The sequence below is a fragment of the Malaclemys terrapin genome, chromosome 11 (genome assembly GCF_027887155.1).
Source record: "Malaclemys terrapin pileata isolate rMalTer1 chromosome 11, rMalTer1.hap1, whole genome shotgun sequence".
Classification (NCBI taxonomy): domain Eukaryota; kingdom Metazoa; phylum Chordata; order Testudines; family Emydidae; genus Malaclemys; species Malaclemys terrapin.
This window is the reverse complement of record NC_071515.1, coordinates 33789817-33861905: the sequence shown is the minus strand read 5'-3', so window position 1 is coordinate 33861905 and position 72089 is coordinate 33789817. Positions and strand designations below refer to the sequence as shown.

At 40.0% G+C, this 72089-nt stretch overlaps 1 protein-coding gene across 3 annotated transcripts; it reads left to right on the top strand.

Moving 5' to 3' along the window:
• The first annotated feature begins 17143 nt into the window (after positions 1-17143).
• Positions 17144-52866, top strand: DNAJC10 (DnaJ heat shock protein family (Hsp40) member C10). 3 transcript variants are annotated; one of them, XM_054043799.1, is made up of 23 exons: positions 17144-17238; positions 18169-18543; positions 21152-21317; positions 23194-23244; positions 26980-27062; positions 27252-27383; positions 28506-28599; positions 28877-28954; positions 31214-31257; positions 31645-31782; positions 32769-32858; positions 34236-34349; positions 37075-37189; positions 39910-40037; positions 40343-40459; positions 41975-42076; positions 42663-42818; positions 44149-44282; positions 46485-46538; positions 47159-47306; positions 48906-49025; positions 50450-50569; positions 51689-52866. In XM_054043799.1, the coding sequence occupies exons 2-23, from the start codon at positions 18340-18342 to the stop codon at positions 51698-51700; spliced, it is 2400 nt and encodes a 799-aa protein (XP_053899774.1). In that variant the 5' UTR covers positions 17144-17238; positions 18169-18339; the 3' UTR covers positions 51701-52866. The 3 variants fall into 3 exon arrangements, with proteins under 3 accessions (XP_053899774.1, XP_053899775.1, XP_053899776.1); XM_054043800.1 differs by lacking the exon at positions 17144-17238 and adding an exon at positions 17289-17630; XM_054043801.1 differs by lacking the exon at positions 17144-17238 and adding an exon at positions 17681-17703.
• The last annotated feature ends 19223 nt before the right edge of the window (positions 52867-72089 follow it).

The following is a 72089-nucleotide window of genomic DNA, read 5'->3' as shown; positions in this document are numbered from 1 at the left end:
CACTTTCATTCAAAATGGTTCAGCTGTTCCGTGGACAAGACTAGGGAAGACACATTGTTTTGCCCCTGTTAAAAAATTCTTGACACTTTTTCTTTGAAGTGCTCAAGTGTTCCCATGGCTTTGGAGCAGGGACTTGAAAGTTGCTACGGACCTGTGTGTCACTGCCTCTTGCTGTCCCAAATGGCTAAGTTACAAGGCTTTGTAAAACTGCAATTCACACATGTTCAAGAGACACGACTTTGCTTTTATAGAAACTAAAATCTCAGATTCCATCTTTATTGAATATGCTTTTGCCTCTCAAATTCTAATGCTGAACAGATGGAGCATGCTTCATCTTATCACAGCTCCTAGTACTGACCAGGCTGTGCACATCATGCCATCCTCACAGAGACTGAGCATGCTCCAATCCCAGGATGTGGGGAGTTGGGGGGGGATGAGATCAGAAAGATTCTCTCTGCAATTGCTACTTTCTGCCGTTCTGGAGCCAAACCACCAGAACTGAGAGCCGGGAGCCTCTCTCTCCTGTGCTCTCAATGATGCCCACTGCTGGTACCCAAGCAGCATGGAGGAGGAAGCCATCTGATTCGAATACAGAAGGAACAAAAGCCAGTTCAGGGGGGAGGGAAAGGTATAGACTGGGAGTATGGTGAAACTGGGACTGGAGGAGAGACAAACGGTGACCGGAAATAGGAAGGGTGGAGACTGAGACTTGCTGGCAAAGGAGACTGGGAGCTGTTGGGGGAAAGGGTGAACTGGGACTGGTAAGGCAGCGAAGGAAATGGGTGAGGGCTGCAAGTCTGTTGACTTGTGGGGAGCAGGAACACTTCAATCAAATGTGGACCTGGGGGAGGGAGGGACCTGGGACAAGCTGGACAAGGAGACTGGGACTCTGACTCAGTGGGGGAGGAACAGGAGGCGAGGAGAGAGATCTAATAAGGAGCTGTGGTGTGGAAGAAGGTGGTGGTTACTCACCTTGTGCAGTAACTGGAGTTAGACATGTGTGTGTCCTATGGGTGCTCCACTTTAGGTGTACTCACACCCCTTGTACCTTTAATTGGAGATTTTTAGTAGTAGTGCCTGTTAGCCCTCACATACACCCTACACTTTCTTGTTCCTCATTGAGGCTATATAGGATCGTGCGGGTGAACCACCCTCAGTTTCTCCTCTACTGTGAAGTCTCCAGAGGAAAACTAAAGCAGAGCAGAAGGAGGGTGGTAGTGGATCACCCACAGGGAAACACATCTCAAAGAACTCCAATTATTGCACAAGGTGAAGAACCTTTCCTTCTTCCCACGCCCACTCCGCCCTGCCTCTTCCCCACTCAGTTCCACCCTGTCCCCTGAGCGCACTGCACCCTCAGTCCTCCCCCACAGCACCTCCTGACGCCACAAAACAGCTGTTTTGCAGTGGGACGCACTGATCAGTGGGGCCCACTGGGGGCAGGAGGCACTGGGGGGAGGGAGATCATTGATGGGGGGGCTGCCAGTGGGTGCTCAGCACCCACGGAGTCAGCACCTATGTACTGAGCAGTACCCCCAGCTGTAGGGGCATGCTTTGGAGCCAAGTCCAAGACTGAAGACAACACAGCATTTTCAATGGCAGCATCTGATCTAGAAGGCTGGAACACTGCATAATGGTTTGAGAAGGCAGACCAAATGGCAGTTTTGCAAGTGTTCAAAATATGGAAACTAAGCTAAGAGACTTCGAAAGTCAGTGCTCTGTCTCAGGCCGAGGCAGCTGAGAAGGAACAGAGGGCACTTAGCCTGCACAGCCCTATATAGCCTTGGAGTGGGGCACAGGGAGTGTAGGGCGCATGTACCAACTGAACACGCATTACTGCCAAGAGTCTCTGATTAAAGACCCGGTGGGTGAGAGTACACAAAGTGGAGTGCCCATAGGGACGTTGCTTGAGGAAGAACTGGGACTGGCTGGGCAAAGAGGCTGGGAAAAGGAGCCAGAGGCACTGGGTTGAGACTGAGATCGGATAAGGACCTCGGAGGGGGATCTGGGAGTAGCTGTGACAGAAAACTGGGGACAAGGAGCTGGGGCAGGAAGAGAAGTAACTGGGACCTCCTGGGCAAGAAGACTGGGACTGGGTGTAAGGAAAGCGAGACCGGGAGTCAGGGAGAGTTGGGGGTCTCAGATAGTGATCTTGGAGGGGGAGACTAGGATTGGCTGGGCAATAAGCCTGGAAATGGGATGAGATGCCTGGGGAGTGGAGACTGGGAAGGCCAAGAGAATAGGACTGGAACAAGAAACTAAAGGTGGAAAACAGACAGGATTTGGACAGGTACAGATTGGATTAGATACAGATGAAGGGATCAAGTGTGGAGGAACAGGCAGAAGACTACATTCCCCTCCAGAGCCTGGAATGGAACCCAAGATTCCTGCGGCTGAGAATTCCTCTGCTTTCAGCAAATTTCAGTAAAACCCACTGACAAAGTGTTCTGTCTCCTCTAGTGCTGGTCCACACGGAGGATGGCAGCCTACTACTGCTATCAGTTATTCCATTAGCTCAAGTGACAGAGGTCAGTGTTGTGCATCTAAAGATTCCAGCCCTGCTGATGAACCATGTGGGTATCAATGGATAACCACATGGTAGAATTTTTTTCCAGTTTCTTTTTTTTTTTAAAAAACTAGGGAATTACATACAAAATACTATGTTAAAAGGAACATTGCTCTTTGTTCTTATGTCCTTTCTGGCTTTTCCTAACTTTTGAGTGCCTCTTGACTTTGCAAGCCTGCTAAAATATCAAACACACACAGGGCATCAGTGAGTAACAATGGCCAAACTCAAGCAGAGAAGAGTGAGCATTTGTTCCCTCCACATATTTCCCTCTTTACATTCTGACTAATTTTGATTCCAGAGTTACACCAAATGTCCTTACAATGGGAGAGGTCAGCATCAGCCATGAAGTAGAGAATCTACATTAACCAGGCTATCCATCATCCAAAACAAATCTGATAGATATTTTTTGCAGATGCTTTTTTAGAGGCTATGAAGCACAAAGAATACCTGTCTGGAACAGAGATTATATTACGTGACAAGAGACTTCCATGACTGGGATTTGATTTTTTGTGTTTCATCTTTTCTGGATGATAATGTACTAATATTAGAAACTATTAGTTCTGGTCATTAACACCTGTACACAGACATCTGTAAACAATTTCATAAAAGGGAAATCAATTCTAATGTGAATTTCCTTGTAAGTTAACTAGATGGCATCAGAGCAAACCTAAATATAGCTCAACTAATGGGACCCTGGAGTAAAATCCTTGAGATTGTTTATTCCAAGAAAATCTAATCAAACTTGAAATATTTGGTACTGTTGCTCTCTCCTAATTAAGTTAAACTAATTTTTGCCAATATTAAATTAATTTGCTAATAGGAGACACTTCCGTAGGTGTAGAAGAAACATTAAAATGGATCTATGATAGAGGAAAGCAGTTACTTACTGAATACTGACTTGTAAACAAGTTTTTGATGGATTTAGCTCTACAGTTCATCAATCTGGAGACTAAACATACAGCACAGTTAGGAGACAAATTCCTTCAGCACTAAATCTCTTGTGAATTACTACATTAAACCATCAGTCCACCCAGAAAAATATTGCATTTTAATATGTCAAAACAACAAATGTGTACTAATCTCCACTTGTCTACACTGCAATCTGAAGCTATTCTTACCCCAGTGCCTTGAAAGGCGGTGTGTCTAGGGAATTGAGCACAGGGGACCACAGACTAGAAGCTTGGATTCCACTACTGCCCGACACTAACTCTCAACAACAACTTTGGATGAGTCACTGAAGCGGTCTGCCCCAGGAAAGGACCCAAACTCCAAGAAAGAACTCTCCACCACCGAGAGGTAAAAGGAGTAGAAATAATCAAGCGCTACTGCCACTGCCTGATCACTGCTGTAGACTGCTATAGCGTAATCGGAGGTCTGCACTCCACAGCTCAAATAGACATCTGACCAGCTAGTGAAGAGGCACAGTCAGATTCCTGTCACTACACCACTATTACTTGATGTGCCTGCTGGCACATGGCAGCAGATCCTCAGATAACCATATGTTGTACCTTTCACAAGCACGTGTAAGAGCATGACACAGAGGCTTCCCTCAAAGCTCTGAGGTGTTCTGTCTGCATCTGCTCTGTTCAGGTAGAGTGCCTGATTACCCTCACTTACTGCAGCATGGCACCCCACCCCCACCCAACCTGCTGTGCCCTGACAGCTCCCCACCGGAACAAGATCACAATGTGACTTTTACATTGTGCTCACAGCATTGAAATTTCCTTCACTGAGTTCACTTTCCTTCATATCACATCCTACAAGTAATGGTGAGCTAAGTTTGCTTGTACAAATGAAGAAACAACAGAGGGTCCTGTGGCACCTTTCAGACTAACAGAAGTACTGGGAGCATAAGCTTTCGTGGGTCAGAACCTCACTTCTTCAGATGCAAGTAATGGAAATCTCCAGAGGCAGGTATATATCAGTGTGGAGATAACGAGTGTGGAGATAACGATAATATATATCTCCACACTGATATATACCTGCCTCTGGAGATTTCCATTACTTGCATCTGAAGAAGTGAGGTTCTGACCCACAAAAGCTTATGCTCCCAGTACTTCTGTTAGTCTCAAAGGTGCCACAGGACCCTCTGTTGCTTTTTACAGATTCAGACTAACACGGCTACCCCTCTGATAAATGAAGAAACGTATCAGGTTATGTTTGCAAATAACTGTCCTGTGGTATCCTAACATCTCCTATAGCACAGATGTATCAAAAGAGATTTGACATTAAGTTCATTCTCTAATGCAGCTAGATTAATTTTCTTCATGAAAACATTTTTCCCTTCACTGAGAAATTATGTGATAAGAGCTCCCTCTAGAGTCTTTCCTCTGCTACATATGGCAAAAAAATGGAAAACAGTTGCATCGGTCACTTATTTTCCTTGCCATCTTACACAACTCAGTCTGAAATTATGGCAACCCAGAAGTTACAAGAAATATGTATAGTTGTGAGTGGAATTCTTAGCACTGTGGGCCAATTCTACTTACACAGACCAAATAAAATCAGTGATATTTTAGAATATAGATTCAAGTTGCCAAGTTGTGTAAACTTAGTAATATGGGTGAGAAGAAAGTGGAGTGTTGCCTCTGCCCCTCCACCAAGGTGCCAGCCAGTACAGATAGGGGAATAATCTATGCCAGGAAAACCAGGCACATCTTATCTCCCCCATAGAGCAAGTGGAGAAGAAGACTGGGACTCAACATTTGGTCCCTGGCCTGCACCTTGGGAGACGGAAGGGCACAGCTACATGCTGCCTCTTACTCAGGTTAGACTGTTTGGTCCTAACCCAGCCATCACTGATTCATTCTACGGAACAAGTCAAAGCAAAAGAAAGAAAAATTTTAACAGTGAATTGCTTTTCTCTATTTAAGCATAGGTTTTTTTGTTTGTTTTTTTAAAACTATACAAAAAAAAAAAAAAAACTCTTGAATGAATCAACTTCCAGGGAGCAGAGAGAATCTAAAGTTTTCCCAATCTTCTGTTTTTGTGTTATTTTGTACCCTTGTTCATAGAGCAAGACTCTTCTGTATTAACAGAAATAGATTATGTTCCAGGTGTGACAGTCTCTTCCAGAAAGAGGAGTCAGAGTTCTTCATAAACTTGACATTCACAATTATAAGTATGTAATTAAAACATAGCTACACATACTTCAGTTACAACTAGAAATGGACATGTGGGTTAACACCTGTCACAAATGGATGGAATACAATCACAAATATTTCTTATGATGCTTAACTAGACTTAGAATAGTGATATGCCTATTTTCTTTTAAAGTAATTGCACCTTTAAAACGTTAGTCCTACTTTATCAACACAGCATATTGCAGGATTAGGAACCACTAAGAATTTTCTTCAGCAAAGTTTAAGAATAATTTCCCTGAAGATTCCCCCACCCCCACCCCATTGGACATTAATTTCATTTTCCCATTACAACATGCTGGATCCATTACTTTTTCCAGATATTCTGTTCACTCTCTACAAGGGGTGACATGGAAATAACATGATAATGAAACAAAAGTTTGGAGCATAATGGATCTCTGTCCTTCCCACATGATGGGAAGTGAGTGATTTGTGCAGGTAACACCTTCAACCTCTGAAATAAAATAAAGACCTCATTCTTAAAAGCACAATAGATTGACTGGCATCAATCAGGCCAGTGCACTTCCAATGTATATGCTAAATTTCAAAGTCGGCTGGTGTAAGCAGAATCTCAGACAAATTAAAAATATTCTTGAAAAGCTTCTTGTTTGTGAAAAGCATTTTCTTTTAGTCAAGTTATTATTGAAACTAGTGAAAATAAATTTATTCCATACTCTATACTGTTGTCTTTATCCTCAACTGGCTCTCCGACAACAAACATGCTACTGATTTTCACTTCAAGGCTCTTTACCAGTTTATCCTCTTCCCTAGAAGATCTTTCATTCACTATTGAGCTGTTGATGCTTGCCTCAGATTGGTCCATGATACCAGCCTCCGTTGCCCACTTGTTAAATTTTCAAACTAGCACCTTCAGGAGAGTTCCCCATAAACATCCACAAATTGAACACATTTTCCTGCTTCAAAACCCTCCTTTTCAGTGATGCCTAAAAATACGTAATATCTAGGCTGACTATCATGCAGACCATCTCATGGTCTCCTTGTACTCCTTTGTTTTATACTTTGATTATAAACTGCTTGGGGCAGGGGTCATATTTTTGTTGTTTGTACAATATCTAGAACAATAGGGTCCTGGTCCGTGACTAGGGCTCATAGGCACAACGTAAGACAAATAAATTATCCTTACAAGCCTTCCTATTTTTACTCCCTATTCCCCAAGCCTGCTACCATACAGTAAAGTATATTTTCAAAATACTTTACTATTTGTAGGAAAGAATGATCAGCTATTGCAGACAACATCACATGCAAGCAATATTTCTAGTGCCCAAAAAAGCTTAGTTACCACAAATATTTACATATGCATAACTTAAGTGCTGCTTCTGGAAGCCCTGCTGTGCATAGAATCCTCAGAGTCTTCAGCTTTCCTCTGACTCAGGCCCTACATTCCAACTCTGCTCCCCAAATGCTGGGAAGAGAGAGACTTCTTAGCATTCCTGAAAGGTTAACAAATCCAGGCTCTGAGGTACCAAGGAAGGGAAGGAATTCCAAAGTGGAAAAGCCCCAGCACACAGAGAATGCCCTGCCAGCAGCTCCCTTTCTTTCACATAAAGTCAGTGTGAATACCATGAACAGAATTTACCACTTTAATACACAGTGAGGCCTGGTCTACACTACAAAGTTAGGTCCACATAAGTCACATGCACAAGGAATCGACACAAGATGTCTACACTCAAATTTGTCTCCCACCAACTTAAGCACCCTGTTATGGTGACTTAGTAACACCACTTCCCCAAAAGGCACTGAGCCTTGGTGGACTTACTATGGCCGACACAATGCGACACTGAGTGACCGATGTCAACCCTAACAATCTCCAGCAATTGCCCCACAATATCCAACAGTGACCCCTCTAGTCAAAGTTGTGAACTCCACTGCTCGGGGTCACCGAGATGAGAAGCCACCCTTCTTCCCCCTTGAAAAGCCACACATTTTTTAAGTGTCTTTTCCTGATTGCTGAACTTGGCAAGCACATCTAGCAGCAGTTCTTTGTTGCACGCAACTGATCACATTGGCTACATGCTCCTGCCTGGAGTAGACAGGAGGTATTGGGCCTGTTGGGAGAAGAGGCTGTGTAGGAACAGCTACAGTGTAGTTGCTGAAATGTGGACATCTACAAAAATATTGCAATGGGGATGCAGGCAAAGGGGGACAACAGGGATCAGCCACAGTGCCACATGAAAGCAAAGGCACTGCAGCAGGCTTTCTGCAAGACCAAGGGAGGCCACTAATCAATCTAGTGCAGATCTGCAAACCTAATGCTTTTACAATGAGCTATATGCCATATTTGGAGAAGACCCCACCAGCACCCCCAAGTCCATTGTGGCTACCTCAGTGGAGCCTGAAAGAAGCCCCCTCCTCTGAACAATAAGGAGGAAGGAGACATGGTGGGGGAAGGGAAGAGGAGTCCAGCTATACCATGAGCCAGGATCTTTGAGACTATACCAGTATTTAGTCAGTCCCACCAGCTGAGCACAGATGAGCCCAATTCAAGAAGGAACTGTGGGTAAGTGTGTGCATTTCATTCTCCCTTAAAGTGTTTCTGTGTGAAGAGGCAGCCAGCCCAACCCCAAGTTAGCAGGAGACGGGTATCTACTTTCATGGTTTTACTCCTACAAGAAAAGGTAGAGCTACAACAAACAGAGGTAGAGTTGTTATCTGCTTTTCATTTCCCTGTAAGCTTAGGCAGGAAGGGCGGGGGGGAAGATTTGGAACACTTCATTTACATATTACATAGGGATGTCCTTCATATCCTCCTGAGAGATCTTGATGAAACTTTCATAAAAGCACTCTGCAATCCTCTCCCAAAGGTTTCTAGGGGTGGGTTGCTTTATTTTGTCCTCTGTGGTAGAGGACTTTCCCACGCCACTCCGCAATGACTTTGGCAGGCACCAGTGCAGTAAATAGGCTGTGATAAATAAAGTGGGGGGATAGCTTCCTTTGATGGACACCCAGCCAGCCAGTTAGCTTAGGGTTACCATACGTCCGGTTTTTCCCAGACATGTCTGGCTTTTCGGCAATCAAACCCCCGTCCGGTGGGAACTGCCAAAAAGCCGAACATGTCCAGGAAAATGCCGTCCGGGCACTTCCCCTCCCGTGGCTGCTCTGCTCCTCCCCTGACTCTTCGGCTCTGTTTAAGAGCCAAGCTCTACGGGCTTTGGACAGCCCCCATGCCTCCGGACCCTGCGCCGCTGGAGCCCGGGAGGGGAAGTGCCCGGCCGGGGGCGCAGGGTCCGGAGGCATAGGGGCTGCCCAAAGCTCAAGCGCTACCGGCTTCACGGTTTGCCGGGCAGCCTCCAGACCCTGCACCAATATTCCACATGAGGATGGACTACAAGCTGTCAGGAACAGTATCCCTGATGAGGCCACAGCAAGCCTGGTGGCTGAGCTTTGTGACTTTGTCCTCACCCACAACCACTTCAGATTTGGGGACAACTTATACCTTCAAGTCAGTGGCACTGCTATGGGTACCTGCATGGCCCCACAGTATGCCAACATTTTTATGGCTGACTTAGAACAACGCTTCCTCAGCTCTCGTCCCCTAGTGCCCCTCCTCTACTTGCGCTACATTGATGACATCTTCATCATATGGACCCACAGAAAGGAGGCCCTTGAAGAATTCCACCTGGACTTCAACAATTTCCACCCCACCATCAACCTCAGCCCGGACCAGTCCACACAAGAGATCCACTTCCTGGACACTACAGTACAAATAAGTGATGGTCACAAACACCACCCTATACCGGAAACCTACTGACCGCTATACGTACCTACATGCCTCCAGCTTCCATCCAAGACACATCACACGATCCATTGTCTACAGCCAAGCCCTAAGATACAACCGAATTTGCTCCAACCCCTCAGACAGAGACAAACACCTACACGATCTTTATCAAGCATTCGTAAAACTACAATACCCACCTGGGGAAGTGAGGAAACAGATTGACAGAGCAAGACCGGTACCCAGAAATCACCTACTACAGGACAGACCCAACAAGGACAATAACAGAACACCACTGGCCATCACATACAGCCCCCAGCTAAAACCTCTCCAGCGCATTATCCACGATCTACAACCTATCCTGGAAAATGATCCCTCACTCTCACAGACCTTGGGAGGCAGGCCAGTCCTCGCTTACAGACAACCCCCCAACCTGAAGCAAATACTCACCAGCAACTACACACCACACCACAGAAACACCAACCCAGGAACCTATCCCTGTAGCAAACCTCGTTGCCTACTCTGTCCCCATATCTACTCTGGCAACAGCATCAGAGGACCCAACCACATCAGCCACACCATCAGGGGCTCATTCACCTGCACATCCACTAATGTCATATATGCCATCATGTGCCAGCAATGCCCCTCTGCCATGTACATTGGCCAAACCAGACAGTCCCTCCGCAAAAGAATAAATGGACACAAATCGGACATCAGGAATGGTAACATACACAAGCCAGTAAGTGAACACTTCAATCTCCCTGGTCATTCTATTACAGATTTAAAAGTCACTGTCATTGAACAAAAAACCTTCAGAAACAGACTTCAAAGAGAAACAGCAGAACTAAAATTCATTTGCAAATTCAACACCATTAATCTGGGCTTGAATAGGGATTGGGAGTGGCTGGCTCACTACAGAAGCAGCTTTTCCTCTCCTGGAATTGACACCTCCTTATCTATTATTGGGAGTGGACTACATCCACCCTGATTGAATTGGCCCTGTCAACACTGGTTCTCCACTTGTGAAGTAACTCCCTGCTCTCCATGTGTCAGTATATAATGCCTGCATCTGTAGCTTTCACTCTATGCATCCAAAGAAGTGAGGTTTTTACTCACGAAAGCTTATGTCCAAATAAATCTGTTAGTCTTTAAGGTGCCACCAGACTCCTTGTTGTTTTTGTAGACACAATCAGGTTTATTTTCTTTATTTTGGCTTGTGGATCTCCGCTGTGCTAACCCCAGATGCTTTTGTTTGCTTGTAACCTTTAAGCTGAACCCCCAAGAAAACTGTTGGGTGCTTAATTTTTATAATTGTTTCTTTTAAGATCTAGCAAAAAGCCTAAGTTCCAGATGTATTTTTTCCTTTTTGTTTTTAAATAAAATTTACCTTTAAGAACAGGATTGGATTTTTGGTGTCCTAAGAGGTTTGTGCATGTTGAAATCAGCTAATCAAACCTTTGTTTTTTTTCCCCTCAGCTCTTCCCTGGGGGGGGGGCGGGGGGTGAGGGTACTCCACAGGGAGGGATTCCCAAGTGCTCCTTCCTGGGTTCAAAGGGTTTTTTTTTTGCCTTTGGGTGGTGGCAGCATTTACCAAGCTAGCGTCAGAGAGAAGCTGTAACCTTGGGAGTTTAGTACAAGCCTGGAGTGTCCAGTATTATTTTTTAAAATCCTTTCGGCCCCCACTTCTGCACTCAGAGTGGCAGAGTGGGGAATCAGCCTTGACACAGGCTAATGGCATACAGGCCCAGGCAGCTTCAGGATGCCAGCAGCAGCTGTGTTCTGTGTCTTTGTGATCCTCAGAAGCGAGAGATCACCACTGCCTATGGAAAATAGACCATTACTTAGTGCCAATGCCCTGTAATCAGATTCACAGAAATAGGAGATGACATTTTATATTTTTATGCAACCAAGTAATTTCCTCTTCGTTTCCCCCATCCCCTTGCCAACAGCAAGCCACACTCATCACAACTGCAACTGGAGAACGGTGCTGTGAAGAGGCACTCCAAAGCTGAAGTGTCAATAAACTTGTTTTATTTAAAACTCTGATTGGAATAAAGGAAGGGAATTCTCAAGCCTCGCTTTTGCTTTCCATTCTGACTGTAAACACAATGATACAGATAAAACAGATAGCTACTGCGGCTTTGAGGGTTCACTGACCTGTAAGGGCCATGGTTGGTGTATGTTTGGCAGAACTGGACTGAAATGAACACTAATGTTTTCTACCTTTCTAACTTTAAAGTTCTGTTCTGTAAATGTTATAAGTTTGCAGTGTGTTGGTCTTTAAATGCACATTAATGTTTTGCACTTTTTGATACTCAATACATTTTTATTTTTTGGAAATAAAAATACCTTTATTACTTTATAACATACTGCAGAATGCCTAGTGCTACTCAGAGCACACATTAATTGTAATAGAACAGGATGACAGAACTCATACATTTAATGAAAAATAGTAAAATTATAAATGTACCATAATCACTGTATTATTCATAGGTTCATTAAAAGAGTGTGATATTCATAAACATACACCAAGCATGACAGTTCCTAACCACCCCCTCAAAACATCAGGGCACAGATTGAGCACGTAACTGTGGTTGACCATAAAAGTGCTCTTCCAAGGTCTCCTTCAGCCACACAGCTCTGCATTGAGTTCTCCTAATGGCCTCTGTGTCTAGCTATTCAAATTCAGCAGCCAGCCATTCTACCTTCACCCTGGCAGCAACTTGTCCCCCTCTGCCTCACAGATATTATGCAGGACACAACAGGAAGCTATAATCACTGGGTATTTTTCTCACTGTGATCTAAGCATCCCTTTAATCTACCAAAAGCACATCCCACTGTCATTCTGCACCCGAGTAACTGATTCTTTCCCTAGTATTGTCAAGGTGGCTGGTGCACAGCTTTGTCAGCCAGGGGTAAGCTGCGTCCCCAAGATCACAACTGGCATTTCAACATTGCCAGTGATAATCTGTCAGTTGGGAAAAGTGTCCCTACTTGCACGTTCCTGAACAGACTTGTGTTCTTAAAGAAGTAAGCATCATGCACTTCAAAGATATCAATGTGGGCTGGTCAGGGAAGCATTCCCAGTCATCCACTATGGTTATTCAAATGATGGAAGAGCAGCTGTTACTGTTTGTGGCAAGGTGGCTTGGGGTTAAAATAAGGATATGCATGCCATCTAATGCTCCACCACAGTCCAGGAACCTCATAGCTGCAAATCTATCCATGATGGCATGTACATTGTTAGAGTCAGTCCTGTGTAGCAGGATACAACTAATAACCCCCTCTGTAGATTTCCCAACTACAAAATGATTTCCCCCGACTGGTAGCAATCCAGCATTGCAAGCTTTCACAATGCTATTGCCACTCCTTTCTGAGCTGTCAAAGCCGCTCTCATTCTGGTGTCCATGCGCTGGAGGGGAAGGGGCAAGCTCCTCAAACAGATCCAGGAACGTGGTCTTTTGTATTGGAAAGTTCTATAACCAGTGCTTGTATTTCCATACCTGCATTTTGATGTGATCCCACCAGTAAGTGCTTGCTTCTTAGGCCCAGAAGCAGCTCTCCACCATCTGCAGCTGCTCCATGAAAGCCACCACCAACTCTGAATTATTTTTTTCCATGTCCTTTAGCAATTTGTCCTCAAAAATGTTGTCGCATCCCTTGTTGTAGTACTTCCTGTGACTATGCCAATACCAGAGGAGAGGATTATTTGTCCTGTATTCACAGTGTTCATGACACTAGTGCAGAATTGTGTGGGCTACATGCCTCTGTCAGTGAGAAGTGCTGCATAGGTTTATGGGTTGTTGTTTTTTTTAAAAAGGTGAGGAAATTATGGGATGGGAATGGTATTATGGGGTGTAGAATGCAGCATGATTGGAACTTGGCCCCTTGCTCTCAGCTCTCCCAGTCTGACTCATGTGTGACCCACAACACATTGTGAGAATTCCCAAAAAGGCATTGTGTCAGAGGGTTGCCCATGGCACACTGGTATACCTACCCAATGTACACTGCACTTTGTGTTAACACAAGCACTCCTGGTGAGTACATGCAGCGCTGACAGAAGGGACCAACACACCTGAGCATACACTAACTGTAGTGTCTTTACACTGACATAACTCAAAGTTTGTAGTATAGACATGGCCTTAAAAAGCTAAGTAAGCCTTGATCTGACATGAAAACATTATATGAGGTCATCCTACAAAAAAAACACATATTCAAGCACATGTGAGAGAATTAAGCAGTCTGAAGCACCATTCCTGTGCTACATTGACTCCCCTGTGAAACATTTAGATACAGTAGCCAAATAGGAGGCCAAAGACCACAGTCAAGTTCACATTGTAATGATATTTTACTGTTAGTTTTCAATACTAAGTGCACTGAAAAGTAGACATACAGCCCCCATTAACTGTAATAGGAGTTGTGACATGCTAAAAATGTGCCCCTAATGTACTAACTTTGGGGGGGGGGGGGGATTTTAATCACTAATAGGTTATTCTTCTTATGTTAGGTCTCCCTGATCCAAAAGATGTAATCACTGTATTTACTTCTAATGCTTTACTATTCATAAAAATGAATATTGAAATTAAAGTTGCGTAATCTTAAAGCAATTGGGAAGCTCTTATGGCATTATGGAACAAATGCCAGCCAGATGAAAACTGCACACATATGTACAATGCATGATGTTTGAAAGTATGCTTCAAATCAGTGACATTTAACATCAACAGGCCTCATGGGACAATTTGCCAATATTAGTCATATTAAAAATGAAACATATTAAGATTATTTGAATGGACATTCAGAATGCTGTATTTCTACATGTTATGACACATTGAGTGCAAGTGCACACTAAATTTCTAGAATAGTCAATAGTTTTACTAAATTGCAAGATGCTTATAAAAAGCTAGTTTATTTATTAAAAGTCTTCACAGGCAGTAAAACAGTTATCAAGCTGAAATTGTAAAATAAAGGTTAAGACTATTTGATGACTCAGAGCACAAGTTAGGAGACTATGGATCATTTTAACAGGAGAAAAATGGAAAAAACTTTTGAAAGAAAATAGTTTTGACCTTTCTTAAAAAATAAATTGTTAGCATCAGTTTTTTAAATTAATGAGCTACTTCAGCTGGCTATATTTTTTTTCTGCTCATTAAAAATATGTGAACATGATTCATATTTAAAATAGCATGCCAAACTTTTGCAGTCAGACTCTTTCAATTATTTCCTTTTGGCAGATAAACAAGAAAATAAAAAAAGTGATTCAAGTAAGTCTCTTAAAATTCTCTCCTTACTAAGACTGTAAATACTTGAACAGCAGCATTCAACTATTACAGCATAAGGTACAACAATAAACCAGGCTAATACACATGTGTCACAGGGTAAACTACTCACTGCTTGTCTGGCACCTTCTCCTAGTCAGTCTGGGAATTACATCTCAAGGTCAATACCCCTTCCTGTGGTTACATGCCATCATGCAATCTCTCATTTTCAGTCTACAGCTCTTCTCTCATCCCATGGACCACAGCATCCTCTTCATGACTCATCTCTCCAGCTAGGTCACTCAGCATTTCCCCTTTCCAGGGTACAGTCCTTTAAATTCTCGGTCACTCCCATAGTAACCCAAGCAGTCACCCAGTTCACTACCCTGCCGATGCCTCTTCCCCAGTAGCAGGTAGAGGAACTCAGGGTCACCCTCTACTCTATGTTCCAACCCAGGGACTCTACAACATGCAACTAAGGTCTGTTCTATCCCTAACCTTGCTGCTTACTCCCTAGACTGCTTCCTACCCCAGAACTCCCCCCTCTCTGGGGTTTGCCTACTCCTGGGGGCAATCAAGGACTACTTACCCTTAAACACACTACCCATCTCCCAGGACACAACTACACACTACAACCCCACAGTCCCTTCACTGCTATCAGCTCCCTGGCTTTATAGAAGCCCCACCTGTTCCCACACAGGTGAACTTCCCCTAATCAGGACTTTCCTTTCAGCCTAATAGATTAATTGGCCTATCTGGCCTGGCCTCCACTAACTCCTTCAGGGTGAGCATGGGGTGGGCATCCCATCACAATGTGTCATGTCAGTAAAAATAACGTGTTTTTTCCTCCACAATGCTAATTTAAAAGCAGTTAATCTAATGTAACAGAAACTCATCAAATCTTAAGCAGGTTAAAATATAGCTATACTGAGTTTCAGAGTAGCAGCCGTGTTAGCCTGTATCCGTAGAAAGAACAGGAGTACTTATGGCACCTTAGAGACTAACAAATTTATTAGAGCATAAGCTTTCGTGGACTACAGCCCACTTCTTCGGATGCATACAGAGTGGATTCCATCAATGAGAGTAAGAGGTTAATAATCTAGTCCCTCAATAATACAATACTGATTTTTTAATAACTAAATCCCATCTCATCCTGTCACTCTTGTCTTCATTCTCACTCATCTGGCATCTCTCTCTCTCTCACTCTTCAAGCACGATTCTGTATTACATAGTCTAGAAATGTCCCCTTGACTCCACCTAACAGTGACTGCCCCTTCTTCTTCCTGCCCTTTGCCTCCATGTTTCGTGAGTGCAATTTGCCTTCACTGAGTTACACCAGAACTGAATTTGGCCCTGCTGGTCACATCTCATGCAGCAGCACTGCTCCTAAACAGCATGACATTCTGAACGTGGCTAGAATGTAGGACAGTCCTAGTTTTGCAGTAGGAACGGTTTTCATTTGTTTTGAGAAGTCTCCAAAAAGCAAGGAATCCCTGGGAAATTATTACTGCTGTATACAGTGTGGCAGCACTGATCAAGTAGGGAAACTAAAAATCAGAAACATCAAAGGGAAATTTAAAATAAACGGAAAGAAAATGAGCCCATGTGGTTTTGATTAAATGCTCTTAAGTCTGGAGCTGTTGTGTGGCTTATTTGCCCCATGTTTTTAATATTATTGACTCCTGGGACCAAGGGGTTTGGTGCGTGGGAGGGGGATCAGGGCTGGGGCATGGAAGGGGTTCATTAAGATGAGCAATTATCAGCAGGAGAAAAAAAAGGTTTTGTAGTGATAATCAAGATGGCCCATTTCAAACAGTTGGCAAAAAAGGTGTGAGGATACTTAACATCAAATTGGATCTATTTCCCCACGTTAAGTATCCTCACACCTTTTTGTCAACTGTCTGAGATGGGCCATCTTGATTATCACTACAAAACCTTTTTTCCCTCCTGCTGATAATTGCTCATCTTAATTAATTAGCCTCTTAGAGTTGGTTGGGCAACTCCCACCTTTCCATGTGCTCTGTATGGGTACATAACTTCTTACTGTCTGTTCCCTTCTATGCATCCGATGAAGTGGGCTGTAGCCCATGAAAGCTTATGCTCAAATAAATGTGTTAGTCTCTAAGATGCCACAAGTGCTCCCGTTCTTTTCACGCCGCTTCTCTGAAGCCTGTTACACCAGACCCCCAGCCCCGCGCGGCTCCCTGGGGCCGGGGCGCGCCCGCCCAGCCCAGCCCAGCGCGGACCGGCCCGGCCCAGGGGCTAGCGCAGGAACAGCGCTGACAGGCCCGCTCGGGCCCGGGCCCTGCCCCCGCTCCGAGCCCGGCCCCGCCGCAGGAGCCGCGGCCACGTCAGCCCTCCCGGCCTGGTGACTCAGGAGCCGCCCGGCGCCACCTGCCTCCGGCTCAGAGCCGGATCCGGCTCGGCTCCCCGCCTCGCTCCTCCCCCGTCCCAGGCTGCTCCGCGCCGGCCCCTCCTCCGCCGCCGGCCCGCAGCCGGCTCCTGCGCACCCCGCCGGGGAGCCGAGCGCCGCACAGACCGGTAAGAGCGGCCTGCCTGGCCCGGAAACCCGCCTCGTCCCCGCGCTGTTCCTCCTGTGTCACCAGCGTCCTCCCTGGGCCGAGCATCCCGCCGCTCCAGCCCTGCCCTCAGCCACCCCCACCCCGCCTGGGCTGCCTCCCCTTCCTCAAGCAGCTTCCCTCTCCCCATCCCCGTACTCCTCCCCTCTGTCCCAGATCGCCTCCTCCACAGCATCCTCTGCCCATTTCTACCCTGCCCTCCCCAGCCTGTCACACACTCATCTGCTGTATAAACTCCCCCCGGTTCAGGTGCTAAAGGAGCTATCGTTGTTCTTAGCCTGTTTCACACAACCTGCATAGCCCGCCTATGCTATGCACAGATAGACATCATCACCCACGGCTGCGTGCATCAAGGTACATGACAGGCTGCATGACTCTGAAGCCACTCTAGGCCAGCTGAAGCCATCTGAATGAGGGAGGTTTTTAGGTTCGTTTTGATTTTTAAGAGGCTTTAAATGTCTAATTGAAACACATTTCACTCCTGGGATGAAGGATTGTTTTAACATTGCACAATTACTTTTAAACTACTTGCTCCCACATGCAGAAATAGCTCCTCCTCTTGTCCCTCAGTGAGTGAGACTAGGGAAAAAAATATTAGGCAGGAAAAGCAAGCAGAAGATAAATATATTCCTAACTGGTAACTATGTCTGGGCTTTAATGTCTGTCAGTGGGGGCTATTCACATGAGTAAAGCTTTGCAAAATTAGCCCATACCAGAGTAGGAGTTAATGACCATTAACACTTAACTTAAGTAGAAATATCAAGAAGGTGATCAATTTTTCCTGTTACTAATGTTAGGTGCATTCTGCTAAAGCTGTTAATACGTTTCTTAATAACTTATCAATGTAATATAGTGAAACCTCTACTAAATGGCTTTTCCTCCCTCTTTACAGGTTGTAACTTTTGCAAGACAGTTATCATGTGACTGTGGATTATGACAACCAAAATCTTAAAGAAAACTCCTTGAATTAAACATCTATATCTTTTGAACATCTTGGAACTTATTGGACACTCTTTGAAGTCTGTCTGAATTGTAACTTGTATAACTTTTTAAAAGCTTCATAATGGAGTTCTTATTATCCAAAGGAGGCTGCATTAGAGATTTGAAAAGAACTTTATTATTTTTAGTTTTAACATGTCTGGTAGCTCTTGTTTGCACTGATCAGGACTATTATAATCTACTTGGAATATCCAAAGAAGCAAGTAATAGAGAAATAAGACAGGCTTTCAAAAAACTGGCATTAAAGTTACATCCTGATAAAAATCAGGTAAGTAAAATCTTTGTGTTCCTGTGAGCTAATTTGCCCAGTGTTAACTTTAAAATGGACTTTTATTTGCTTTTTAACAAATTTGAAACTTTGCATCTTTGTGTCTTAGATTTTTGAAGTGATGTAATAACATGATACTTAGTTTAGACTAGCTGACTGTCCTGCAAAGAAAAACAAAAGTAAAAGAGTGGATATATTAGTAAATTATGGCTAAGTTGAACTGAAGTCATACTGAGCCATTGCAGCTGAAAGGCGTGATCGTTTATACAGTTTCTCCAGTGCTTTCTCTTATTTAGACTTACACTGCCTCTTTTGGTTTTAGCTATTAATTACTGTTCTTAATAAATATTGCTGAGCTATGTCATGTCAGTCCTGTTTGGAAACTGAGCAGGGGAAAGCAAAAATTCTGGCAGGGACTGTGGATGAGAAGGGGAAATGGAGGGACCCCTGGAGAGACAGGAATCAGATCAAATTTTGAAGACATTACACTGGTTGAGAGAAGTCTGTTAGTGTAAATTCAAATACACTAAGGAAACATTTTTAATTTTTATTCTCCTATATGTTACTCAAGACTTACTGGAATAATTAGACTAAAAGTCTTGGAGTAGGACAATACAAATGCCCTGCTACTGATCCTGATCCTGCTACTTTTTACATGCATGTGGAGCCCCACTGATGTCAGTGAGGGTCCATGTGGACACAGAGATCTGCCTGCACAGAGCAAGCTGCAGGAGTGGGGCCTAAAATGCAAACGTTGATACTATACTGTTGAACTTGACATTAAGGAGAAGGACTTTCACCAAACATTTATGACTAGGAAGCAAGTGTGTATTTGACTATATACTCGGTACTAACATCTCAATGGGGAAGAGAAGAGTGACTGAACATGGATTAACTGTTGAGGAATATATGTTATCGTATATAGCCTCTAATTAAGAAGACTTAATTTTATTATGCCTTTCCCCCCACAATAAAGATAAAAACCGATCAGCTGTAACCTACTATATGTGCCTGATTCTTGCTATCTCAAAGAGCAATTCAGCGATAACTGATATATCACTTGAAATAGAATTGCTTATTCTCAACAGTGTGTGAAATGCTCTCTCAGCTACTTTATAGGTTTTAACTGGACTCGCTACTTATACTTTCAAAAGTATTAAGATTCCAAAGTAGTAGCTATAATTTCCATAAAATATGGAAATATTACTATGTAAGAAAGATTTCTCAACAGACTACCTTCTGCAGAATTAAACATACATTTTGTGTAGACTCTTAGGGCTTGTCTATTCTTACGCTCTGGTTCAGCAGCAGGCAATCGAACTTCTGGGTTCGATTTATCGCGTCTTGTCTGGACTCGATAAATAGAACCCAGAAGTGCTCCCCGTCGACTCCGGTAATCCTGCTTGGCACGAGGAATACGCGGAGTTGACGGGGGAGCCTGCCTGCCGCGTCTGGACCGCGGTAAGTTCGAACGAAGGTACATCGACTTCAGCTACATTATTCACGTAGCTGAAGTTGCATACCTTAGTTCGAATTGGGGGGTTAGTGTAGACCAGGCCTTAGATTACACTGATTCATGCATGTAACTCCCGGTAATGTTAATAGCAGCTGTGCATGTGCATCAGGCAGAAAATAGTCTCTTTATAACTTACTTTTTAGTATTGCTGTACATTAATGTAGTAATTTAAGTCAAGTTTTTAAGTAATAATGGGAAAGGTGAGAGAATTAATATAATACTGGTGAGCTAGTTCTCTCAGTCAGCACAGGACCAAGAGAAGGGATGTAAAGTTAGTTGTAAACCACCTTTCCACTCTCCTGATTCTGGAGCTGACTAGAAGCCAAAATGGTCCTTGATATAATTAAAGGAAGCCTAAGGATTGTTCTGAATTGTGCCAGCTACAGCATTTGGTCTGTCCCTAGAGGATCACTCGTCTCTAGCCAAGGACCACTGGAGAACATTATTTTCCATCTCCACCCCAGGCTGCCCACCTTGTCTCCATCACTTCCCCTACACCTGAGTGGGGATGGGAAAGAGGAGTGGGAGATAGATTGTTTCTGTGTCACTGGAGTTCCTAGCTGCAGTTGTTTTGTGCCACCAGACTGATGCAAATAAAGTAGAGCCAAAGGCCAGCGCGTGCCAAAGTTTTATTTCTATAGGAAAATGGTAAATCCTCAGAGGGCATGTAAGTGTTTTCTTAAGGGAAAATTGCACTGTAATAACATATTGCAATCACTACATCTAATTCTAAAGAAATAAATCACTAATATATTTAAGTATAAAATAAACAGAATAAAAACCAAACAGAAAACTTGCTAGCTTGACAGTCTGGTGTAGAATTCAGCTCACATTTGAGTGATTAGAAAAGCAGAGACTTTCAAAGTTATTGTAAGATCTTCAAGTGTGAGTTGAACTCTCTGTGCTACTCTACCTTGTTATCAATACTGGTTGTCTTGCTTGGCGGCTTCTATCTGATAGCAACTTCCATTGAGAAACAATTTACAACATTCATAGTTATGGAGACATTGAAACAGATGTATTGCTGAAAGTTCATTTAATATTTTTAGTTATAGATTAGACATATTTAATAATTGTGGTTTTCTTTGATAGAATGATCCAGATGCTCATGAAAACTTCTTGAAAATAAATAGAGCATATGAAGTATTAAAAGATGACGAGCTACGGAAGAAGTATGATAAATATGGAGAGAAAGGTCTTGAAGATCACCAACAAGGAGGTCGATACGAGAGCTGGAACTTTTATCGCTATGATTTTGGTAAGATGTGTGTTTGTAGTTTGCTTGTCTTTTACAGTCCAGAGTAAATGCAAAATTGTCATCTGTGCCAACTCTATGCACATACTGTCCTCTTAGACCCTCTCTTCCTCTTTCTAGCCTCCACAGCTGTCTTTTTTTTTTTTTTTTTTTCTTCCTTTCTCCCTACTGACTATGTTAGCCTTAAGGTATCTTGTTAAAATAATTCACCAAACAGCAGTAATAATACAGTTATTGGTATGAAATCCACTCATTATACTAAGTATTTGCTTTTTTACTGTTCATTATCATTTACTGTGTATTATAGTGTGTGTGTATATATGTGCGTATTATATGTGATAAGTGATCTTTGTTCCTTTGCAATCAAATACTAATATTGTGTCGTATTAACTTCTTAATACAAGGGGAGGGTTTTCTCTTTAATTCCGTCAGATGATTTTTTTATATTGGAAACCCATAATAAGTATTTTCCCTAACTTACATTTTTTTTATTTATTACACTTAATACATAAAGAGCCCAATCCTGCAAAAAATTAATTCCCATAGAGTCTTATTGGAGATCAATGTAACTATACCAGGAAGTAAGCATACACACCAGAGCAGTAGGGTTACACCAAAAATGATTTTTAAATCAGTTCTTCAAACAAAAATTGTCCAGATATTTGCTGGGAATTAGACCGCCATGTCTTTTCAGAGCTATTGTGACACAGGTAGCTAACCTGGAAAATAGGCAACTGAGAGACTGCAATGATGATTTCTACCATGTCATAAATATGGAAGCTGAAGTGAGCCCCTATTTTGGTTAATTGGATAAAAACTTCACAAGTGAAGGATAAAATTCCTACACTTGTATTTTGCTAAAGCAGTCTAACCCTGAAAAAACTCAGAATACAAAGGGAACATTTTATAAAACAAAAACCCCAAGAACTACTTTAGTGTTTGTGTACACCTAAATTAAATAAACCAGAGATGTGCACATTGCATGAAATTGAGAGTGATTTCAAATTTCTTTAGAGGTTACAATAATTTAAAAATTTCACGTGTTTGAGTCTGCACTTCTTGACAAAAGTGGTTGATTTAAAATGTCAGATTTTTAACTTTTATTGAACATTCATTTTAAGTTTATGTACAGTTATGCTTATTTTCTTTTTCTTCTGGATTTTTATTTTATTGTGAATTTATTGCTTCTGTATGGCAGTGACTTGATAACACCGGAGGAGACTTGAAGTTCTGTCTTATTTATTTGTATTATAGTAATACCTACAAGCCTCAACTGACATTTGGGCTTATTGTGTTAGGCATTGTACAAACCATACTGAGACAATTCCAGCCCCCAAAGAACAGACAATCTGAATAGATAATACAGACAAAGGGTCAGAGAGGTTTGGGGCACCAAGAGGGAAAGTGAGAAAGGTCAAACAAGCAGGCCAGTGACAAACCTGGGACTAGAACTTAGGTTTCAAAGGTCTCAGTGCTGTGCTCTATCAACTGAATCACACTGCCTCTCAAACCCTCATCAGGCACTCAGTATTGTGTCTCATCTGTGACAAAGATGCACCACGTCTTTGTGTGTACACCCAGTTCAGTCTCCTATCCCTACTTAATGATTGGTTTTTCTGCTGAAGATGCTAAAAGGTTCCCAGCTGTGATGATGGCTATTGTGATGTCTCCTGGGAATTGAACTGAGACCAAATGAATCTTATACATACCACTGAATTACATATCACATGGCAAAATCTTTCACCTTGCTAATATGCACCATCTTTTGTTTTCTACAAATTTCATTTTGTGCAAGCAGCACAGGAGTATTTCTGTATTCTTTTATGTAAAGATTGCAAAAGAAAAACATAGTTGCTGACTTTGTATTTTTTCTTACTAGGTATTTATGATGATGATCCTGAAATCATAACATTGGATAGAGGAGAATTTGGTATGTCTGTCAAGTCAAATGGGTTCGCGAATATTTTAACATTGTGTAAATATTATTTTCAGACTGAACTTTTTCATAGTATACATAGATTATAAATTGTCAGAGAAATTGCCCAGAGAAAATGCACATTATTTCCAAAGATAAAAATGTTTTTGAACATCATGGGTCAATTAATAAATGCTATGCAGATCAATGCCACTCAGCTTTTTAGATTGAATTTGAAAGTGTGTAATATCTGAAGGAAGGGGAAATTATTTACCTTGTAACTTTGTTTCTCCAGATTTATTATCCTGCAGAATTCTCACTCTTTGCTCTTGTGTCTTGAGCACACATCTCCCACGAGGCAGCTGATCTCCAAAACTAGCAATTCAGTCAGTTCTACTTACCCGCAATTCTGCTTGTTTGAAGATACCATTTGACAGGATTCCTATTTTGACATTCCTAAATCTTGGCTCCCTAATGTCAAAAATAAAAAGTCTTAATCCAGACACCAGGAAACAGTTCATACTGCTCAATGATGGGAGGGAGCTTTTGTTTTTCCCCTCTCATATTTATTGTCAGTGTTTACAGATAGTTGATGTGTTTTCAAAATAAGATGCTGTGTGTACTCACAGACAATTAACAGTGTTCTACTCTTACTTTCTGGAAATTAGTAAATCTTAACTATCTTTTTTATACTTCAACATTATATTAATTCAGCAGTTTTCAGTCAAACATACTGACATCTTGTAGCACAAACAATAATTCTCAGACAAAATAGAAAAGACAAAATACATATGAATTAGAGCCAGGATGTGATAGTGATCTTTTTATACAGATACCTGAAGAGGACAGCTTGTTTTTCTTAGATACACTTTGGCTCAGATTCCTTAGATGTGCATGCAGTGTACTGCTGCTACTCTTTGTCAAACGTGTAATAGATATAGTAGAATCTACATCTAGGATGAAACACACACATATACTCCAAAACAGTATGACTTAGTGCCTGGAACTATAGGAGGATTAATTACTTAAATTAAAGGGGAATTAAATCCATCCTCTAACCAAGATACAGAACAGCCCTATGCCCCCTCAGCATTCATTTTCACAGCAGCAGCCATCACTCTTGTACACCCCATACTTTGTGATCACTGGATTCAAGCAGTTACCAGTGATTCAGACCCCAGCCAATCCCCCAAATCCCTGCTATGACAGGCTTTGCAGAACCAGTACTGAGAGCCTTCTTGTGCCACCACCTTACTGCCCCTTCTCCATGCCACTGAACCACTGTTTCTGCTGTTCTGAGGACCTTTTGCACCCTCTTCTATGATGGGTGATGAATTAACCTTTGGTTAATGATAATCTAATGACAATTTATTTTATAACAAATGATAATTTATTTTATAATAAAACAATGTAATTTTCTATGTATAACAGCTTCCATGTTAAAATTCTGGATATATGAATTTAAACAAAGTTCTGTTTAAAAAAAATTAAAGGGAGATAGCCAACTTAATTTCACTTCTATGACAGTCTTTCTCCTCTTGTTAGAAGTAACACCTAAAGATAAACATAACTAATATAGAATGTTGGGGAAAAGTCATTGTTTTCCCACTTGTATATGTTTGACAGCATTTTGTGTATAGTTTTCCTTATATAGTCAGCTAGGCTTTGAGCCTGCAAGCTGAACCACTAAGGTACACCATTATACCCACATAGAGCCTCACGAAGACAAAGAGGTTCCACATGAGAACACTGGCCACCTGCAGAAACAGGACTGTAGTCAATTTCCCCTGTTCATTTAGGTGTTTCACACAGCAACAGCAGAGAGATTTTTAACATAGGAAAATGTGACTGAAAAACCCCACAAAAGTTAGGGACTCTGAGCCATGTGATTTGACGTCAGTGGTACCCCTTTAGTAATGAGTTTTCTAATATACATTCATGCTTTGACAGGGTAACAAGCCTTGTGGATGGGGGAAGCGGTAGATGTGGTATATCTTGACTTTAGTAAGGCTTTTGATACTGTCTGGCATAACCTCCTCTTAAACAAACTAGGGAAATACAGCCTATATGGAGCTACCATAAGGTAGGTACATAACTGGTTGAAAAAGCGGTCCCAGAGAGTACTTATCACTGGTTCACAGTCAAACTGGAAGGACTTATTGAGTGGGGTCCCGCAGGGATCAGTCCTGGGTACGGTTCTGTTCAAGATCTTCATCGATGATTTAGATTGATAGCATAGAGAGTACACTTATAAAGTCTGCAGACCATACCAAGCTGGGAAGGGTTGCAAGTGCTTTGGAGGATAGAATTAAAATTCAAAATGATCTGGACAAAGTGGAGAAATGGTCTGAAGTATAGGTGATGAAATTCAATAAGGACAAATGTAAAGTACTCCACTTAGGAAGGAACAATCAATTGCGCACACGCAAAATGGGAAATGACTGCCTAGGAAGGAGTACTGCGGAAAGGGGTTCAGGGGTTATAGTGGATTGCAAGCTAAATATGAGTCAACAGTGTAACACTGTTGCAAAAAAAGCAAACATCGTTCTGGGATACATTAAGTGGTGCATTGTAAGCAAGACATGAGAAGTAATGCTTCCCCTCTATTCCATGCTGATAAGGCCTCAGCTGGACTATTATGTCCAGTTCTGGGTGCCACATTTCAGGAAAGTTGTGGACAAATTGGAGAGAGTCCAGAGGAAAGCAACAAAAAATATTAAAGGTCTAGAAAACATGACCTATGAAGGAAGATTTTAAAAAAATTGGGTTTATTTAGTCTGAAGAAGAGAAGACAGGGGGGATATGACAACAGTTTTCAAGTGCATAAAAGGTTGTTACGAGGAGGAGGGAGGTAAACTGTTCTCATTAACCTCTGAGAAAAGGAATGGGCTTAAATTGCAGAAAGGGAGGTTTAGGGTGGACATTAGGAAAAACTTCTTAACTGTCAGGGTGGTTAAGCACTGGAATAAATTACCTAGGAAGGTTGTGGAACCTCTGTCATTGGCAATTTTTAAGAACAAGTTAGACAAACACCTGTCAGGAATGATCTAGTTATTACATGGTCCTGCCTTGGGGCTGGACGAGATGAGACTCAAGGTCCCTTGCAGTCCTACACTTCTGTGATTCTGTGCTCCCCTTAGTTATTAGGTAGTTGGCCTCTTACCTAAGCACATTAGATTGATTTGAGCCTGCAATTTAAATTGCATTTTCGGATGTAAACTGGCCGGGGTTTGCCGTCCCGGGCCAATGGGGGCGGCGAGAAGCGGCGTGGGTGAGCGATGTGCTGGCCACGGCTTCTCGCCGCCCCCATTGGCCCGGGACGGCGAACCGTGGCCAGTGGGGGCAGCAATCAGCCGAACCTGCCGCGTCAGCAGGTAAATAAAACTGGCTCGGCCCGCCAGGATGCTTACTCTGGTGAGCCGCGTGCCGAACGTTGCCGACCCCTGCTCTAGTGTGTTTACTAGCTCAATTAGTTGTAAACAAAATTTCATAGTTAAGCAGGTGGTTTCACTTCAGTTATGCCTTTCATGTGTCCTGCATATGTCAGTGTGAGTGTAAATGGAGTTGCAGTCATTACACTATTCTAGGTATTAATGATATCCACTGAATCAGGGAATTGAACTCGGGCCTTAAAATGGGTGTGTGTTTATTCTCTCTCTCAGACTCTCACTCTATGTAGATGCACAACTTAAAAGGAAGCTTTTATCAATTCTTAATTTAAATATATTTTTGTCTCCTCTTGTTAACCAGATGCTGCTGTTAACTCTGGAGAACTCTGGTTCATCAATTTCTATTCCCCTCGATGTTCACACTGCCATGATTTAGCACCTACGGTATGTATTTACAGTCAGCATCTTAATTCTGAAAATGTATTTCAAGTAGACACTTTTTTTTAATTTGAGTAAAACTTTGTCAAGTTTGATTTGCATGCTGAAGCCAAAGTCTAAAACAGCAGAAGAATTTTGAAAATTGTTTCAAAAGAAAATATCCCAAGTTTTCTTTTTTCCCCTCCTCCTTTTTAGTGGAGAGAATTTGCTAAAGAAATGGATGGACTAATACGCATTGGAGCTGTAAATTGTGGTGATAATAGAATGCTTTGTCGGATCAAAGGAATTAATAGTTATCCAAGTCTCTATGTTTTCAAAACTGGAATGGTGAGTAATTAAACCGTTTTGTTTTTTTCCAAGTTTTATAAATAATGGACATTTATATGCTCTTTCTATCTTGTGCATGTATTTGTGTTTTATTATGTGTTTATATTTCATATAAAAATAATTAAAATAAAGTTAAAGAATTCTAAGGAAGAATACTAAACTAAAATACATTTTATCATTGATGCTATAGCAGTAAAGAATTTTTCTTTAATAGTCTAATTTATTCTTCATCATTTATAAAAAAAATTATTTGGACTTTCATTCACCATGAACAGCCCAATTACACTAGACAATTTCAGTTTTGATCATGTTGTATTACAACTAAATGAGGAAATAAATAAATACCTCTCAAACAGTTCTCTTCAGATCATTTTGCAACAGAGAGTAAGTATCACTTCTTCCATTTTGGGGAAATTGAGACACTGAGGTTAAATGATTTGTTCAGGGCTGTACAATGAGTAAGTGATAGATCCAGGAATTGAATACAAGGCTTTGAACACCCAGACCAGTGCCCTCTCCACTGAGCCACACTGTCTCTATCACAGTTCTGTATGGGAGTTTCCAGCAATGTAGGATGATATTTAAATATATGCAAAACTCTGCTTTAAGCTTAAGGAACTTTGACAGTATTCCTTTAAAAGACACCCGCCGGTTATTTTTTACAAAATTTCTTCTACTGTAGCAATATGCTGTACTGCAAGCTACTTAGTCTGGTTATTGAGCATTCAGCACATAATGCTACAGTGGAGAGAATGTGTAAACTTTTGAGGAGGTTAAAGTAGAGGAGATGTATATTAACAGAAGACTGGCACAATACTCACTTCTTTTAAACAAACAAACATGACTATGGGAACTGATATTTCTGAGATCTTATAATCCTTTTATTTCTGGACTAAATGAAAGCCACATATAAACTAGACAAGGGCCTGAGTCACAAAATTCAAATTTAAGGTTGAACTCCAAACACACTAAAGTTTGGAATGGAGGGTAAAAGCATTTGGATCTAGGATTTTGGTTAAGGTCCATCTGTAGCGTAAATAATAATTTCAATTATTAATTACTGTGTAATGATTTCTGTAAGTTAAATTTTGCATTAACACTTTTTTTTTTTTTTTTTTTTAGAATCCAGTGAAATATTACGGAGAGAGATCAAAAGAAAGTTTAATGAGTTTTGCCATGCAGTATGTCACAAGCACAGTGACAGAGTTATGGGCAGGTAATGTAATTTGTTTGGGCTATTGATCTTTTTATTTTGCTTTTTAAGACAAGGAGGTATTGCCAGGATTATATCTACATTTAATTGAGTGTGTGTACCCAGTATTTCTTACTCAAGGTTGAAATTTGTGCGTGTGCACACACACAATACTTGAAATTAAAAAACTGTTTAATTATAATTGTGCTAATAAGCATGCTTGTTTCATAGTTTACATGAATATTTTTTCATATTTAAAACAAAACATCAAACAAATTGTATTTTGTGCCTTTTTTTGTAGGAAATTTTGTTAATGCTATTCAAACTTCATTTGCCTCTGGTGTTGGCTGGCTGATCACTTTCTGTGCTGAGGGTGGAGGTAAATATATTAAATAAGGCAAACTGATTGAAGAGAAAACAATTCTCTTTTGTTTTTCACTGACAGCGACACAATTGCTGCTGCTTCTAATGAAGATATTAATGGGGTAAAATTCACCCATAGCGTGGAAGGCCAGCACAAGGCCATATGGACCACTTAAGCCCCATTATAGGGCTACTTGGGAAAGGGAACATTAATGGAGGAACTGTAGAGTGGTGCTTGCGCACCCTATATGTGTCACAGGATGGGCCTCTGTCCTGGGCCCACAATGGGGCCTGGCCATGGGATCCATACTTCTGAAGTAGCTCCCACATCCCATGCAACTGACACAGACAGGTTTTGGCTGCTGTTACAGCTCATAGGCTGCAACATCAGATACTAAAAAAGTACACAGCATCCCTGCTCATTGGCCCTGGATTGGTGGGAGTGGTGAACTTCCCTCTCCAATCATAATGCAAAAAAGATTGAATAATTATTAAATATTTTAGGCATTATGTAGCCCTTGTACAACCTAAGTTTGCATATCACAAACTACAAATTATGATGATCAAATAATTTAAAAAAAAAAAAAAGGGAGGGGGGGGTAATCTTTTTAAATAAATCAGTGGTGGTTTGGATTGGCACCCTTCCCAGAGCCCTTCCCATCTAGTGTCCCCTCTCCCGCCATTGGGGACATTTGTACTAGCAGTCACAGATGAACCACGTGCCTTTGCAGGCAGTCATCACACCATCCTCTCCATAAATTTATCAAGCTCAGTCTTGAAGCCAGTTAGCTTTTCTGCCCCCACTCTTCCCCTTAGAATGCTGTTCCAGAACTTCACTCCTCTGATGTTTAGAGACCTTTGTCTAAAATTTCAAGCATAAACTTGTTAATGGTCATTTGTTCTTGTGTCCACATTGGCGCTTAACTTAAATAACTCCCTTCTCCCTCCCTTGTATTTATCCCTCTGATGTATTTATGTAGAGCAATCACATCTCTCCTCAGCCTTCATTTGGTTAGTCTAAACAAACCAAGATCTTTGAGGCTCCTCTCATAAGGAAGGTAGGTTTTCCATTCCTCTGATCTTTCTACTAGCCCTTCTCTGCACCTCTTCCAGTTTGAATTAATCTTTCTTAACCATGGGAGACTAGAATTGCACACAGTATTCCAGACGAAGTCTCACTAGTGCTTTGTATAAAGGCAATAACACTTCCCTGTCTCTACTGAAAATACCTCGCCTAATGCATCCTAGGATCACATTAGCGGCCCATAGTCATCCTGTTATCAACCAATACACCCAGGTCTGCCTCCTCCTATGATACTTCCAACTGATAAGTCCCCAGTTTATAGCAAAAATTCTTGTTGTTAGTCCCTAAGTGTGTGACCTTGCAATTTGCACTATTAAATTTCATCCCATTTCTATTACTCCAGTTTTCAAGGTCATCCAGATCTTCTTTGTGACATTCCAGTCCTCCTCCATTTTGGCAATACCTCCCAACTTTGTCTCATCCGCAAATTTTATTAGCACACTCCCACTTTTTGGGCCAAGGTCAGTAATGAAAATGTTAAATAAGAATAGTCTCACGATCGATCCCTGAGAAACTCCACTAGTAACCTCCCTCCAGCCTGACAGTTCATCTTTCAGTATGATCCATTGTAGTCTCCTCTTTAACCTGTTCCTTATCCATCTTTTAATACTCATATCAATCCCCATCTTCTCCAATTTAACTAATAATTTCCCTTGTGGAACTGTATCAAGCACTGAAATCCAGGTAGACTAAATCTACTGCATTTCCTTTGTCAAAAAATCAGTTATCTTCTCCAGTTATTACTTTTCAGAAATGTTTGTGGGGTTTCTAATAATTCTAATGAAATCTCTCTCTATGACAATTTGATGCATAGGTAGATATTTTTAAAACATTGCTCAGGCGAGAATCAGTTTACAAGGGCAGGAATCATAAGCCATGTAAAACACTGCTCATATTTCAAAATGAGAGAGGATTCTCTACCGATGAAGCCAATATAGAATATTTTCATTCACAATTGTCATCACATAGGAAGTAGCTTCTCAAGATTTTTCACTTGAAAAGCTACAAAAAAAGTGTGGGGTTTTTTGTTTTGTTTTTTAAAAAGCTAGCAAACATGCATTGTGAAACTGTAGCCTGCTTCCTCCTGGGATTCTTGGTGAAGAGAAGAAAAATTCTAAACTAGAGTAAGTTTAATGATTTGATCATTTAAGGCCTTCTGTTTACAGGTAAATCATTATTTTCATTTTCCAGATTGTTTGACTTCCCAGACGCGCCTTAAACTAGCTGGCATGTTGGTAAGCAGTATTTCATTTGAAGATGTTACCCATTATATTTAAATCAGAATTCCAAAAGGTGAAATCCTGATGCCATAGAAGTCAACGGCAAACTCTCACTGACTTCAGTGGGACCAAGATTTCACCCAATAACTTTCAAACAGTCTGTTTTCAAATCACCTTTATGTTTGAGAGCCATCTCATCATTGGACAGGATATAATGGAACCAAATGTTTAAAAGATTTCCTAAAATGGAGTACATGACTATCAAAGTATTGTTGTGCTTCCCTGTAAGTCTTCCTTTCCCCCATCTCCTAAAAACTAACTAGTTGCCTCTTTTGTCGTTGCAGAAATTCCTCGGAACTTGAGTTTCAAAATAACACTCCAATTGTTGCTTTTTTATTTCAGGAAGGCCTTGTTAATGTAGGCTGGATGGACTGTGCCACCCAGGGTGAGCTTTGTGATAATTTGGATATCTCATCTAGTACTACAGCATACTTTCCACCTGGAGCCACCTTAACTAATAAAGAGAAAGGAGGTGTTTTGGTATGAGTTATTTTTAAACAGTTTGTGTCTACGTACAATATGGTGGTGGTGATGAGAAAGTGGATTATAAACATTCACCAATCAAACAAAATTGAATTTATTACACTGAGAAATGTTTGTTCCCAGTTTTACATTTAACTTATGTGCTAATGGTAAATTTGATATATATTGAGCTAGATACCCTTCTTAAAAATCTCAAAGAAACGTGATCTATATGCAATGAAAATGGACTTGCATTGCCTGTCACTATGGATATGTGCTGTGTTGTGCTATCCTCCTATTACCATATCACCTTAAACCTCTTGTTTCAGTTGTCTTGAGGTTAATATTCTTAATTTATGCAAGAAAATCACCAATCTGAAACGTGACACTCTCTCATATGCTACCGCCACCTAAGCCCTTCTGCAAAAGTGAACCTGAAGAGAAAGTAACAATCACTGGAGCTACATTAAATCCACCAGCATTGAGTTACTACTTCTTATGCACTTCCTGATGTTTGCAAAATTACAGAAATACAGTGATCTGAACTATACCAATAGTACAGTAAAATAGAGATATGTTGCCAAACAAAGTATTTTGTGAGTTGAGGCCATGTCTTTGTTTTAGCACTCATGTTGAGAAAGCATGTGGTATTTTGTGTTTTTAGTGTGGGTGATGGGGAAAAAAGCAGTGTGTGTGACAGTGGGATTTAGTCTCCTATGTGCCTAAATCACATTTAAAAATAAGACTCAGGCATCGCAACGCTGAGCACACTGTGCCTAAATACATTTTAAAATCTGGGCCTGAAAGAGCAGACTGCTTAGAGTACAGTGTTCTTGTAATAGCAATTAAAGGGAAGTTTGAATCAAGTAACATATATTGATTAACAGCTTTTTTCAGTTGATGAATGGGGACTAATCAGGTTAATTCTGTTGAGGATTGCTAATCAACAATATGTTTAATGTTTATACATTTTATATAATTAGAGTGACTTTTTTCTCTTCTAGTTTCTTAACTCCTTGGATGCCAAAGAGATATATTTGGAAGTAATGCAGCATCTTCCAGATTTTGAAATGCTCTCTGCAGCCTCATTAGAGGTAAAGTTTAATAAATAAATAAATAAATAAATTTCAGATTTTAAGTTTAAAAGGCCATATTCAGCAAAATAGTCTCTTGTCTTTCTGAAAAGTTTTCACCTCCTATTGGTGTAAACAATTCATAAAATTACTATACCCAAAAAATATTTTTTTCTCTAGCTTACTGTTTGACAGCCCTTTTATCTGTATTGAGTTTCATTGTTTCCTCTATTTGCAATCGGGCCTTTCACACAGCAACTGGGGAAAAGAAGCATTTTTTTAAAACAGGAAAATATGACTAAAACCATAAAAACTCTGAATAGTGTAATAATTACAGTTTTTCTTTCTAATTGACTAAATTCCTAGTGGACTGTTTCAACAACTAAATCTAGTTTCATTGATATCCTAATCATTAAAGACTCAATTGAACGGGTTTATATGCCTTAGTGTATCCAAACTAAGGCCTGGTCTACACTAACAAGGTAAGTCTATCTGAATTACGCAAGATACCTAACATAAGTCGACGTAGCTTAGATCAACTTACAGCGGTGTCTACACCACGCTGTGTCGATGGGAGATGTTCTCTCGTCAATGTACCTTCCACCTCTCGGGGAGGTGGAGTACTGAAGTCGACAGGAGAGCATTCTCCAATTGACTTATGTTGTCTTCACCAGGACCGCTAAATTGATGCCTGCTGCATTGATCGAAGCAGCACTGATTTAGCCAATAATGAAGACAAGCCCTAAGCCTCAGTCTCCTTTCACTAAGCTAATAATATTGTTTGCTGCAAGTGGTTCTTTAACGTGTCGGCTCTTTGCAGCACATGATGTTTAATTATTAACCAATCAGGATGCTTTTAAACTGTGTTATTAACCAATTAAGTTATCAACTTGCACTAAGTTATTAACTTATTTGCTGTGAGAAAAATAAATAAATAAATAAATATAAAATAAAATAAATATTTCCTGTCATACTGTTAAATATGAATTGTACTATAGTAAATGAAACAATGAATTCACACTCCTGTGGCTCTTTTGGGTAATACTGATCACTACTTTGGCTCTTGAACAACTGAGGTCTGAGTATCACTGCCTTAAAGAGAGAGTGCAAAGTTTAGCAATTTTGATCTAGTAGGAGGGAGGCAAATTGTAAGCAAGATTAAAAAGATATAGAAAATAGTTTTTAGATTTTCTCTTTTAGGGTGGTGCTCTATTGAAAAGCTGTTAAATTTATATCATTTTGAAGGGCAATGCAATGTGTGTTGGAAACGGGTTTAGGTTCTGGTGAATTACTTAGGATTTGATTTACAGTGTCATAACTGAAAACATGGATTTAACTTACATAACTGGCAGAAACTGGAAACTAAGCATTTCTCTCTCATTGACTTCCCACTTTAAGGACCACGTGGCTCATCACCGGTGGCTGCTTTTCTTTCAATTTGGTGAGAGTGACAAGTCAAATGTGCATGAGTTTAAAAAACTGAATTTTCTGCTTAAAGATGAACATATTCAGGTAAGAATACTCATTTATGTAGCATTATGCCCCCTAGCTTCCCATTAACAAACCGTTTCATGTTATCTTCTTTATCACCACCTATCAGTTGTAAGTACAGATTTTGCTCTTACACCTGTCTACATCTGGGGTAACTCCACTGATTTCAGAACAAAATCTGGCCTCTTAAGTAGAACTTGAATATGTTAAAACATGAAAGAACGGAAAATAATTACAACACAAATTCTCCTTAACCTTCCTTATTGTATCAGACTGTTGCATGGGATAGGTCAGGGGTCAGCAACCTTTGGCACCCAGCTCGCAAGGGTAAGCACTGGTTTGTTTACCTGCCATGTCTGCAGGTTCAGCTGATTGCAGCTCCCACTGGCCGCGGTTCGCCGCTCCAGGCCAATGGGGGCGGCGGGAAGCCGCGTGGGCCAAGGGATGTGCTGGCCGCTGCTTCCTGCCGCCCCCATTGGCCTAGAGCCAGGATGAGCCGCGTGCCAAAGGTTGCTGACCCCTGGGATAGATGATTCCTGCTGTAGGCACCCAAGCCCTGAGTTGGATGTCTAAATCAAAGTGATTTTCACAGTACTGAGCACTTGCAGCTCCCATTGAATTCAATATCAAATATGCTGCACATTAACTAAACCAGAGGTTCCCAAACTTATTTGGCCTACCGCCACCTTTTCAGAAAAAAAGTTACTCAGCGCCCCCCTTTTCAGAAAAAAATTACTCAGCGCCCCCCTGGAAATCTACCTTCTTTAAGCGAACAAACAGAAAGATGCAGTGACAAATTTGCATTCTTTTATGTATCTATATTTCTACCTACGTCCTACAATATAGTAAAGAAAGATGTGTTATTAGAATATCGCCCACGACATCAGGTATACAGTGGTTTTTGCGTAAGATGGCAAAAGACAACCAAACTAAAATACTAATGAAACTAATAAACTGGGTTTTGTTCTTTGCTCAGCATTAGATATATGTATTTGATATTAAATTGTCAAATATCAAACTAACTTTATCAAGAAATAATTAATTTAAAAAATAATATGCAATTAAAAATCAGTTAGTTTTAATTTAGTTTGCCCTTATTTAAATAATTGTTCCTTATTAACACACGCCTTATTTACCAATTAACACAGATGATTCGATAGATATAAATAAATGTTAATAGTTAACAGTTTTTTTACGATTTCATTCCCGTTTTTGTTAATATTGTAATAAAATATGACAAATATATTGACTGTACACTTCAAATAGTACTGTACCGACACAAGCCTGCTACAATTTTATTATTAGTAAGCACTAGAGACACAGAAACGTACGGTAGATATGTAAGAAAATGTATAAAAATACTCACGTGTAAATTGCTATTTTATTGAAACAACAATAATACAATTTGCTTTGTATGTGATCCGTAATCCGTAAAGATCGAAGGTATTGAATATGAATAACAAATTTTAAATACTTATTGCACTATTGTTAACTGCTTTTTACACAACTCAGAAACAATCTAAATTAGATTTCATACATGTCGCCTATTTATAGTATCATATTGTAAACAAGTCATTACACGCACATATTCCTGCTGATGCATGCTGGACTTCCCGACAATGCGCGACACGCTCGCCTGCCAACACTTGCTTGTTAAGAGCTGTTGGCGGACTTGACACCTGATCGGTTATAATTTGTGAATTTATTTGGAAAATAAAGTAATCAGTACAACTTTAACTCTATGTTACACAACAGATGAAACATGTACGAATGTTTTTTCAAAATTTTCTTATATTCTCTTGTTTCTTTATGCTTCCACCGCCCCCTTATTTTTATTCAACGTCCCCCAATTGCACCCGAGGCTACTACTGCCCCCCTGGATCGTTCCAGCGCCCCCCAGGGGGCGGTATCACCCACTTTGGGAACCTCTGAATTAAACCAAAGTGGACTTAGGTACTTACCTATGGGTTAGGCACTTGTGTTTGAAAACTGGTTATAGTCCATATTTGTCTCATTTCAACAGTTACATTTGATATGTCTGTGATAAACGTAGTGCAGTTTTTTCTTTACAGAAGATGAAGACATACTTCAAACAAAAAAGTCTTGCAAAACTTGAACAGTATTTTAAATATTTACCCTATAAAGATTTTATAATTTTATTTGTGTGTGCTTGAGGCTGGAACTAAATTAACTTTCATTCTTAAAAGTAATTCAAAGTAGCTTTTGTGTAACCAGGGGAAGTTTGTATAATTAAAGACCATAGATCATACAGTTCTCTAATGTAAGTTCATAGTAATTTCCATGGACTTCAGTAGTTACTCTGAGAAGAGCAGAATTTGGTCCCCTAGTATTTATCTCAGATGCTATGTTCTCTCAACATTTTATTTGGAAGAAATTGGATTATTTTAGTTTCTATTCCCTATACCTGTCTTTGAGATAAGAATTAGCAGTGATTAGCTGTGTTGCAATATTAAATTGTTTTGTTTTTATAAGCTTTTCTCTACCTAATTGTGCTTGCGGTACATAATACGTCTGTGTGAACTGTATTACACCTTAAACATTGTATCAGTCATAAAACTGGTCAAAGATCACTAGCACTTATAAAAGAATATTGCATTTATAACTGACAGGAAGTACCATTTTTGAAAAGCATCTTAACTTATGTCAACTTTCCAAATATACTAATATAAATAAATTAGATTCCCTTATTCAAAAAGAAAAAACATTATTGTTTGTTTAATAATAGGTTGGAAAGATTGACTGTCTTTCTGCACCAAGTGTCTGCAGTAATCTTTATGTCCATCAGCCATGTCTAGCAGTCTTTAAAGGAAAGGGAACTGAAGATTATGAAATTCATCATGGTAAGGCAAACTGACAGAAGTTTTAAGCTAATGTGTAATTTGTTTAGATGAAGTCTTTTGCAGACTGAATTTGTTTTTCAGAACAATTGTTTTCACAACTCTAATGATATTACATCATAATTTTGCTTTAACATTGCCTATTGTCTTGTTATATTATTCTGTATACTTTTTTCTTCTGTAAGCAATCCTCAAACACCAAAAGATTCTCCTCCTACTTATTCACTTTTTAGTACTCCCTCTATTTCAAAGACATCATTACAGCCTTGGAATAAGAATGGGAATTTCTGAAGCCAATCACTGTTGCTCTTTGCTTTGGCAAAGGTAGCTGAAAAATGACATAAGGCACACCCTTCCCCATATGCTGAACATGCTGCTTGCACAATGCTTTTGGCTTCAGAATCTTGGGACTTGATCTCTTATTTTACATGTGTCCATTTGCTAATTTCACATCCACCCACTGTTGTCACATTCTGGGGTGAAATCCACACCAGTGAAGAGTTGTATCACCTCTTTCCCTGTAACCCCAAGTGCCTCACAATGCCTTGTCACTGGCTCTCTGCCTGGAACTCCCACAGTTAGCAACAAGCATGCAAGTCTGTATTGGGCTGACTTGGACCAATTCCTGCAATACCACAGATTTCCACTGGCTTCACCTAGCCTTGGTTAACAACTGGGATGATGAGTCCACACTGTCCCCGGCCCTGAATTTTCCCAAAAACACATATTCTGAAATGTCCAGCCCTGTCCTGGAACAATCAGAGGGATATTAAGGTTTGTTACCCTTTTAAGGAATCATATTCAACACTTTACTACTTTACCTGGAATTACAAAACAGTTCACACCATTGGGTTGGCTTAGATTTAAAAAAAAGGGGGGGGGGGGATTTCAAGTGAATTAAAGTATAAGACATAAAATTAGAAATGGTTACCAGCAAATAAAAGTGAAAACACGCATTTAAAACTTAATCTAGCAATTTTTAGTTCAAGGCTTTTTGTAAGACCTACAGTCTTCCAGCAAGATAGTGACTGACCCTCCCCGCGATCAGGATCTGTCCCAGAGGCCCAAAAGGTTCTGGTGCTTTTGTCTTAGGTAAAAGAGAGAGAACTTGGGGTACCTGCCCCTTTCTTTTATAGGCCATTGAATCTTTGAAATGGATTCTTCTGAAGGATACCCCCTCGCCCCTCCAAAAAGTAAAGTTTATCCAAAGCAGCGGGAGGAAGGCGACTTGGTGTCTCATGATAAAGGAGGCTCCAGGCTCTTTCTTCCCCCATTTGTGTTTGCAAAAATGAAAATTGCTCTGTTTCCTGCCATCTTCTCCCCCTAGTATCTTGAGAACGCTGTTTACTACTAATATGTAAATTGAGATAAACACACATTCCTTTGTTTAGGATAGACCTGTTTAACAATGTTTGTCTAGGCAGGTCTGTGTGGTTTTGAATATGTGCTAATAACATACAGCAGGAATTCATAACTTTACATATAATATTGCTGCATACATTTCACCATGATATTATTGACCAGTGAGTTATTAGTTTTACTACATTAGTGTGGAGTGTGAATACAGGGGTGCTTTCAGTCACAGCCACTTTTGCCATATATGCTTAGGTCCTCCAATGCCCACCAGTAAATAATTCCAAACCTACAATGTTGAAGTGTCCCCTTGAAAGAATTCTGAAATGCTGTAAAAATGTAGGTATCAACTCAGGGCTGGAATTGCAGTTCATGTAAATCAGTATAGCTCCATCAAATTCAATTGAGTTATGCGTGGTTACACCAGCTGAAGATCTGGCTCAGGCTCTGAAGCATGAAGAGCATAGCACACAAAAGATCTCAACCAGAAACTTAGTCTGATAAAACCTCCTACTGAGCTAAAGCCATTGCTTTAGAAGGGACCAATAGAGCTCTTGTCAAATAGGTACGACGTTTTTGTAGCCAAATTCTATATAAGATGCAAACAACACAAAGAGAATTTATCTTATTTTTAATGCTGGTATGACTGCAATCAGTGCCGATTCATCTAACCTTTTTCTTGCAAGTTTTTAAAGATAGCTGTATCTTCTCTTAGGAATGACTCCTTTTAATTTGTACAGAATAGGTGGCATCTATAACTTTGCCACAAATTGTACTTCTCCTAGTTATTAGTTTGGTTATGAGAGAATAATGTTGAGGGTCTCATCTATCTAAACTGAGTGAGAGCAATATTAAATTGCATCATCACTATGCTATGACCTGAGACATTGCTACTTTGAGTTTCTTCAACTCAATCATTTTCAAAACAAAAAGCATTTTCCACAAAGAACACTAATTTTATATTTTATCCTGGCTAGACATTTTATGCATTAAGCATTTTCATATCCAAATGTCCAACATGAATTGCCATTCTTGTTCCCTACACTGAGCAGACTAGTGAAATGATCCTTACATAAGTTGAGGTAAGATGATAGCTGTACAGTTTATTTAATAAGGCCTTGTTCAAAGACCTCTGAATTTAACTGAATAAGTCCCATTGACTTCAGTGGGTTTTGAATCAGGACCAGTGTGGCCAGTGACAAAGTTTGCATTTACCAGCTCTTTAGCCTGATCTCTGGTATAACAATCGTAATAAGACAAATCATACACTGTTAATGAAACGTGCTCCTGTTTCTGGTAAATAGAGTAATCATAAGAATATAGATATTAAGAATAACAGTGAGTTGTTTTGGGGGGGGCGGTATTTTTAGGAAAGATGATCCTGTATGACATAGTTGCATTCGCCAAGGAGAGTGTAAACTCTCATGTTATCACACTTGGGCCTCAGAATTTTCCTGGCACAGAGAAGGAACCATGGCTTGTTGACTTCTTTGCACCTGTAAGTATTTGATTGCTATATTTCTTTTCCTTTTTTTCTAAAATATGTAAATATTGTATTAAAATACCAGCATTGTTTTTGAAGATGATATTCTATAGCATGAAGTACCCTAATAATTCATTAATCCAAGGTTGCGACATTCCTACATTTATTGGAGTCTTGTTTGTCAAGACCACACACAAATTGCTCAGCATACTGTGAGACATCAATATATGTATTCACATTTCTGCAGAGAACTGTTTACAGGAGAGTTATATGTTCTTTGCTTTGTTTTAACAGTGATATTATGATTTGCATTTTTTTAGTGGTGTCCTCCATGTCGAGCTTTGTTGCCAGAGTTGAGAAAAGCATCAAAGCACCTTATTGGTCAGCTTAAATTTGGCACACTAGACTGCACAATCCATGAAGGGCTTTGCAACATGGTAAGCTGCAAGTATTAAAAGGTCTTATTCAATAAATGCTGTTTTCTTGTACTTAAAATTTCAAAACACATCCAAACATGGTGCTCCATTATCAAGGCTTTTTTCAAGAGAATAAACTATACAGGTCTCTTAAAAGAATCTGTAAACTTAAAATGTGTTCTGTGAGAAGATTAAAGTCTTTCCTGACCACTAAGGAGGTCGGACAAGATTTGAATTCCAGTGTTGGGTTATTCCCTTTTGAGAGAGAAATGAATGAGCACAGACTCAGTTACTTGTTCATAATCTAGTTACAAAATATACACTGGTCCTATTATTGCTTTGAACATGGAGAGATAAACAGCAAGAAGTTTCTGCTGATGGAGCACCATTTTCAGAATGCCACAAAGAGTTCAAGTTCCCAACCAGCCTACAGCTACTTTGTAATTTGCCAGTATAAATCAGGAATTTTGGAGGTCACAAGAAATACAGGACCAGTCCATGTATTTAAGAAGGAGCTTTCCTTAGCATTTTTGTCTTTTTATTGCTTAGGCCTTTCCTGTATCGGTGCACTGATTGAATTCAAGAACTGATTTTTTAAAAAAAAAAAAATATATATATATATATATATATATATATAGTCAAACTGGTGGAATCTTCTAACGCAGTGTTTCCCAAACTTGAGACGCCGCTTGTTAAGGGAAAGCCCCTGGCGGGCCAGGCTGGTTTGTTTACCTGCTGCGTCTATAGGTCCGGCCGTTCGCAGCTCCCAGTGGCCGCGGTTTGCTGCTGCAGGCCAATGGGAGCTGCTGGAAGCGGCGCAGGCGTCCCAAGTTTGGGAAACACTGTCCTAACATATGCACAATTAACCAGGATATTTCTGGTGTTATAGTGAAAAATTTAAAGTTGTAAGATACATGGGGAAATTGGCATAGAATTGAAAGCCTTAAAGATAGAGGAGTTTCCAATGTACACGGATACTGAAGGACTGAAATCATTGAAGCAAAATTAATGTACAGTTATTAGTACAGTACAAGCTATTTTACCTGAATGTTGGAGAGGGGTACATCTGAAAACTTCAAATAAAGGTTTTTGATTGGTTTGTTTAGAGAATTAGGAGGGTCAGGTCAGAAGACTTAGAAAAGGCTGTAGTTTTGTTCCCTTAACCATGAGCACAGTGAAAGGAGTGTGGGATGGCTTTTAAACTCCAACAGTACAGCCTCTTAAACAAGCCAGCATCCTTTTCACTATGAATTAGGGTTTGGAGACCCCAGTCCATATTCTTTTCTAGGCCTTCCAAACTCCCATTTATCAAAATCCAACAAATCATAGAAATGTAGGGCTGGAAGGGATCTCAGTAGGTCATCTAGTCCATCCCCCCCACGCTAAGGCAAGATTAAGTATATTATCTAAACGTTTGAGGAGTTGTACTGTGCAAAGCAAATTGGCTAGCAAGAGTATGGATCATTAACGGTCCTTAATGGATTGGCAGCAAACAGGAACATTCTTTGCAATTTGTTTTGTTGTGTTTTTCAATAGCATAACATTAGAGCTTACCCAACAACAGTGGTGTTCAACCAGTCCAGTGTTCATGAATATGAAGGGCATCATTCTGCTGAACAGATCTTGGAGTTTATACAGGTATGTGACTCTCACATTATACACATGCTATTTTGGTGTAAAACATTCCAAGATATCTTTTCTAACCAGTTATCCTAGTATCACTACCTGATATTCTTAAAATAAGAAATTGTAGAGAAAGAGGAAGGATGGTCTCCTGAGTGCTAGTCTGGAAATTCAGAGACCTGAGTTCAGTTCCCTGCTCTGCTACACACTTTCTCTGTGACCTTGAGCAAGTCCTTTATGTCTCTATGCCTCAGTTCCCCGCCTGTAAAATGGGGTTAATAACACTTCCCAACTTTATAGGGAGGAGAAATACATTCATTATTGAGAGTGCTCAGAGACTGTGGTACCCAATATATGTACCTAAGATTGCAAGTAGTTTTATCACCTTTGTGAAATAAGGTGCAGATCTCTACACACTCAGTCCATTCTTCAAAGGCTGTTAACTTATAGGATTTATGAGTTATTGATACTTAAAGACAAACAAGCTTCATTTGTGAGATGAGCATGGTAGTATTATGTAATCAGTTTGTATTTGATAGTACCGCATACAGGATAATGTCATTGTAGGTGAAATGTAAGTCTCATTATTTGTGTATTTTAGGATCTCATGAACCCTTCGGTGGTCTCCTTAACACCAGACACTTTCAGTGCACTAGTTAAACAAAGAAAGCGGAATGAAGTATGGATGGTTGATTTCTATGCTCCGTGGTGTGGGCCTTGCCAGGCTTTAATGCCGGAATGGAAAAGGATGGCCAGGGTAAAGTGGAAATCACATTCTAAGTTTTAAAATGTCCTATTTAATTGAAGTATTAGACTGTTCAATAAATTGACTTGGAGGAGTTACCATAAGTGAAAAAGACTAGTGATTAATATAATGGACAAAATGATAAGTTCCTCCATGGCAGTTTTATGTTGTTCCAACTATGGTGATTTTTTTTTTTTTTAAAGTTCCTGAACATTGCTAATGTCATCCTAAATGCCCATAATCCCACAAATTTTGACAAGCTTTAGAATAATTTTCCTTGAAGTTTGATTAATTCCTTATGTATTGTGAATTACAAGGTGACTAGGTATGTGTGTTTAAAATAAAAAAAGGTAAAAAGACTCATTTATGTACACTGGATCAGAAATGGTTTTAAGTAACCATAGCCGTTTTCCCCCTCTAACTTCCTTAATGGGAATTATTATAATTATTTGTATTTAAGGTAGCACCTAGAATCCAATCAGGATCTGGTTCTGATTTCAAATTGATGTCTAAAATATGAATTAAAGGTTATTTATATTTAAAAAAAAACTAAAAATATTCTTTTTTGAGGGCTTTTTCAATTTGTGTTATTAAATAGTATTTCCAGGATGGTTTAAGTCTGATTTTCAGTGATCTGAACTATACACACTTCAGTATTCAGGTCTGTGCTTACTTTGCATGGCCATTGCTATATGTAGTCATTTGCATAATAGTATTGCAAATCCTTGATTTTTGTGCAGTCACATAGCCATTTGGTGCCAGTCAGCAGTGTGTTTAGACAAACCATGACTCTGGACATGAACAGTATAACTTTGATTTTCATGAACAACAGTCAGTTATATGAATGCTTTTCTTCAACCAGGGTGTGGGGGATCCCATAACAAAAGTGATGTCAATTAAGAACAGGTTGACATCCCTTCACATGCCAATGCCTTCAGTGCATTGGAAGTCACTTTACAGTGCTTAGAGGGACCAAAAAAAGCAATTCCGAGCACCATACTGCAGCTTATGTACTGTACCTACTGTAATTTTGAGATGTCCAATTTTATGAACGTTTATTATTATGAATGTCTCATCTCCAGTTTGTTTATAAAATAGGGGTTCTACTACATGCATAGTATTTCACGTGCAAAGTATGTATGTAATTGCACACACAAAATTACAATTTAAAAAAAGGAAAGAAAAAAAAATCAGCCTTTTGCTTTTTACCTGCTGAGTACTCTAGAGGTGAGGACTGCAATAAATGCTGATGTCTAAATTCTGAAGTATTCACCTCTGACAGATTCATATGCCATGAACTAACCTAAATGACTAGAAAGTGCAATATTTTTTTCTTTTTCAGTTGTTAAATGGATTAATCACTGTTGGCAGTATGGATTGTCAAAAATATTTTTCTTTCTGTCACCAAGAAAATGTACAAGGATATCCTGAAATAAGACTCTTTCCTCAAAAATCAAATACAGGTCATCATTACTAGTAAGTAAATAACTGTTTACATTTGGAAAATATTTCATGGTTTCTATTTCAAGAGTTATGCTGTCTTCAAAATGTATTAAGGAGGGTCTGGTAGGGAAAATAGTATCTTTCAGATGGTAAGTCAAAGCCATTGGAAACTCATAAGTTTTATAAGTACTGTATGAATGATTTTATTCTCACACATTGAGATTTTCAGTTTTATAATACTAAAATAGTGCAAGAAATTAATTTAGTTTATCTAAATAATTGTTTGGGGTTCCTATGTTTTATTATTCAGTTTGCCAGAGGTTTTCATGAGCAGCGTATTCATTAGTAACATAAAAATGAATTACATAACTTCAAACAATTAGTCCTTTGCCATGTCAGTGGCTAAATATGTAGTTGAGACAGAACAGTGCCATAGATCCTTAAATTTTCCAGTCCTTTGTCTTCTGCAAAAAATATCAATAACTCTGACTCACTGTGCATATTTTGGGGAGGGGTCGGCGACCTTTCAGAAGTGGTGTGCCAAGTCTTTCTTTATTCACTCTAATTTAAGGTTTCGCGTGCCAGTAATACATTTTAACCTTTTTAGAAGGTCTCTTTCTAGAAGTCTATAATATATAACTAAACTGTTGTATGTAAAGTAAAGAAGATTTTTTAAATGTTTAAAGAAGCTTCATTTAAAAATTAAGTTAAAATGCAGAGTCCCCCAGACCGGTGGCCAGGACCTGGGCAGTGTGAGTGCCACTGAAAATCAGCTCACGTGCCGCCTTCGGCATGCATGCCATAGGTTGCCTACCCCTGCTTTAGTGCAACCTGACCTTTAAAAACAGATCAGTATGGATGTAGATATTATATATAAATAACCTTCTTTGGCATGTGTCTGATATCAACATTATAGAACTTTTGATCTCACATGTCCAGTGAGCCCATTCACCATACCATTTCTTTGGGACAATGACAGAAAAATGCTTAATAGTGAAAATACTACTGCTATGGAAAGTGAAATCTGACCATTTAAAAAAAAAATTTGTAATCTCTGATTCTTTATGATACATGATAGCTTTGTAACATCAAACATTTTACATTTCTGACCCCGCCACCTCAGAGGAAATGGAATATTGAAGAAAGAGATTAAACTGAATTGGGAAAGAGTAATGATTATTTATACAATTGAAGGGTTCCATCAAACGCTCATTGATAGTAAATTATGTATACTATATTGAGGGCTGCCTAATAGGCTGCTGAAGCTTTGACTGTTGGACTGCATTTGATGCAAGTTGATTTTCTTCTTCTTCTTTTATATAAATCTCTCCCAAAGCACTAAAATTCCCCAGAAGAGGTATTTTATTTTCCTTTTTTGGGAAAAAAAATTCTATCTTTAATAATGTCAGATTTTGCAGGAAGCAGGATTTTGTAATGAAGAAATATGTTAAAATATACTCTGGGGATAAATAGTGCCCCTGGAAAGAAATGCCACTAAGAACTGTTGGATTAGATTTGACTATGAATTTATATTTTTGTGAAATAAACTCACACAGCCTAGGATTATTAGTTTCACTAATTTGTGTGAAAATTCCATTGAGCGAACAATCCCCTACAATATTTACAGTTCAAATAATACATCTTTGGACTACTAACTAGCTTGTTTTCGTAGTCTAAGCTGAGAGAAATGCAGAAGTTAATAGAATGAAAAAGTAAAATTAATTGAAAATATTTCCATTGTAATAATAAAATGTTCTCTTTAATATAGGTTCAAATTGTTTGTTTTTTTTAATTTAATTGTGTTTTCCACTTGATCATGTGGTATTTTTTTGTCCCACCTATATAAGATGTAGCAAATTTAATCTGGAAATGTTACCAAAGACACAATGCTCACAAGCCTTTTTAGCTGACAAAAAGTCAATTTGACTGAAGTACTAAATTTACCTTACTCTCCTTTAATTTAACATAACATAGGATCAATCTTTCCTTCTCTTCATGTTCCAGTACTTTACAATGTGTATCATTGACTTGTATTATTCAGATTTGAAATTAAAATAGCTTTTTCAATATCTAAATTATAGTAGAAATATATTCTAAAATGTATGTATTCAAATGAATTTTACACCAACCTTTGTGAATAGGTTGTCCTGGGTTCAGATTTAACACCGCTACAAAGTCTTTCAAACCTATTCAAGCTATTGTATAATTAGTACTTTCTCGTGTGTTCTCTCGTAGTAGTTACAATGGTTGGCACAGGGATTCGTATTCGTTAAGAAGCTGGGCACTTGGGTGAGTTGTTACATTAAAATTTGTTCACAAGCTAACCCAAGGGTTGTGTCTAGGAGAAGCTAGCACCCAGATGCCATGGAAACAAAGCATTAGAAATGCCTATATAGATGAATATGTTGCTTCACAAAACAGATGCAGGAATTTCTGTACTCTGTTGGGTCAAGCCTTAAAAGCATTGTTTAAAGAAGACATTCTTAGCTTCCTACAACAGTGAAGGTAGCGTCACGTTTCTGAACCCACAGTTAATATAAAGCATTAGTAGTCTCGGAACACAGCTCTTTGACTTCCCAGATTCAGACTAAATACCAAGTTCAAGTTTTCTGAAGAAAGGAAGAAGATATTTCTATTGATGAGAAAAGACCATTTATATTAAATGGACACATGTCTGCCCTCCCCACACTCAAATTAGACAACATCCTCAGTTTTTGGTTCAAGGAGGGATGAGATAATGCTTAGATGCCTATACCTCATGTAAACTAAAGGGCCTTTCAACATAATAGTCTTACGGTGTTTATCTACATTTCATTATAGCTGTTCCCTAATTTCTGGTAGTGTAACTGAAATTTTAAATATATTTAAGGTTTTTAATTTTATAATAAATGTTTTTCCCCTCTCCTCAGATATTTACCTCAAGTATCTGTAGATCTGACACCTCAGAGCTTCACAGAAAAAGTTTTGCATGGGAAAGATCATTGGGTCATTGATTTTTATGCTCCTTGGTGTGGCCCTTGCCAAAATTTTGCTCCAGAATTTGAGGTGCTAGCTAGGGTAAGTTTTTAACCTATTGACACCAGCAGTTAGTTTCCTTCTGATAAGTAATAATAATACCTACTTCTTATGCAGCTTTTTATCAGTAGACATAGTAGCAGTTATATATGCCGCTGCCATGAAGTAAAATGTTTATTTCAAAACTATAAAACTTAGGGCATGTCTACACAGTGAGTTACCAGGCAGCAAGCCGTGGTGTGAATCTACAGTGCACCAACTTCCCACAGAATAATTCATTATGTGGACAAGCCTTTTATTTCCTCATCTGTTTATTTCCTCAGCACCATTAGATACTTGCATATGTGATTGGAGAGAAGTTCTTCTCTAAACTTAGAAAAATCAAGTCCCTCTTCCCTGTAACGGAAAGGAACCGTAATTTCTGTAATTTTTAAGTATTTATTTACTTGAAATACTTAGAAATTATGGTCCCCTTCCTTTACAGGGAAGAAGGACATGTGATTTTTAAATAGGCTTGCCAATTGTACTTGTCACCACAGTATCTAAGTGTTTCATGTACATTAATAAGTTTATCATCATTACCTCTGTGAGGTAGGCAAGTATCTTATTTTACAGATCAGAATCTGTGGCACAGGCAGATTCAGGGACTTGTCCAAGGTCAAAACAAAGAAGAAAATCCAGGTCTCTGTTCAGTGATTTTGCATTCCTTTGGTATATAAGAAAGATGTCCCAGTAGTTCATGTCTTCATAGGGAGACAAATTGGTGACAGCTGTGTCTAACTGAGCTCCAAAAGACAGACACAGATTTGAAAGTTGTAGGGATGAGATTCTGTACTACACCTTTCAAAAGGAGCAGCACAGAACTTGCAGAGTAAGGCTAAGGAGAGGCTAAAGTGGCAGGACTGCTGTAGGAGATGCAGCAACTCCAGCATAATTTCAACAGTTCTGGGGGATCTGACTAATTTACAGTAATCTCCTGGGGCTGCCCTGTAGGCCGCAGCACTATGGACACATCTCTCCCATATCCCAGGCACACATTCCCCTGCATTGGGGCTTATTAAGGGGTACGCAGAAAGCAGCCTTTATGGATGTTTTTATGTGTCTGCAACTCTCATCCTAGATCTTTCCATTTGAAAAGTGTTAGTCAAGCCTCTGTTTATGGTTTTTCTTCTTTCAGTCTGAAAATAAAATGCAAAATCTTTATTCACTCTGTTTACTACAGTTTTCAAAACTGTTAAATCACACCTCACCCCTTGTACAGCCATGCGGAAGCCTACCCCACCACATTCTCATTCATATTTTTAGCATTCTAGGTAGATTAAAGTTTGCACTGGTACATTTACACAAACTGAAAATTACGCCCCTACTTGCAATGTAGATATACCTTAAGTCTCACTGAAAATCAAGGGGATTTAGGCTTCCAGGTGCCTACATTAATTTTAAAACTGGGACTTTAAGCATCTTTTTAAAATTTTACCCTTTATCTGCACTTGGTAGAATGAATGGACATATTTTATACCATCCTTCTTTGTTGTGTGTTTTTCCTCCCATTCCAATTTATAAAAAGTTGTCTGAGTCATGTGGAGATTTTGAAGTTTGCTTATTCTAATGGGGTTTCTAGTAAACAATTTTCTTTTTTAGACTGTAAAAGGAAAAGTAAAAGCTGGAAAAGTTGACTGTCAAGCTTATGCTCATACTTGTCAGACAGCTGGCATCAGAGCCTACCCTACTGTTAAATTTTATCCCTACCAAGGAGCAAAGGTAAATATTAGTTTAAATATGGTTCACACAATGGGGACACATGAGGGGAAGTACTACTGCTTAACTGGTCTAGCTCCAATACTATTTAAGATTGTATTGTGCTTAATTTTGTATTGGAAATTAAATGTTGAAGTGTATTATAGTTCTTATTCTGGATTCTATCAACATTGATTCCCTAACCTAATCTATCTAAAGGAAATGAAATACTACAAATTGATGCTTTTTTAATGATACTTGGAATTTCTGTAGCAGGAAAACACTAGTGTAATGAGAGATAATAGTCATTGTGTCTGATAGGAAAGGAAGCTGCTATCTAGACAAATTGATAATGCAAAGTAAGGAAAAATTGTAGAGCTAAATGGGCACCAGATTTTTCATTTAGTGAGAAATGTCACAAGTTTTCGCTCCTAAATGGAACAAAAGGAACAAATTTCAAAATTTCCTGCAAAACAAAATTTAAAACATTTTTGATCCAGTTGAAAATGCTTTGCTTCAATAAAACAGAACATTTCATTCAGAGTTTGATTTTTATTTTGTGTTCTATAAAAAGTGAAACAAAATTGTGTCAAAACAGAAAATTGAAATGTTCTGTTTTGAGATATCGAAATATTTTTTCAAATTTTCTTTCCAAACAAACTTCTGTCAAAAGTGACATTTCCACTAAAGATCATGCTTTTAACAAATTGGCATTTTTCAACAGAAAAAAAGGCTTTCCATCACAAAGTTTCCAACCATCTCTAGAAAATCGCCTTTTTCATTAGAAATCATTGGATGTTATTAAACTTCCAAGCTATTGTATGGCAAGATCTATAATAATTTGTTTTCCTTAAGAAAAAGTGTTCACTTTTCAATACTTTCTAATGACAAAGCTGATTCTTTCAATTTTACTTTGCATTTGCAAACAGCCTCTATTGGACAATACTAAGAACATGATTCTGCAAATCCTAACCCCGGAAACTAGTCTGTATTCACATAGTAATCCCATTCACGTCTATGGGATTTCTCTCTGAATGAGATTTTGTTACCTACATTCAGTAAATCTCTTACTGCAGGGTTGATCTGACGAAGTGATAGATACATTCTAAAATACGTATTCATATTTTTATTGAGTAAATATTTTATATGCATATCAAAAGTATTATAGCTAAGCATTAGAGTTTTCCTTAATGTGCATGTTTTACACACACTGGAACTCTGTAGTAATTATTACTGAGGGAGTTGACATTTTATGAAGCACAAACTTAACAAATTCCTCTTTCTCGCTCTGAAGATATTCACCCCATTTGGGAGTTTGAGCACTGCATAGGGCCTTGCAATTGTTTCCAGAATGGGTGTGAATTTCACCCAGCAGTCACCAGATCCATTTCTCTTCAGTAGAGAAGGCATGAAGTGATAATAATGTACTCTTCTCCCTGTTTTTAAAGAAAAATGTTCTTGGAGAGCATATAGACAGCAGAGATGCAAAAGGCATAGCTGATCTTCTGACTGAAAGATTAGCCGTCATTAAAAATAAAGGAAAGAGAAAAAAATCTTCTAGAAACAAGGTAGGAAACTTGTGGCCTTTGTGAAGTCATGTATTAATGTAAAGAATGGCTATTTAAATAATCTTGATACATTTTATGGACATAGAGATGAAAGACTATTTTTATATGCAGTCTTGGTCTAGTTACAGTATTTACTTAGTCAGCTTTTCTGCTTGTGTGGATGGGCACAGAACCAGTTACTTCATCCTCCCTGAGGCTATTTTTGCACCATTCCTGCCAAAGTTTAATTCAATAGAAAAAGGACCGTCCTAAGGGACCATTCATTAGCTGGGGTTAGTTGGAAAACTGTGTGCTTTAGCCAAGCCCCTTATACTGGGTATGCCTACTCTGCAACGTAATCCCTGGTTTAGTAGAACTAGAGTTAACAGACCCTGGGTTTGTTAACCTAGGGCTTGAACATCTACACTTATTTGTAAACCTAGATTAGAAATTGTTGAATCCTGGGTCCCAGCCTGGGGCTCCAGTATCTACACTGCATTTTGTGGGCCTGAGTCCAACCACTCATATCTCAGACTTCTTAGCACCTTCCCAAAATATGGCCTCTCTAGCCCTTTGCTAGTGGTGCAGTGAGGGAAAACTTGATTGTCCACCAGACTTGACTGTCCAGAGGACAAGGAAAGTCAGCTCATGGTATTCTGAGATATTTTTGGCAGGCTTCCAGAGTACAAGTCCAGTGGGGCTGTGTCTACACTGCAAAGCAATAGGGCTTGAACACTGGATTCCAGCTTCACTCAGGATCAGACCTTCCACCCCCATGGGGTCCTCGGACAATATGTCAATGTGATTTGTTTGTAGGTGGAAAGTGGGGGGGGGCGGAATTAGGCTTGAGGCTGAGTTTGAATCCTGGGCTTACGCTGGAGGGTAGACTTACCTTGAGCCTGGCAGGCAAGGGGACATAGGTACAGAGACATATTAGCCCAAGACTAGTATTTCTGTGTTTCAGCAGGAAGGAGATAGTAAATTATTAAATGTCAAAATCTGAGTTTGCTAAGTGTTTGTCCAGCTAAGTTACGGTGTTAAAGAGCTAGGGCAAGAAAATGTAAAATTACTGGTGTGAAGAAAAAAATGGAGTATCAGTGCTTTTGGATTGTAATTTGTTAATTTTATTATTATTACCAGGATGAACTCTGATATTGAAGACGATAAATTTCAGAGTATACCGAAGCTGTGACAAATAGAAGGCACCATGATGAAAATATAAGTTAGACTAATTTCATGATAGGAAAAACAGAAATGAACCTTAGCTTGAATGCAGGGACACCTAGGCTTGTCCACATGAATTCTAGGGAGTTGCTCTATTTGTTGTGGAGGGATTCCAAGAATTTGGGAATAGGCTGTGCCTGCCCCACTTGCTGATTAGGAGACACAAACTTCAAGGGCTTAGACAATAGTGGGGGCTATCTGGTTTTCATCTACCCGCTGGTATTCCATCTCTTGTGTGGAGAATGTAGGAAAGGCGCATTCAACCTGTGGACAAGTGTGCAATCAAGCCAGCCAAATTTGTATTTTCACACAGCAGAGTGCACTATCCCTTCCTGAACACTGAGGAATCGTCTGACATCAATGTGAAGGAAAAATAATCTTATCTCATGACGGAAGTTTAGTTTTGGGTTTTTAATTTTGTAGTAATTCACCAAGCAACCAGTAGATTCTATAAACCTATCCAACAACAGATCACCTTCCTTGTAGAATATTGCTGTATCTTACCAACTGAGGTGACGAAAGTTTTGAAGAGCTGTTTTTTTGTTGCTTTTTTTAATTCATCTCACCACATTAGGATGTCAAAACTCAATGTTTAACTCAAATACAAAATGTGTTATACCACTGAAGTATCCTGTACAGAATTCTCAGCTTGTTTCATAGTAAAGTTTTCCAGTTTATCTTTAACTCTGATGAATACGTGGGGCACATCTTTTAACTTGTTTTGGTATAACCACTGTCAAACCCTACGCTCCCAGCCACCCTTGAAAATCTTCATCATGAAATATGGACCTGGTCCACAGTGCATATTTTCCCTTTTTGTACAAGTGCCTTCTGAATTTTGACTATTTCATAATGGACATTTAACATTGTTCATGTAGACACTGAGGTCATTCTTTGAGGTTATGTTTTTTAAAAAATTGGTGAAGGGGACAAAGGATTCTATATGCACCATTTGCACTTAGCAACGTTTAAATCGTTTTACATTTTCGTTTTACTGGAGTCCACAAAAACTGTCTACTGTGAGTCAGACTTCTTTGAAAGATCACTGTATCTTTGAAATGATTTACTCTTTAATAAAATATAAATTAGCCATTGCCAGATGAGCTTTTCTCCCTGTTTCCACCCACCCAGCTTTGGCACAATTGAACCTACTGCAGTTACCATAATGATGAGTACATCAGAAATTCCTAGAGGTCCTGTCCTCACTAAGTAATTTATATTATAAATTAGAGTGTGAGACACATGAAAACAAAAAGTGACTCTAGCCAACCTGAGGCACCCAAACTCAAATACTTTTACCCTATGTTTACAGTTACTTATATTGCTTGCAGGATATTTAATATATATTACCAGTCCCCAAAAAATATATATTACACCCCCCCACACACACAAAAAAAAAAAGGGCAATACATCTGCTTCTTTTATCAAGGAGACTCTTCCACACTCAGGAAAGTGTTAAAATTGATGTGACTTTAAAACAATCAAACTCTTTTGTCTTGGTCAGTGCCTGTTTAACCGCAACCTCATTTCTCACATTCCATCACTTTCTACTTTTTCTCCAGGGGATGATGTCATAGTTATACGTTCTTGGATAATACTTTTGAAAATTCATTCCAGCAGAAATACAAACACTAACAGAGGTGTTTGGACAGTCTTCCTTGACTTGCAATTAATAGTTATAGAAATTCTAGGACAATAACTATGAAGAATTCACAGCATTCTTCTTGATTAAAGTAATAGGAACATAAGAACCTACTAGCTTAGTTGGACTGTAGCCCTTCTAACACTTAAGTTTTTCTTAATGAACATACAGATTCAATAATATCCCCTCCCATGTTAGTCCTTCCAAACTTGTACTGATAGTATGGAAACAGGACACTGTTGTGCCCATCAGAAGTGTCCAGTTCACAGAATACCAGTATTTGGCAGCCCAAGAAGTCTATAGATATGAGACCTCACTTTGTAGAAGAGAAGAAATACAAAGTGGGCTACGAGGAGGGAATTTTGTTCAAGTAAAGTTAAAAAAATGGTTTAAGATTTAATTTGATGTGAAGGAGCTTGTGTAGAAGTCTGTAGTCTGGAAAGATTCTTGCCATTTTCCACACCTCTGAAATAGCATAATTTCAAGACATGAAATGAAAAAAGTTATATTGTATAAAGTGTATTTTAAATTTTTAGAGATTTGGTATTGAAGTTTTTTCTTCTACCCTCCAATACATCTCCTTATGGTTAGAAAAATTACTATAGGATGCTGTATGTTTTCAAAGACTTTTGCAAGATTTTATTTGCCAACTGCTTTGTCTGCCAATTCTTACTGTCACAAAGCCTAGACTTAATTTCTAGCTGTGCAAAACATTATTCTTACATTATTTTACTTCTTTTTTAAAGGTACATTTACTTTGTTGCTAATATCACAGGTATGATTCTATGCTAGTAATCTGTAATTTAATCAATAGTTTAAATGCACTGTCCAGGACACCTGCAATAGCAAGATCACTAAATAAGAAGATCCTGATTCTGCAAGCTGTAGGATAAATTGCATGATATTGGCTCTCAAAGTAGCACCAGGGAAGTGTCAGTACTAGTCGCTCTGCTGTCAGAGTGAAAATAAATGGAGATGCTGAAGAACTCCTCTAAAATAATGGAAACATGGAAAAATTTTCCATGGAAAATTAAACTGACAATTTGAAATACCACATGGTCTCGAATACAGAAAAAGCAGGCATTTCAAAATAAACGGTGTGTAACTGCTGTTTTGATATTTTAAAGTAGTGTTTACATTAAAAACATTCTTCAAAATAACATACTTAATAGCCTGTTTGTATATGCAGTAAACTAACTGGAAGATAAATCATGATTCGTATATAAACTGGATGCTCTGATTTAAGAAGTGATGTTCAATGGTTCCTTATTTCCTCTCCTCTGAAGAAACAGATACAATAAAGCTTGAATCTTATCCATCCCTACCAGCAACATTATTCCACCAACACCATAGCATTCTCCCTTCTCTGTGGAAATGTTAGGACACCCAGCCCTGATGATTCTTCAACTGTTTCCTCTCTAAACAACATTCAACACCCCTTCTCCCACTCTCAATTCACCACTCATGCTCCATAGGATGGAGAAATACCTGGAGTGCAAAGGATTTCTTTGGCTGGAGTCCATGGAATGTCTCAGTCACGCCAGAGCACAACGTGAGCACTCTCCAGGGCTTCAGCTGCTGAAGACAGGGTATTAAAGCAACAATGTCAAGCCAGCCAAATTTCTCATATTACACACAGCAAACTAATATAGCTGGACTTCTTCCCTCCCCTGCCCCACATGGAAGTGGGTGTGCATGAAACAAAGGTTATCCAGCATGTAGTGCAAGGGTGAGACATATGTAAGATTTGCATGAGTTGTCCTGACAGATTTGGAGGTTTTGGAAATGGGCCTTTGGCTCTTTGAATTATGTTTGCTTTAATCAGAATAGGGGTTTACCACAGTTAGGACCACAGAGCTAGTTAGCTGCAGAAAAGTAAACTGTCATCTCTGACTAATGGAACAAACTTGTCAGCCATGTTTTGCTCCTTGAATCTTTACTGCTGATCTGTTGTATAAAGCAAGAAGGATCACAGGTTGATTTCAGGCATGAGTTGACTTAGTAGCACATCTGGTTGAAAGACTTGGTTTTGACTGCTAAACAGAATAAGTTTAATACTTATCCAAACTAACCTTAAGTTTGTTTTCTAACATAAGCACATTTCAAGTTTGATTAATTTTGGAAGCACTATATTTTTCAGTAGTTGTAAAATCAACCATAATTTATAATAAAATCTAAAACATCTTTATGTTTCAGAGTTTGGAGATTGGGAGTGGGGGTTAATTTTCTGCTCAAACCATTTGGAAAAAAAACAAAAAAACAAAAAAAAACCAACCATACTTTGCCTCCTACGTCAGAAACTTGTCAAGTCCTAATAGTCCCAGCCTTATGCCCACTAGCAATACATCAAGTCATCTATGTTGGAATCCATTCTTACCAAATTTGTTTCCTTCCTTTCTTTCTAAAGCATGAAGCACTTGAACTGAACAAGTGATGCTAAGATTGAAGTCCAGATGTACAAAGATATTAGGTGTTTTCCAAGGGGAATTAGGCACCTACCCTGGTTAAGTGCTTTTGTGAATCCCACCACACATTTATCTGTCTTTAGGCACCTAAATACCTTTGTAAATCTGGCCCATTATACCATTCACTTTTAAATTTCTTCCGCACTCCCTACTTGCTCACAAAAAGGAGTTTATACATCAATTTTATTTCTAGATTCTTTACTTAAACACCTTACGTATCTGAGTCAAGTCCATTACATCTTGTGCATATTCTCCAACTCCCAGATGCCAAGTCTTTTAAGTATACACATAGAACATCAGTAAGTCTTCATAATTAAAATGATACATAAATATTCATTGCTGAAACAAATAGGTCTTAAAATGTTACTGGAAAAGCATATGAAACGAAGTAAAAGCTTGTTCAGTTAAGATCATGAAATTGAGCATTTGGCAGCCTGAACATGCTGGTAGGATAGCATGCAAAGTTACTTCTTTTCCTTGAATAATTTGACACAAGAAGTATTTTTAACTTGAACATGGAAAAGTGATGAGGAAAACATTTTCAGAACATTTTCCCACAGGGGGAGGGGGAGCTGTACTGAAGCACAGATTATAGGTACACAGTATTGGAATACTTTTCTATGGACAATAGATGCATTTGAAGTACTACTATTAAAGCTAATCACCAGTAGTGATATTGTTGGCTGGAAGATTTCAAAAGGATGTGGAGGAAGAAAATGAAATATCCAGTTGAGAATGTGTTGATTATAGTATTCTGGGTTGCATACACTATAATAAAGGTGCCCCAACCATCATCATTACATCTGGTTTAACTCATCATTAGTAAGAGAAAGTATTAATATAGGTGCAGTGTAGGTGAGATAAAGTTGATGAGAACCTTATTTTGTATTTTCTGATACTTCTGTTTACATTTACAAACTGAATCAAATTGTGATCCCACTCAAGTGAGTGGGCAAGGACTTGGTTCAGATCATATTATATATATATAAAAGATGTGGCCATATGTGTGCATAATGGTTCTTGCCATGTGTATGCCCGACTTTCAAATTTTTTTTCATACACAACCATTAGTAGAGTGCAGGAGCCCAAACTCGTTAAAACTAAAGAAGAACGTGCCCCTAGCTGGGTGATTGTTGCTGAATGAGTTTAGATCAGCTGTAGTGAAAATACAGGAATAAGCATAATCCCTACTAATAGAACTTACAGATAATACAGTTCTTAACTTCTGTGCTAGTGCAAATGCTCTTGAACACCAAATACTTTGGGCAGATGTTAGATTCAGTTTTGCCTCTGAAGTTTTTTTCCAGTAAAAACAAGACAGTGCCAACAATGTCATTGAACTTGCAGCACAAGTTCGCTCTAATGGAAAAAATTATTACTTGGAAGGGTGATAGATATTTTTGTTCTTTGATAAAATGGAGTAAGGGGCTATGAATGTGAATATCAGGTTCTATCTATATTCTAATCCAGTCCCCAACACCATGATATCTGAGTGCACGGGAAAAGGTTCCCCACCACCACCATTGTGCTGAATAGGAAAGTGTGGGATTACTTTAAGGTAGAGACATCCAGATTTTGCCCCACTGAGGGTTAGTGATCTGCATTGATCCATAGAAAAAAGTATCATATGCTGGGACCTGCTTTATCAGCAGACTGTGGGCCAGATTCTCCCCATACCACAGCAACTGTGAACTGCTCTACTGGTGCAAGGCTAATGCCAGATTAGCACGCCATAGGAGGATCACCCAAATAAAAGACTATCTTTGGGTGGCATATATCCCTTTAGCTGGCATAGGGGGCCAGAGTTGGGTAAGAGGATATAGCCCCATTGTCCTTATGCCTTGGAGACTGCCAACTGCTGTGGGCAGTTGGCACATATTAGAGCTGTCCTCAAATTATCCTCACACACCAATGAACTGGGCCAATGCAGGGCAGCCCCAGGATTGGGGAAGTGCAGAAGTAGCTTTACACCATCTCAACACCTCTAGACTTTCACAGAGTGCTCCTCAGCCAGAGGCAAGGATCGGCATCTATATCTCCGCCTGAAATACCACATGCGTGACTGTCAGTGATATTGTAGATCTCTGTGGAGATCATTTGACCACACCCAGTTTACAAAGAAAACTGGAGCTGTAGCTAATGGAAGAGGGTGAATAAATTTAAGTTAATTAAACTGTGTCTCATCAACACTACGCTCACAATCTTATTGACTCTTTCTTTTGGCAGGGTGGTCTCATGCCTTGCTGCTAAAGTTTGTTTTGTTTTTTAAATGGATTTTCCTTTTGTCTCTCTGACAAGGGAAAACCCAGAGATAAAGTCCTGACAGAACGAAAGGAAGTATGCAGACTCTGGAGGAAAACAGAACATTCACTGACACCTTCACAAGCCAAATTCTCATTTGCTGTTGATTTAAAACTGGAATAAACTCCGGATGCTTCAATGGACAGCAGTAAACAGGACAGATGGAGTGCCGTGTTTCCCCAACCTTTTTGAATGTGGAGAGTGTCTTTATAAAAAAAAAAAAAACAAAAAAAAACACACCTGACAAAGAGACTGGGACAAAACTAGATGCATCAGAAGCCACTAAGTCCCTGTGTAGGATAGGAAAGTGACCCATTTGTAGACAGTGCACATTGCTAACCTGATCTTTTTCCTACCAAGGTGGAAAACACTTTGGCTGTTGGTGTAGTCAGTGACAAATTGTTTTCAAGACCCATTTTAGAACTCAGTCGAGACATCTGGTGTTTTGATCAGAAGTGGAACGTCTTTAAAAACACTCCAAGTGAATTGCCTTCACAGTGTAAACACAGCTTGATATTATCCCAAAGTACCACAGTTGCCCTCAGGTGTCACAGTGCTGTGGAATCAGCTCCTTTTGCCAAAACTCTGATGCTGACACCACTTCAACCATTTTCACTTTAAAATGCCTTGGCTTGCTGCACATTCTGTTGCTAGCCATGGATGCATTGAAACCACAGAATAAAAGCCTGTTGTGTGGGGGTTATAAAATATGAATTGACTTGTTCATTTTTAAGGCATTGGTCCCAGTGCTGCCATTCTCAAGGAGGTAAAACTGTTATTGCTTCAAGAGAAGCATGGGACACAGTTGACTCCCTCTACTGGAGGGAGGAGGGGCACTACCTGTTTTCATGACTCACTAAAACGACATTATACAAGAAAGCTTTAGCCAAGAGCTGCTGAAGGAAACCTGAAGCAGATAAACTTTCTAAGAACTAAGCCAGATCAATCACAGGGAGGGAGGGAGAGGGGTGAGTGGGGGTGTGGGTGTGGGGGTGTAATCCTCAAAAAAATAAACTCCTTTGGCCAACAGCCTTCAGCAATCAAGTGAAAACAAAAAATGGGGCGTGAGTTCCAGGGCCCTGATAATGTCCTGCTGGACTCCCCCTCTTTACAGTGAAGGAAATCAAGCGCCAGCATCACTGCAGCTGGATATCAACAGGAGAGAGGGAATCTTGCAAGTAGGTAGATGCCAAGCTAGTTAGGGCTTTATGAATCACACACCAAGAGACAAACTGGCAGCCAGTGCAGATCCCTTACTAATACTATATTTTCCTTCTCTGTTTTTCAGTCCTGGTGTGGGAGGTAACAAATACAGATAAAGTGGTTGTCAGCAGGTGGCAGTAAAGATTCAGGATATGGTCTTCATGTGAGTCACTTGAAGACATGCTTACAGTCTCAGGACAAAAAGACAAAGTGTATAACCTTTTGTTCTTAAGTAATAATAAAATAGTTTTCTCCTGCCTTCACACTGAAATTTGTCTTTAGAGCCCAGGAGCAGCCTCATGTCTACACAGTACTTCTAATCCTCAGTCCATATGCTGAATGACATTGGTTTCTGATTAGTTTATTCTTAGCTACTGTTCTGAGATGAGCTGAAATTTACACTGTTGTAGTTTGAAGAGAATGAAAATTCATGAGTACTGACTCAAATCTCAAGCTACCTAAATAATCAACTTGAGTTTATAAAAGAGAAGAACACACCACGTGATCACCCAGTTTTCTATAAACCCCTAACAAGTGCTCCCAGGATCAATTTGAGAACATCCAATAAAAGCTAAGTGAAATAACATTTCTCCATTGCCCATTTGAGTTCATCCTTCCACCCTTGCCACTCCCATGCCCCCAGCAAAAAAATAATAAATCAATCCAATTCGCTAAACCCCTTTAAGTATGGACATGAATCAACAAAAGCATTAACCACAATAAATTGAGAGAAACAGAGTTCCTTTTGGGCCTGGATCTGCAAATTGTTACATGAACAGTCCTAGCGGAGTCACTGGGACTGCTTCTGGGAGTAAGAATTTGCAGGAGTCCCCCCACTGGAAAGGCAAAAAGTAGGAATTTTTACAATTATTACCCTCACTTCCTGCCTCTTTGTCTTCATTATGGGCCTCATCCTGCAAGGTGCTGTGCACCTTTGACTCCCAATGTCATCAAGGGATGTTGAGAGGGCTCAGAACATCATAGAATTGGGCCTACATGTAAAGTGATGGCTTCTAAACGTGATTCAGAAGAGCCATAAGGTGGGTGAGGTAATACCTTTTATTGGACCAACTTCTGTTGGTGAGAGACACAAACCACCTTGTCTTTCTAATATCCTGGAACCAGCATGGCTACTACTACACTGCCTACAACACCAGAAGAGAGATGGCTGTCAGAAGCCAAAAAGCTAGTCGTAATGACTACTTAATTTCACTGCACTAAACTGCCATTTTCACAACAGTCACTTAGCATATTACTTTGTTGTTAAAGTCACAGAACCTCCAACAGAAAGTTATTTTTTCCCCCACTTCCTCACAAGGAATATTCCTGATTTTTCTGCTTTAGTTATACCCTTGATTTGCTCTCCCAATGTTTTTGTTAATTGTAAAGTTGCTCAGACTTCTCCTTTCCCCAGCTTTTTAATTGTTATGATTATTAATAAATATTTTAGGGCTATATTCTGTTGTGTGCATCTCAAATAACTTTCTGTAGTCATTCAAGGGAGAATTTGGCCCTTTGTTTTATGGAAATTTTCTCTTGATAGTACAAATTCTATAAATTGAATTATTTAAAACAAGTAAGCACTTAGAATATAACAAAATAATTCTAAGGTGCAGTTTAATGCTAGCCTACAGTTCCAGCAGTAAGATTCTATTTGATTGAAACATTAGGATTTGTACAAAAGTCACACGAATGCTATTTCATGAATAAACAAAGCGGTGCTCTGAAATTAATAGCACCTAATAATTTAGAATCTTCCTTTCTGGGTTTCCTACAACATAACGAACTCCTAGCATGGCACCAAGTCAAACAGTAATTATATAATATAAGCAGACATCCTATTACATTAGAACTGGTTCAGTTTGGACAAAGTAAAAACTGCCCCTAAAGCTTAAATCAACCCCTCCACCCCCTTTTTTATGTCTGATAAGTTTAGTCAGTCATGTGACCCGGCTCTTCTGGTTTCACATGCGAATAGAGCCTATTTATGCATAATGTCCAGTTCAACTCTCGGATCAAAGAAACAGTGAAAAAGCCGGTGAGTTTTAGGGGGGTTATCTGAATTGAACCTCTGACCACCACTCTCCAGTGAAATTTACAGAATATATTAATACTTAGCAAAAACTATTGATATTCAGTGGTTGCATTATTTAATATTTGTCACCCAGTGGTCCCAACCCAGATCAGGGCCCCACTGTGCCAGACTTTGTACATACAATGTAAGGAATGGTCCTCTTCCCAAAGAGTACCATCTCAGGCCCCAATCCAGAAAGATCTTGTGTGCAGGTGGACTCCTGTGCCCACACGGAGACCTATTGACTTTGGGGCTCTGTGTAAATGCAGCAATCTGTTCCCACACAAGAAACCGCAGGTTCAGCAGTTTTAATAGATGAGACAGATGAAATGCTGGAGAAAGGGATGCTAAGATTTTTAAAGTTTTCTTTGTGTTGAAAAAATTCTACTAACCTGAATCTATACTGAGGAATAGTGTTGGATTTGGTAATCCCTATCAACATGCAAGAAGAGACATCAGAGTAGCTGTCATTTCAAATTAAAGGAAAATACAATTTCTCAATACATCATTTATAGAATAGCATCACAAAATGTTTCATGGCTGATTACAGTCTGTACATGCAAACTATGAGTGTATTGGATATAAATAAACTACAGTGTGGTTTGGTAATGTACCCTAAATCTCTGTAGGGCACAGGTAAGAAGTGATACAATGGCCATCTTTCAGAGTGAACAAGTTACTTCTGGTATGGGGGGGGGGAAACAGGAGTGGATAGATGTATTAGACCATCATAAGACCGAAAGAAGAGATTCAATTTGGAAAGAATAAGGGCATTAAATACAAAGAGATAGGGAGAGTGTTCCAGATTTTGGGAGAAGCATAGATCCATGGGAAACATGGGAGACGCATAGATCCATCACCCACTAGTTGACTACAAAGAAAAAAAGAAAGGCAGGAGGGAAAGCGAAGACAGACAAGGTGGATTTTGGTCTAGACTTTGAAATGGATAAGAAGCCAGCAGAGAATTGATGTTCTGGTTTTGGATACCAGTGAAGAGTTGAGAGTTCTGGTTCTCCATACTTAGGAAGACCATAAAGAAGGAAGTTACAGGTAGTTGGCACAAGAGCAGACATGAAAGCACAAATATCTTCTGATATGTTAACAGAGGTGCCTAAAACGATGGATTTAGGTTAAATATTTTCTGCATGTTTACATACCATATCTCTCCCAAATACTTCAAAGGCATCTATGACCTTAGCATAAGGGTAGATAACAGCGCTAAATGCTTGGTTCCATGTTTTTATAAGTAAATGCTTTCAAGTGAATTTCTGAATAAAGTGTCTGCTTAGTAGGTTTCCTTGCCAGTGCATCTGCATCCTGTTGTGAGAGGGAAGTGTTCCAGCATCCTGATACGGAATGGATGTAAGAAATGTTAGGGGGAAAGCTTAATAAAATAAGAGAAACTTGCTTCCACAGTTCTGTTATTTTCTGCCGGGTGTCTGTGTGGTAGTGGTTTAATTACATTATCTCAGAAATACTACAGAGTCCCATTTTATCTTCTATCTCTATGTAAATAGCTGAAATTCCATGGAATGGTCACATCAAAAAAGCAATAGGCCACTTCTTTTCTGGATAAAAGTGAAAGCTGTAGATCTTCAAAGACTGTGTAACAACAAACTCCTTCTATAGCATGTTAGGTCTCATCATCATTAAGTGTGACTCATAAGAAAGCTTGATTGATCACTGTTGCCCTCGAGCAGTCCGAATATTATCTCAGTGTGTCTTTTAGGATAAAGCATGGGGGAGGAGTGTGTATGATTTTTACATTTTTACATATTTAAGGTAATCGGTATCACTTAAGTCATATGATAGGAATGCTGGTCATGCTGCTTTAAAAGATCTGTCAGATTTTACCATTATTAATCCTGTTCTTCTGTCCTTTGACATTCAAATGTAACTTCAGTCACTTCAGGAAGAAACTTGGCATATAAATGTGACAACAAGTGATTCTCAAATTTAGTTTGACTTATTCTTTTATGCCAGCATTTGGTGCTCGTTGCCTATAAAGGACACACTGAAATGTTTACACTGCAGAGTTAAAATCAGTTTGATAGATTATAGTAATAGGAGACCACAGAGAATGTCATTTTTATGGTTTCAGACATTTGTGGGAGTTCCCAAAACTTGAAAAATAGTTTTGCAGAGGATTAGTCCAGAATATATAATCGTACTTTTGTATAAAAAGAACAAAAGAAACCTGAAATCCTAAACCATCTTTGCTATTCAGATTTTTAAAAGGGGGAAGCTGGACATGTGCATTAACTCCTGTTTCAGAAGAGGTTGGGTATTCATACTTCTTTTAAATACACAGTACAGTTTGCTGACGACACAGCATATTTTTTTAATAATACAATTGGCACAATAGAATGCTACAGCTCTAGAGGAGCCTGCCTATTGTGTCAATTGTCTGCAGATTAAGAGTCCCTAACAGAGTGCATAGACGGTAGTTGTTATGGTCTGTCAAGTCAGCGAGCCACAGATTAAGGACCACTGGGATCACAGCAGCTCCAAAGCAGTTACCACAACCTGAATAGAAGAACCAGGATGATTCCAGGGGCACTGTTGCAGCTCAAGCAGCCAATGTTGCTTTCACAGACTCTTGCATATGATCCCAGTGATTTCTGGGGGGGCTAAAAATAAATAAAAAGGGGAAGTTAAATGCATGACGTTTGTGAAAACGTTAAATATCCCTTTCACCTCAACTCTCCATCCCCTAGTCAAGAAAATGTGGGCAAAATTCACATGCCTTGATGCAGAGGACAGGCAAAATGAGAAGTTTCCTCTCCTCTCTTTCCCCCACCCCCACCTCAAACCTATCCAGAGACAGAGAGTGAAATTATGGTCCCATTGAAGTCAATGGGAGATTTAACTTCAGTAGGGCCAGCATTTTACTTAGAACATCAAATTCTGTTGCAAATGCATGCAGCTCCATTGCGGTCAGTGGATTTTCACTCATTTACACCAGCAAAGAATTGGGGGTAGTGTGCGGGGAACCACTGTGCTTGGCCATAGACTCATTACAATACCCATTAGGTACAGGGAGGTTACAGTCAGAAAGCCTGTGCAGCTTGTGGACCCACTGGCTACACCTTCACCACAACACTGATTCACTCACAATCCCTTATCCTTAGCACCACTGTGGAGAGAAACATGCCATAGTTTCACTCAACAGCATGCAGAAGGTTGCAGAGTGGCCTCTGAGTGGCCGCTCTTCTCCTTCACTTTTTCAGGCTGCAGAGGTGCTGCCCGGCTTTGGCCTGCCCAAAGCTATGAAGAGGGCTTGAGGATTTAACCCTTTGTTCTCAATTGATACTGTCCCATTTAGCCTCACAACAGGGTGAGTTAACAACAATATAAAAGCACTAAGGAATGCCCATTCACATGGATCCCTTGATTGTCTGAACATTTCTAGCTGTAGCTGTGCAGTGAAATGCCGCCCATACCTCCCAAATGTCCATTTGCAGGGATTATAGGGTGATTTATTCATATTTTGGAAACGAGATTTATGACCCTGTAGTCCAGTGTTTCTCAAAAGCGGCCACCGTGGCCACATATGGCCACCAGGGGCTTTGCTTGCAGCCACAGGCTTCTGGGCAGTGACTGGGGAGGATGGGAGGGAAGGGGAGGGGAGGGAACATCGGCCCCTCCCCCAGAGTCACCAGCAGGGGTTGCACCCTGCTCCCCTCTGGAGCCAGAAACATTGGAGGAGCAGGCAGCTGATGTGAGTTCTCCACCTTCCTGGGACCTGTGGAGCTCGGGCTTCTGGCTTCAGCCATGGGGCGGCAGGTGGCAGGCTCCAGCCATGGGGCGGCAGGCTCTGGTCCCCAGCCACAGGGCTTTGGCCCGCACCCGCTGGCCCCCACTGCCTCTCCTAGCCCATCACCCCTGACCCCACTACCTCCTCTAGCCCCCCATCCTTTGCCCTGGCCCCCACTGTCTCACTACCCACCGCCCTATCCAGGGCTTAATTTGTCCCCCAGATTGCTGGGCTTTGTACATTTGCTGTGAAAAGTGATATTTATATGTTTGTTAATATCACTTTTCACTGCCTCCCCCCTAGCTAGCAAGTCTGCTGCTGGGAAAAATGATATTAACAAACATACAAACATCACTTTTCATAGCAGCAGACTTACTAGCTAGCAAGTCTTTAAAAAAGAAACCAAAAAAAGCAAAAGACACAACAACAACAAAAGACAAGAACATGCAAAGCACCTTATTTTTGTTTCTACTCTGTTTAGGTCCAGTAAAGAATAGAGACAACTGTACTTTTTTTTTTAAACTCAATAATACAAACAAACTTACATAAGTAAATTACAATGATTTGGACATGTATATGTACATATTTATTTGTTTTTCAAAAAGTTAATTAAATATTTTAGGAAAAATTGTCAGAGCAGCCACCAGCAAGAGTTGATGGCCACTCTCTGAGGCCACCAAAAAATGTGTTGTGAGAACCCCTGCTCTAGTCAGACATCTCTATATCTCTTCCCCCCGCTCCAATAAAGGGAAACTTGAATCAGTCCATAAACTTACAGAATTGAGAATCTTTTGGACTATGTATTTCCTGACTTGCCTGGCTTTGTCAGATTCTTAACCACTGTATCAATTTGTGCTTAGTGATGCCAAAACCCCCAGCATGTTTAAATGTAATAACCAATACACTAGCCCAACCCTGTCACATGTCCAACCAGAAGGTCAGAGTTCAAGTTTTTAAAAGGCACTTTATTCAAAAACAGTATTGAGCATATCAGCATAATGCTATGTCCCAATCATCTTCTCTGCTCAGAATAGTTAGAAATACAGCTGGGCTGATTGGGTTCGTGTCAGAACGAATGCATTGCAGACCTCTCTCTGTTAAACAGGAAAACCTGGACTAGTGCTATATACCTTTCCTTGTAGGTGCATATAAAAAGAGACTATTTGTTCTTAGTAACACTTACCAACACTATAGAACTGGTTACTTAAGTGTAACGGGATGAAGAAAGTTCATGTAGGTCTTGACTTACATCCTAGCCACCGAATTATTGGATAATGGTCTGGTGTATGCTCTCTCTCTCTCATTTTTTCCAATGACAATTTTTGAAAGGTCTTGGTTTTGTTTTGACGTGGAACAAAAATTTTAAAACTTCGAAATTGTTGAAAAAGGGGAATTATTTTCCAGCCAACCCAGTTTATAATGTAATGAATGCAACTGAAATTCATATTGGCCATTTTAACCTATACAACACATAGCTGAGTTGTTTTCATACCAAGCGTTTTGCTATCAATTTGGCTTCTTACAAGCAATTGGACTCTGGGATTAATCTAAATCCCACTGAAGTCATAAAAAGTCTTTGCATTTATTTCAGTGGACTTTGCATCAAGTTCTTTGAGAAGTTTGACAGTACACAAAAGAAGCAATGTAAATAACTTCATTTAAACCCTTTTTAAAATATGATCTAATTTAAAAAAAAAAAAAAGTTAATTTCTTGAGAATTTGGTGGTTCCCCTCAAACCCAACCATCAAGGGTGAGAAACACAAAATATAAACTCCCTGGGGCACATCCTCAGCTAGTGTAAATATGTGTAGCTCTTCTGATTTCAGTGGAGCTATACCAACTCAAAACAGTGAAGGATCTGGTCCTGTGTCCTTAAAATGATTCTGAAAGTAGTATTTCATTCCTCTTATGGGAAATAAATCAGATTATATCTAAATAGCAAAGGCCTGGCTTTCCTGTGTCACCTTACATCACCACACGGCTCCCGGAAGCCAAGGCATGGCCCCACTCCAGTTCCTACACACTCCTATGGGAGCTGCAGGGGAGGTGCCTGCGGATGGGGCAGCGTGCAGAGCCCTCTGGCCATGCCTCTGCATAGGACCCAGAGAAGGGACATGCCAACTGCTTCTGGGAGCCACTTGAGGTAAGTGCCGCTTGGAGTCTGCACCCCTGAGCCTCTCCCTGCGCCACGCTCCAACCCCCTGTCCCAGCCCCTATCCCCCTCCCACTCTCCAAACCCCTCATCCCCAGCCCAACCCCAGAGCCCGCACCCCCAACCAGAGCCCTCACCCCCTTCCACAACCCAACCCCAATTTTGTGAGCATTCATGGCCCGCCATACAATTTCTATTCCCCGATGTGACTCTCAGGCCAAAAAGTTTGCCCCCTCTGCCCTATCTAATGATCTTTGGAATATCATCTGAACTTTCAGAATCCCTATGAAAAGACTACTACACTCATCAAGAAAGACTTCATTTGCAGATTAAGAGAAACTTCTTGCTTCTACATTCTCTGAGAAATAAGCTATTTTAAAAATATTGTGTATTTCTAGCTTCTACTAAAGAATTCAGAAGAAAGAAATCCATGAGTTTGTTGGGATGTTATGGGGGGGGAAGAGGGAAGGGAGGAATCCATGGTAAATTTTTTATGTTCTTCCACTGGCTATTTCAATTTATTTTTGAGTTTTCCTGTTAGAACTAAGTTAATGATTTTTAAAGCCAAACTGTCATAGCATTTGTTATATATATTCTTGCCAAAACATGCAATAAATTATCAAAGGCTTTCTAGAGATCAATTGGGCCATCAGGTATAACACTAAAATTTTTGACTAATTTATACGAGAAAATTGCTTGACTAAAAAAGCCCAGTGCAGCTTAATTATTATAGCATAAGACAAGCAATGTAACTTTGAGCTTCTTCAGCCATGCCCTGCATTGTAAAGCTCTTTCCAGTAGTCCTTATATTCCTTCAAATATTTTTTATATAAATATAAATATAAAATATAATATATATAGCGCTTTGAGGATGGTCCTTTGCCGCAGCAGCGCTTTAATGTTGCTGCACTCACCCCCCCCACACGTTGGTGGGGCCACCGACGGGGTTGGGGGGGCACAGCAACATTAAAGCGCTACTGCAGCAAAGGACCCTGCAGCACTTTAATGTCCCTCCCCTTTTGCCCCCCCCCCCGGCCGCTGATGGGCAGGGGGGCAAAAGGAGAAGCTGCCCTGGGCCAGCGATTTAAAAGGGCCTGGGGTTCCGGACGCCGCTGCCCCTACTGCAGCAGTGGCGTCCGGAGCTCTGGGCCCTTTAAATCAACATAGGAGCCCCGGGCGGCGCAGTCCAAGGGCTGGCTGGGGGTTGCTGACCCCCCCCCAGCCCCGCCCCTTCCGCCCGAGGCCTTCTGGAGGCCAGAGCCACCCCCCATACCAGTAAGTGTCCTCAGTTACTTTCACCCCCGTCTCTAACTGATACACCAGACCAGCATCCCCTGGGCCACTTCCTACCTTCCACATTCTCTCATCATTTTAGCACATGGTCACAGCCCTCTGCTTACCTCTCAGTAACAGGTTGCTCACACAGTCTCAACAATTCAGATGTCTGTTGGGGCTTCCCAGCTCACTTTTCAGTGTCCAGCTGTTTCCTCTTGTCGGAGAGATGCGGGGGAGAAAAAGGATCAGGCCTCTGACCTCCTGGTTGGTCTTACTAACAATCTAGAGACCGTAGATCCCTCTATCCCAGAAGCTGCAAAGTGGCTTCCTTCCTGAAGGCAGCCTCTCCTTCACTCTCCCCCTGCTTGACTATCAGTGTCCTCTTTTAAGCAGGTCCTCCATTTGGACCATGCTCTGCAGCTGCTGAGAGGTGGGGCCTTCTTGGCCCTCTACTGCCCATCACGCTCTTAGCCTTGGTGTGAGGTCTCTAAATCCCATCATACCCTCTATAGCCACAACAAGAAGAGCAGAAGAAGTGGCATTGCAAGCTTCCTCTCACAGGCCTGGATTACAGTTCTCTTCGGCTCAAGTCCCACTCTAAATTCCAAGGGTCCGAGTGACCTTTTTTGGTTTTACATCATTATCTTGCACTGCTTTCGCCAAGACTCCCTTCCCCACTACTTCATCTTACTTTTCTTAACAGATGAATATATTTTGTCATGATGCTGTCATTATATGCGTCATGCTGCCTCATTTTCTATTTGAGAATTAAATGAAAAACAATTATGACATTAAACAATAAGGTACAACAAAAGCAGATGGTGTTTATTCTAGCTCTTTTAGACCCTGCTCCAAAACCCACTCAAGTTAATGGGTGTCTTAGCACTGACTCCTCTGAGCATTGACTTGTATCTACAGAAGCTATTTAAATTTAGAAACTAGTGCCTGCAAGTTCCCTTAATGAGAGTCTTAGGGCTTGTCTGCATGAACAACTGGACCATAGCAAACTGGGGTGTGAATCTACCCTGCAGTTCATTGATCTAGTCTTCTTTGAAACAAGACTAGCTCAAGTGCTCTAGTATGAGCTGTTAAACTCGTATCAGCGGGGTGCACATGAACGGTTAGACTGCAGCAGATTTAAACCCCAGCTTGTTGCAGTCTAATTATTCATATAGATAAGCTCTGAGAGTAATTAACCAACTTTAGTAGTGCCTACCCTGTTGTCCAACCAACTGATGATATTTGCTAATATAGAGATAATAAGCTTTGCTGCAGTAACCCTAAATGGGTGCCAGAAAGTGTTACTAGGATTAATCCAAGACGAATTTTGATTTGTTCCACGCCCTACGCTGCCTGATTCCCACCTGTAATTTTGGAGACAGAAGTCTGTCCATTTACACAGTATTTGCCATATACATTTACAGTAAAAACATCCAAAAATGTGCCCACGCTGAACAGACATACAGGTGTGAATTTTTAGAAGTCATGCATGCGAATATTCAGAGTGTGTATCAAAACCAAACTTAGGCTATGGCTACACTTGGAGCTAGGGGCAACACTACTTTCAGTGCACTAGCTCGATGAGAGCTAGAGCAAGTCTACACAAGCTGGGAATCACACCCCAGCTCCAAGTGTAGACGTAACCTTAATTGAGAATATGCACGGCTGTAATTTATTCCTAAATGAAATCTCTCCAACAGGCCCCTGGCTACATTAAATTCATCTGGAGGTTGAATTAATTAAAAAAAAAAAAAACAACAACAACCCTGTTTGTATTTATAGTAGAAAAAGTGCATTAGAAATCACTTAAGTGGTTTAAAAAAATAAACTTGAAATGTAACTTAAAAACCTGCAATCTAATCAAATCTTCCCAAGTAAATCAAAAACGCATTTATCTGCCAACTGAGAATAAATGGGGAATTTCAGCCCCAAGTAAGTGGGTTAGAAGGGATAAGAAATTAGAAAATGGGGCCCATATTGGAGGTACTGTGTGTGTAACGCCACAATCAGCCTCAACCCAACATGTTCATTGTAAGAAGTGAAAGCCAGCAAAGGGGATAATTCCCACTTTCTGCATTATTTGCTTTCCTTCACTACAAGACAATAAGGAAATAATGGTTCTCAAACTTTTCCATAATGGATACGTCTGCATGGCCCAGTGCAGCAAACCTGTGAACCTGGGGGCAACTATGTAGACATTGTGGCTTGGGCTGGAGCTCAGGCTCTGAAGCCTCTCCAGCCTGAGCTGCAATTTAAAAGCACTGTCTACACTGCTATTGCTAGTATGGGAACATAAGCCCGGAGAGCCGGAGTCTGTCAACCGAGGCTCGGCCGCTCATTGCCACTGGCTGTGGAGATATACCCACTCAGACCCGCTCCCCTGCCATCTAACTGGGACCTCCTCCCATTTAGCAATATGGGATGGATAGACAAGAGGATCGAGACCCCCAACACCTAGTAAAGACCCCCCCCAGGTTAAGAACCCCTGCTTTATTAAATGCCAAGAATACATAAATGTTACATTACATTTGATATTTTAAAATCAAGGGGGGGGGGGGAGAGATCAGGAAAGTTGTAGTAATGGGGCCAGATCCTCAGCTTATGTAAATCAGCATAGATCCATCAAAGCTAGGGTGACCAGATGTCCCATTTTTAAAGGGACAGTCCTGTTTTTTGGGACTTTTTCTTATATAGACATCTATTACCCCCTCTCCTCCATCCCGTTTTTTCACAATTGCCATCTGGTAACCCTAATCAAAGCTGATTTTCACCAGCTGAGGATCTGGCCCATGCTTTCTACAGCAACCATAGTGTTGTATTAATGTAGCTTAAGAGAGAGAAAAATGGTATTTAACCTGTTTGGGCCTAGTCCTCCAGAGATACAGCAAAAAATACACTCCATATGAGATTCCCGTGTACACCTCCCTTCTCCCAGGACCAGCAGTAATGGACAGGCAGCAGGAGATGGAGACCAGGGGATGCACCATGATCAAACTTGGGCACAGAAAGGAGAGAGAAATGGTGTAAACATGGCCCCACTGATAATGGGAGTTAGTAATCAACCCTAAGATCACTATGCAGGTGCAGAGATGGTGACAACTGCAGTACCTGATCTGCTGGTGAGAGACACATAGCAACAACTGCCCATAGCTGAGTGATGCTCTAACCAGGGTGGTGTGACACAGGAATATGGAAAATACTCTGATTAACCACCCAGATAAACTTATCCCTTGAAGAAGAAAAAAAAAAAAATCACATTTGCAGGAAAGATGGAAGATACCAGCAGAAGCCCCACATTGTGATGAAATCCCATTAAGTTTAATGGGAGAAAGATCAGGGCCCTGGTTGAGACTCACCCACCACTCATAGTGTGAAAGCTTGGCCCCACTGAAGTCAATGGGTGTTTGGCCACTGACTTCAGAAGATCCAGGATTTCACCCATCGTAT

Coding starts and splice junctions, on each gene's coding strand:
- DNAJC10 (XM_054043799.1), top strand. CDS start 18,340: ATGGAGTTCTTATTATCCAAAGGAGGCTGCATTAGAGATTTGAAAAGA. Junction 18,544..21,151: donor TACATCCTGATAAAAATCAG/GTAAGTAAAATC, acceptor TTTCTTTGATAG/AATGATCCAGATGCTCATGA. Junction 47,307..48,905: donor AATTTGAGGTGCTAGCTAGG/GTAAGTTTTTAA, acceptor TTTCTTTTTTAG/ACTGTAAAAGGAAAAGTAAA.